General features: G+C 45.4%; 1 long non-coding RNA gene and 1 pseudogene across 1 annotated transcript; one reads left to right on the top strand and one right to left on the bottom strand.

Annotated features, from left to right (window-relative positions):
• The first annotated feature begins 4953 nt into the window (after positions 1-4953).
• Positions 4954-12618, top strand: LOC148165053 (uncharacterized). The gene is made up of 2 exons (XR_015767787.1): positions 4954-5047; positions 12331-12618. It is a non-coding gene; the product is annotated as an uncharacterized LOC148165053 (long non-coding RNA).
• A 26928-nt stretch (positions 12619-39546) lies between these two features.
• On the bottom strand, positions 39547-40407 carry LOC114205642 (peroxiredoxin-1 pseudogene; annotated as a pseudogene).
• Between the last annotated feature and the right edge of the window lie 20541 nt (positions 40408-60948).

Genomic DNA, 60948 nt, shown 5'->3' with positions numbered 1-60948 from the left:
CCAGCAAAACAGGATTTGGAGAAACAAGGGGTATGAAAGTAGGTGTTACATAGTAATGGAATGGTAGCTTCCAAGTGCACTATCAGGCCAACTATCTCAGAGGGCATGGAATAGATAGGGTCTCAAACCAGGTTAAATGCTCAAAACACACGCATTATTAAATCAAGAAAAAAACACAAAGAGGGAGAAGCAAAGGGAAAGGTGGGGTAGGCCGACACATCTAGGATAAGACACAACGGGGTAGAAGCATGAGGGTACCTGAAGCCGTGGGGGGGACATAATGTTTGCATGACCTGTCTCTTGGCTACGTCAGCCTTCCCTGCTAACGGTGCAGTTACAAGCACCAGAGTTGAGGTTTGAGCAAAGCCATGCCACCCACAGGTAGAAGTTTCCCTGGATCACTGACACATGCTGACACCAAAGAAATGCACAGACCAGTACGCCTGGCCACCGATGTAGCTCATCAGTTAGCCATCTGAGTAACTGTGGGTTTTACTTGTATATTTTGGTCAGAGGATGGGGCCAGACTAGTTGTCATCTTCTGCATTAAGACTTCATGCATCGGGCACCTGGGTGGCTCAGTCGTTAAGCGTCTGCCTTCAGCTCAGGTCATGATCCCAGGGTCCTGGGATCGAGTCCCGCATCGGGCTCCCTGCTCAGTGCGGAGTCTGCTTCTCCCTCTGCCTGCTCTGCCTCTGCTCCCCCTGCTTTTCTCCCTCCCCTCATAAATGAATGAATAAATAAATAAATAAATCTAAAAAAAAAAGAAACAAACAAACAGTGGTTGCCTGGAAGAAAGGTAGCTAGAGGCTGGGAAACAAGGGTGGAAGGGAGAATTAATTTTTATGGTTATTCTCTTTTATGCTATTTGAAATTTTTATCATGTTCTCTGCTCAGCAGGAAGCCTGCTTCTCCCTCTCCCACTCCCCCTGCTTGTGTTCCCTCCTTCACTGTATCTCTCTCTGTCAAATAAATAAATAAAATCTTAAAAAAAAAAAAAGACTTCATGCATCAAGGCTGCCTGGGTGGCTCAGTAGGTTAAGGGTCTGACTATTGTGAGATAGAGCCCTGCTTCCTTCTGGGTTCCTTGCTCAGCGGGGAATCTGCTTCTTCACTCCCTCTCTTCTGCCTCTCCCCACCCCTCTCTAAAACAAATAAATAGATCTGTTAAAAAATGATTTCCTTCGTGAATATTTAGTGTCTCACGTATCTTTAGGATATCATGAATACTTAGAATACTTAGAGTGTCTCATATTCTCTTAGTACCTCAAAAATAATTAGGTATCACTTGGTCCTTCCATCCTTTCTCATTTTAACACACCCACCTTGTTTTGTTTTGTTGTAAAGATTTTACTTATTTATTTAACAGAGAGAGACACAGCGAGAGAGGGAACACAAGCAAGGGGAGTGGGAGAGGGAGGGGGAGAGGCAGACTCCCCACCGAGCAGGCAACCCCATGTGGGGATCTATCCCTGGACCCTGGGACCATGACCCCAGCCGAAGGCAGATGCTTAATAACTGAGCCACCAGGCGCCCCAAACACACACATCTTGTATTTATTATCTTTCCTTAATAAATTTATAAAAGGTTTTGCCATTATCTGACAAATCATAAACTCATTCATTTTCTAAACTGGAATAGAATGGTCTACAAAGCAAATGCACATTACAGTAGGACAATGTATCCAAGTCAGAGAAACCTCTGGGAATGGCGAAAGCTAGTCAGGACAAGAGGGCCCAGAGCCCTGGGGAGGACTCTTCAAAGACCTAAGGGGAGAGGGACTTTCTCCTTTGGGAGTCAGGAGCTGAACGCAGGAAGGGAAGAGGGCCAGCCAGAGCCTACAAAGGAGTGCTCAGGGGCCAGTGGCCAGAGGTGTGATAGGGAAGCAGCTAGGATAAGCAGATGCAGCCTAGCATCCAACCCCGACACACAGAATTGCTGACACCCAGACTTGGAGCCAGAGACTTTTCCCTGAGGCCCCCAAAGGAAGGGAGAATTCAGAGAAGAGGTGAGAGGAGGCATGGCCAGGCCCAGGTCCCTCCCAGCCCAGTCCAGCCCAGCCTTAGGGCCTGTGAATAAAGACCAACTCATACCAAGACGGCCCAGGTTTCTTGCAAATCTGTAACTTCCTTAAAGTTAGCTATTTTTGTTACTCCTTGTAGTCGTTGAGGCAGCTGAACTAGTAAAATGAATAAGCGTTTAAAGCAAAGAAAGGAGGAGGTGCAAGGGGGATTAGTTACTTATTTCAACGCTGGCCTGGGGAGTAGGGAAGGTATGTGTGTGTTGGGACTGGGGTGGGGGAGGATATGGCCGCACCCTGGGAGCCTATGGGAAGAGATCGGGAAGCCAGCCCCGTCCCAGTGGAGGTGTGAAAGCTGGAGGGGGCCGGGGTGGGGGTAGGGGTGGGGTGAGAGCCCTGACCTGGGCCGCTCCGCGAGCCCCCGAGGGAGTACTGGGGCTTTTAAAAAACCACTTTGCTTTGTAGTCAGAGGTATAGGAACTGACTGCTATGGGCAGGGGGGACTGTGGGAAATAGTTCTGCCCCTCCCCTCAGGGCTCCCACCGTCCCTCCTCCATCACTGTACGCTCATTGTCTGTTCTCTGTGGGTCTCCCCTGCCAGACGTGAGCGGCCCGGGAGCAGGCACTGTGTCCGATTCACCTCTTTCTGCCTCACAATGTGGCCCAGCGTGGGGCCTGACACTTGGAAGTTTCTCAAAGAGTTACTTGTTGGATGAATGAACAAATGAATGCTTTCTCCGAACTACTCTGAACTCTAGATGGGATTTAGGATTTACAAAGAAGGAAAGGCCTGATCGCAGCTCTGGATTCCTTACATCACTTAACCAGCCATTCGTGTGCCTCCGGGATTCAAGGGGGTGGTGAACCCCTAAGGTTTGGTTTCTGTTTATGTGCATTTTCCTGGGGATAAGATTCTACATGATTTATCAGGTTTTCAAAGAGGCATCTGTCCCCCGCAAAGAATGAGTAATCATTGAGAAAGTGGTTCCAGGTTCGAAATTTTATGTAAGTTTTCTCAGCATTGATTTCTCTGAACAAAATTATTTTTCCTATCAACACTACTGTTTTCTGTCTGTCTATAATCTCTTGAGCTTATTTTGTAATGTCAGAATCATCCGTTCACCTAAGTTATGTAACAAGATGCCGATGGGGGCCAGGACAGGCTACCCCAAAATATGGCAACTTGACTTATTAAATATTTATCTTAAGCTGAAGGATTTTTTTTAAGTTATTTATTTATTTATTTGATAGAGCAAGAGAGCACAAGCGGGGGGAACAGTAGAGAGGGAGAAGCAGGCTCCCCACCAAGCAGGGAGCCTGATGCAGGGCTCAATCCCAGAACCCTGGGATTATGACCTGAGGCGAAGGCAGACGCTTAACCATCTGAGCCACCGAGGTGCCCCTAAGATTTTATTTTTAAGTATTCTCTACACCCAATGTGGGGCTCAAACCTACAACCTGGAGATCGAGAGTCACAGGCTCTATGGACTGAGCCAGCCAGGTGCTCCTAGCTGAAGGAATTTTTTTTAAAAGCCACAGAAGCTGTTGGGTCACTCTGACCTTCCCCACCCCACCCTTCTGCCCTGAAACAGGTCGTAAAACTCCCCTGTGAGCGGTACCCTCCCCGTACCAGGAGGAAGCAGGACATTCTTGTTACCAGGGACAGAGAATTTAGGGCTGAGAAGGCTGTGTAAACAAGCCTTGTTAAATTAACCCTTACCTTCCTAGTTACTTCTTCACCATTTACTACCCCTAGCCCAAACCCCCTTGTCAGTTCTTCACAAATTTTTATTTCCCTAAAAGGTATAAAAGCTTTCTGCTCTGGTCCCTTCTTCAGGTCTTCATTCTCTTGGAAGGCTCCCATGTACATGTAAAATTTTTTTTTAAAACATTATTCTTTCCTCCTGTTAATCTGTCTTTGTCAGTTTCATTGTCTGACCAAGTCAGGGACCCTGTGAATGTCGAGGGAAACTTTTTCCTCCCCTACAATACCATCACCTTTGTAATCTCCCAGAACCTCCCCTTTGTCACCTCTGCTAAGGCACCCTTAATTGGTTTCTCTTACACTCGGGGTTTTGCAGGTGGGAAGACAGCATGGAGCGGGTGTGGGGCTGTTGTAAGTGAGACCTCCAGGGCAGAGGCAGAACCAGGAAGACAGCTTTTGAGATACTCAGCTACCTAATCCAATTCTCCTTGCACACTCAGCAGCCTTCCCTCCCTCTGCGTAACAATGGAAGGAAAAGAGGAAGTGGGGGAAAAATAAGGTCCTGTAATTGAGTTAGAAGGGGTAATTACCAGGACGCTGCAGCAGAGGGAAAGTACCTTCTTAAAGACAAGCCTAGGAGGCTGAGTGGAGAAATAGTAACAAATATTTGCTTGTGCAGGGAAACAAAAAAATAAAACTTCAGTGCCGAATTGGCCAGACACTGGAGAAACCTGAGGTAGGCAACAAGGACTGGGCTACAGTAGATTCACGGGAAGAGAGAAAGCTCCAAGCCAGGCGGGGGTTTTGCCGCAGCTGCTGTGCCCTGATACTGAATATCGGTGCCGTGAGGGAGGGATGAGTCAGCCCCAGCAGATCCCAGTTTAGGATTAAAGAACTAGTCGAAGGCACTTGGCAAACACCTTCCCGTGACAGGGCTAGTGACCGTTCTAAAGTGGGATCCCAGCCGCACACCGGCCACCAAGGAGGTCCTGGACCTGCTGGAAGGGATCATTTGCACGGAGACTGAGTGAGGTGCTGTTTTCCCTTCCTCTCCCCGGAAGTTCCCGCCAGATTTGCCACCCTTTGTTTCATTTCATTGCGTTGTCTTAAAACCAGGGCTGGCTTAGAGCGGAAGGCAAAGGGGGAAGTGCCCGATTATGGTTGTCGCCTCTTGCTACAGGAGGCAGGGAAGGGCGTTTTGAAACGAGAATTCTTGGTCATGGGTGTGGCTGTACGTGCATCCTGCACCTTGATGCCTCATGCGAGAGAGCGAGGCGTCGTGTGGGGATCAGGCCAACTGTGGGCTGGTCTCTTTGAGGAAGGTAAGGTCCGCCACCCCATCCTGACATTTCGAGGCAGTTGAAAGGATAGCAGGATCAGATTGCATCACTCCGCCTAAGTCTGTGTAGAAACAGAAAATGACCCAGAGCACATATTGGACCCCTGTGTGAGCTGTCCGTTCACGGTGGCTGAGCAGCCCCTGGAACAGCATGTCAGAGAAAGAGCCCCGTTTGGGGGAGGAAGTTTGTGATAGGTGACTTGGATTAGATGGTTTTGTGTTTGTTTTGAGGCAAGATATATACGTCCTGAAATTTGCCATCTTAACTGTTTTTTTTCTAAAGATTTCATTTGTAAATAGTCTTGACACCCAACGCAGGGTTAGGGCTCAGACTCGCAACCCTGAGATCAAGAGTCATGTGCTTTACCATTTGAGCCAGCCAGGCCCCCCTTAACCGTTTTTAAAATATACAAATACAATGACACTTTGAAAACCACAATGTTGTACAACTAGCACTACTATTTCCAAAATTTTTTCATCACTCTAAACAGAACGTCTGTACTCATTTGTGTGCTTATTTTTGTGTGTTTTTTTTAAGATTTTATTTATGTATTTGACAGAGACAGTGAGAGAGGGAACATAGCAGGGGGAGAGGGAGAAGCAGGCCTCCCACCCAGCAGGGAGCCCGATGCGGAGCTCGATCCCAGAACCCCAGGACCATGACCTGAGCCGAAAAGGCCGACGCTTAATGACTGAGCCACACAGGTGCTCCTGTGGTTATTGTTTAAATAACTTTTTGTCTAGAAGCTGTCAGTCTCTGCTGGTAGGTGGAGTCAGGTCAAGTTATACAGAGTCAGCAGATTTCTTCGCCTCAGTTTCTTTTGTCACAGGATTGCTGTGAGGTCTTTTATGTGTAAACAGCATTGCTACTTTCCTTCTACATGCGCACAGCTACTTTGACAAAGTAGAAATTATATCAAACTACCCAAAACTTAGTGCTTAACCCTACAACCCTTTCACCTGCTTTCAGTTCAATTCAATGAATCATCAAGTTGGGTAGGAATCATCTGGGCTTTTTTTCTTAGTGTTAACTAGGGTCATTTACGCCACTGCAGTCTTCTGGTGGTTCAGCTGGAGCTGGATGGTATAATATGGGCTCAATCGTACGTTGGGAGCTGGCTATGGGCTTGGGTGGTATATTTCCAGCATATAACCTGGGCAGTAGGGTTCCAAAAGCAGCAAGAGAGAAAGGTTAAGACCCCTCTGTGCAAACGGTTTTCAAGCTACAATCTGGCTGCAATCTGACTCATCATTTGCTAATGTCCCATAGTCCAAAGCAAGTCACATGGCCAAAGCCAGAGTCTATGTGGAGGGGAGGGGACTTAATGAAATCTGGATACATCCAGTGTGTTTCTTTGGGTCCTTAATTGCAACAGCATACGGGCATCAACATTTTGCATTTTGCTTTCCCCCTTAACAGTGTATCTCTTTTCCAAGTTGATATAATTATCATAATTACATTTGTAATGACTACACAATAGTCAAAGGACTGCCAAAACGTGCCTAATCATTATTACTTTATTTTTTTGTGGTTTGTTTTAATTTGCACTGTTACAAATAAATCATTAAGCTCTTCCTCCTCCACGGCTGCTGCTGCCTTCTTCTACTCCTGGTACTACTCGTGTGTTCCTTCGGTGCAGACCTGGTACCTCCTTTGTGAAGCAGCCCCTGAGGAGACTCCAGCACTCTCCATGGCCAACCAAAGGCCAGGGAAGGAGTCAAGGCTGAGAACAACGATCATATTAATTTGAAGGTGGTGGGCAGGACGGTTCTGGGTGCAGTGTAAGATTAAGAGGTATACAGCCCTTAGTAAACTCATGAAAGCCTATTGTGAACAGCAGGGTTTGTCTATGAGGCAGATCAGATTCTGATTTGATGGGCAGCCCATCAATAAAACAGACACACCTGCACATTTGGAAATGGGGGATGAAGACACCATAGATGTGTTCCAGCCGCAGACGGGAGAGTGTGTACTACAAAGGGAACCTGAGGGGCCCTGGCTGGCTCGCTCAGTAGAGCACATGACTCTTGATCTCGGGGTTCTGAGTTTGAGCCCCAACTCTATGTTGGGTGTAGAGATTACTTAAAAATAAAATCTTAAAAAAAAAGGGGGGGGGAGAACCTGCTACTTTATACTAGAACTCTGTTCCTCCAGACCAAGAAGACATTCTCAATGAGAAAATCAAAATTTGGTTCCATCACATCCTGAAAAAAGTATAGTTTTCTCTATTCGCTCATTTTCCCCTTCCCCATTCCTTTATGGTATATAAAGTAATTGTGCATGTGCACAAGCACATTACATTTTTTTAAAACTAAATGGCCGGGGCACCTGGGTGGCTCAGATGGTTAGGCGTCTGCCTTCGGCTCGGGTCATGATCCCAGGGTCCTGGGATCGGGCCCCGCATCGGGTTCCCTGCTCGGCGGGAGGCCTGCTTCTCCCTCTCCCATTCCCCCTGCTTGTGTTCCCTCTCTTGCTGTGTCTCTCTCTGTCAAATAAATAAAATCTTTAAAAAAAAAAAACTAAACGGCCAATGGTATGTTTTGATGCACATCAAATGGATATGGGATGGGGGAAAATACTGGTTCTATGAAAATACCCCCTTTCTCCATTAATGGCGTGCTCATTCAGCTCTGATCTTTATATTCCAGTAAGGTATTTTGCTCTCACTGTTTAACAAAAAAAGGACAGCATAAAAATCCTTGCATTCTTTGTTCGATTGGAGAATTTTTAATGTTTTTCATTTATCATTGTAAAACCAAGGACAATTTTATAACTTTTTTGTACATAGCTGTTCCATGTGGGACACTTTTTTTTTAAAGATTATTTATTTATTTATTTGACAGAGAGAGAGAGTGAGCGAGCACAGGCAAGGGGAGAAGGAGAGGGAGAAGCAGGCTCCCTGCTGAGCAAGGAGCCCAAAGTGGGGCTCTCTCCCAGGACCCTGGGATCATGACCTGAGCTGAAGACAGACGCTCGATGACTGAGCCACCTGGGCACTCTGTCCTAGTTACTCTAAAGGAAATGAAACCTAGATAGTTGTCCCTTCAAGTGTCTTGTTTAAATTTCTTGTTCTTTAAAAAAGAATATCATTAAACAGATATTTATTGAGTATTATTGAGTACCTACTATGTGTAAGGAATTATTCATGAGTGCTAAGGACACCTGTTTACTTAGATTTTTTTCAGGAGAAACTCAGACAAACGTGAATATATGATACGAACTATGGAGAGAAAGTGGGGAAGGGAGATTAGATCCTAAAGAGAAGTGGGTGGGGGATGGGTTTGCTATTTTAGGTCTGCTTAAAAAATGCTTTGGGGAGCACCTGGCTGGTTCAGTCAGTAGAGCATCCAATTTTTGATCTCTGGGTCATGAATTTGAGCCCCACAGTGGGGGTAGACATTACTTTTAAAAAATAGCTTAAACAAATAAAGGGAACCTTTTTTTAATTATTATTTTTTAAAAGATTTTATTTATTTGACAGAAAGAGAGAGCACAAGCAGGGGGAGCGGCAGGCAGAGCAGGGAGCCCGACATGGAACTTGATTCCAGGACGCCAGGATCATGACCTGAGCCGAAGGCAGATACTTAACAGACTGAGCCACCCAGGAACCCCTTATTATTATTTTTTAAAAGATTTTATTTATTTGAGAGAGGGAGAGAGCACAGATGGAGAGGGAAAAGCAGACTCCCCGTTAAGCAGCGAGCCTGACATGGGACTCGATCCCAGGACCGTGAGATCATGACCTGATCTGAAATCAAGAGTCAGAGGCTTAAAGGACTGAACCACCCAGGCACCCCGCACCATTTTTTAAAGTAAGCTCTACACCCAACGTGGGGCTTGAACTCTTTACCCAAGATCAAGAGTTGCATGCTTTACTGACTGAGCCAGCCAGGGACCCCTGTAGTTGTTTATCCTGACCCCTTCAATCTTTTGCACTTTAGCTTTTGAGCTGTAATTGCTATTTTCTGTTGCTCTAGGGTATATGTGTGTGCGGGGAGAGAGATTAAGTGGCACATACCACACACAAACATGGGTAGGATCACACTTGGACATATACATGTTTCCTGTTGTGAAAAAAAAAATTGGGAATAAAATACCTGGAATCATAAGGGGCCAAATACAGAAGAAACCAAATATTTTTAATTCAGGAACTTAGGTCAGTATTTCTCTGAGTAGTGGCTGTATCTTGGCTCTGAAGAGGGATAAAAGGTTCCTTCGCAGGGGCCCATCTGGGTATGTGTGGTTCTGACCCTGTGCTATGTGCTCTGCTTGGTTGGGCGCACTCTTGGGCCCTGACCAGGAGGTGGGGCCACTTTTGGCAAGAAGAGCCCCAGGCTTGGGCTCTTGTGTCTATTTTATTCTTTTAATTTTTTTTAAAGATTTTTTTTTTAAAATGTATTTGACAGAGAGAGAAAGCACAAGCATGGGAGCACCAGGCAGAGGGAGAAGCCGACTCCCTGCTGAGCCAGGAGCCCAATGTGGGGCTCGATGCTAGGACCCTGGGATCATGACCTGAGCTGAAGGCAGATGCTTAACTGACTGAGCCACCTAGGTGCCCCTTTTTGTGTCTATATCTACTTTCCTTTTTTTTTTTTTAAGATTTTCTTTATCTATTTATTTTAGAGAGAATGAATAAGCAGGGGGAGGAGCAGAGGGAGAGGGACAAGCAGACTCCTCGCTGAGCGCAGAGCCCAACGGGGGGCTCTATCCAATGACCCTGAGATCTCGGCCTGAGCCGGAATCAAGAGTTGGACGCTTAACCGACTGAGCCACCCAGGCGCCCCTATTTCTACTTACTTTTTCTTTTTTTCTTTTTTTAAAGATTTTATTTATTTATTTATTTAATTGACAGAGAGAGAGAGAGACAGAGAGAGAGAGAATACAAACACGGGGGAGTGGGAGAGGGAGAAGCAGGCTTCCTGCAGAGCAGGGAGCCCAATGCGGGGCTCGATCCCAGGACCCCGGGATCATGACCTGAGCCGAAGGCAGTCGCTTAACGACTGAGCCACCCAGGCGCCCCCTATTTCTACTTTCTACAGTGTCCCTGACCCATAGTATGTCTGTCTGCCCCATGAGAAAATGTTTCATTCATTCATTAATTAATGTATTTATGCATCTGTTTTATCAAATAATTTGTCTATTCATTTGGGCATGTATTTATTTGTTATTGCATTCATTCATTCAGTACACATTTATTAAGGTCAAGGTTTATGCCAGAGGGAATCAATGATCACTAATTAGAGACCTAAGTGGGTGCCCAGGGAAAGGTCCTAGTCTCCAGACCTGCAGTTGGTGGTGGTGTGTAAATTGAGATCCTGGCAATGTACTGATCAACGCTTCTTGGTCCATTAACTTTGAACAAAAAACTCTTGTTTTACCACTCCAAAACCAAAATGTGCTGACTGAACCTTCTTTACCAGGAAAATGGTATTACATTTCTCTTTGTGATAGGAAAGGTTAGAACAACAGTATGTGACCTGTAGCTCTGGGCACTGATTCTGCACTATGTCAGCTGTGAAAAAACAGATATCCCTGCATTCCTTTTTTGGCAAGTGTGTGTACCTTTGTGCTTTTAAAGGATGAGGAGCATTTTTTTAAAAAAAGCAAAATTCAGACTCCCTGTCCTTAAGGAGTTTATAATCCAGCTGGAGTAATAAGGCAAGTCCAACCAGAGTTATAGATCATAGAACTAAAGAATGTTTTTTACTGAAGGCTGGCATCCAGTCTGAAATTCCCTACCAAGGTGGAACTCTCCCTACAAAGTATACTGTAAATAGTCTTTTCAGCTTTGTACCAACACTTCTCTGGTGAAGAGCCTACTATTAATTTGTTTTTATTTTTATTTTTAATTATTATTGTGTTTTTATATTGGAAAGTAATATGTGCTTAATGTAACACATGGAAGCACTATGGCAGAGTATAAAAGTAAAAAGCTAAACTTCACCTGAAATCTCCCATCTTCCCATCTGATAAGGAGTGTTACAGGATGGTGAGGATGGTTATTTTATATATGTGTACTAACATATAAGTATTTTCACCCCATACTTTCTATTGTAATCTATTTTTAAAATTAGATAACATCTAAAAAGATTAGATAACATCTGTACCATATAAAAATCAAATGGTATAAAAGAATATACAATGAAGAGGGCAACCCTTTTGGGTCCCCTTCCTCTTCGGGAGCTTTGTACTATCACTTTACTGTCGCTTAATAAACTTCGCTTTGCTGCCCACCACTCTTCCTCTGGTCTCTCTTCATTCTTTGAAGCAGAAAGCGGTGTGACCAAGAACCTGACCAAGAGCTGTGGGCACCAAAGGGGGGGAAAAAAAAGAATGTACAATGAAGAAAAAAAAAAAGAAAGGCTTCTCTCCTTCTATCTGCATCCCTCTCCTTCCAGCCCTCACTTCTCCCCAGAGGTAACCGCTGTTAAGTGTAGCCTTCCAGAGATATGCACACATGTTAATTTCTTTTCATTAAAGCAAGCTCTAGGGGCGCCTGGGTGGCTCAGTCAGTTAAGCGGCTGCCTTGGGCTCAGGTCGTGATCCCAGGGTCCTGGGATCGAGCCTCACATCGGGCTCCCTGCTTAGCAGGGAGCCTGCTTCTCCCCTGCCTGCTGTTCCCCCTGCTTGTGCTTGCTCTCTGCCTCTCTCTCTCGTTCTGTGTCAAATAAATTAATAAAAAATATTTTTAAAAAAAGTAAGCTCCACACTCAATGTGGGGCTTGAACTCACAATCCTGAGATCTAGTCACATGTTCTACTGACTAAGCCAGCCAGGTGTCCCTTAATATTCTTTTTTTAAACATAAGTATTAACATACAATATACAATATTTTCCCTGTAACAGCATATCTTAGACATTATACCATATCATTACTTAGAGGTGTTTTACCATCCTTTGAATAGGTGCATAGCCATTTCATTGTACAGATATAATTTATTAAATCTATCAATTTATGAATATTTTGGTGTTTCCAACCTTTTGTTATTACAAACAAGGCTGCAATGAATAACTTTGGCTATACACCTTTTTTCATGTATGTAGGCAAATTTGTAAGATAAATACCTAAAAGCAGAACTTCCGGACCAAAGGGCAGGTGCATTTGTGATTTTGATAGACACTGCCAGTTGCTCTCAGTAAAGACTGTATTAATTTGCATTCTTTTCTTCAATTATGAGAGTAGACTTTCCCCATGCAGTTGCCAGGATATTAATGACTTTTTATTTTATTTATTTATTTTTAAAAGATTTTATTTATTTATTTTAGGGATAGAGAGCGCCCATGTGCACCCACAAGCAGGGGAGAGGAGAAGAGGAACAGAGGGAGAGGGACCAGCAGACTCTGCGCTGAGTGCGGCTCCATCCCAGGACCCTGAGATCGTGGCCCGAGCCGAAATCAAGAGTTGGACACTTAACTGACTGAGCCACCCAGTGCCCCGATATTAATGACTTTTTAAAAAAGCTTTTGCCAATTTGCTAGATCAAAAATAATTACCCCTAGCTGTTTTCATTTGTACTTCTTTTTATTATGAATGAAGTTGAGCATCCTTTTATATATATGAGGGCCATTTGTATTTATTTTCCTGTGTGTGGTCTGTTTATATCCTTTACCTATATATTTTCTTCTTTTTGTTGCTTTTCTTGTCAATATTTAGACTTTAAATATATATATATAAAACATATCGTGTGTGTGTGTGTGTGTGTGTGTGTGTGCGCGCACGTGTGTATAAGTGGGCTCCATGGAGCCCAACACAGGGCTTGAACTCAAGACCCTAAGATCAAGACCTGAGCTGAGATCAAGAGTTGGACACCTAACTGAAACACCCAGGTGGCTCTGTAATGTATATATTTTTAATTTGCTTAATTTAACATAAAAAGACAAATACTACATGATCTTACCTATATATGGAATCTGTAAAGTGGAGCATATAGTAACAGAGAAGAATGGTGAGGAGCACCTGGCTGGCTTAGTCGGTGGAGTGTGCAACTCTTGATCTCAGGGATGTGGGTTCAAGCCCCAGGTTGGGTGTAGAGATTGCTTTAAAAAAAAATAAAATCTTTGCGGCGCCTGGGTGGTGCAGTAAGTTAAGCGTTGGATTCTTGGTTTCAGCTTGGGTCATGATCTCAGGGTCTGGAGATTAAGCCCTGTGTCAGGCTCTACACTCTAGTAATCTGCTTGAGATTCTCTCCCTCTGCCTCTGCCCCTCCCCCTGGTGAGGGCTCTCTTAAATAAATAAATAAATCTTAAAAAATAAGATCTTTAAAAATTTTTTTTAATTTTATTTGCTTTTTAAAACATCTTATTTATTGATTTGACAGAGAGAAAGCACACAAGCAGGAGGAGCAGCAAGCAGAGGGAGAGAGAGAAGCAGGCTCCCCGCTGAGCAGGGAGCCTGATGTGGGACTTGATCCCAGGACCCCAGGATCATGACCTGAGCCGAAGGCAGACACTTAACTGACTGAGCCACCCAGGCGCCCCTAAAATCTTTTTTTTTTTAGAGAATGGTGATTACCAGAGACTGAGAGTGGGAGAAATGGGGTGACGTTAGTCAAAGGGTACAAATTTTCAGCTGTCAGTTCTGGAGACCTAATGTATACCATGGAGACTAGAGTTCATAATAATGTACTGTATACTTGAAATTTGCTGAGAGTAGATCTCAAGGGTTCTCACCACCACCAAAAAAAGGGTAATTAGATGACATGATGAATATGTTAATTGGCTTGATTGTGGTAATCATTTAACAATGTATATGTATATCAAAATATCACATTGTATACCTTAAATACACACAATTTTGATTTTCTTCTTTTTTTTAAGATTTTATTTATTTATTTGAGAGAGAGAGAATGAGAGAGAGAGAGCACAAGAGGGAAGAGGGTCAGGGGGAGAAGCAGACTCCCTGCTGAGCAGGGAGCCCGATGTGGGACTCGATCCCAGGACTCCAGGATCATGACCTGAGCCGAAGGCAGTCACTTAACCAACTGAACCACCCAGGGGCCCCCACAATTTTTATTTTCAATCATAGTTTAATAAAGCTGGGGTAAAAAAAGCTGGGGTTTATTAGTATTTTCTTCTAGAGCTTCTTGTTTTATTTATTTGAGTGTCTGTTTTACCATTCTGAGGAAGGCTTGTCCACAGCAAGATTATATATATATAAAAATTCTGTGGTGTTTTCTTCTGGTACTTTTTTTCTTTCACTTTTCACATTTCAGCCTTTCCTCTAGCTAGAATTTATTTTGCTATAAAGAACAAGGCAGTGATCCAATTTTATTTTTTTCCAGGTTACTCTTCAGTTTTCCCAAACCTTTTATTGAATAATCCATCTTTTCCCAACTGATTTAGAATACTATTTTTTTTTCTAAGTAGGCTCCACATCCACTGTGGGACTTAAACTCACCACCCTGAGATTAAAGAGTGGCATGCTCTATGGACTGAACCAGCCAGGAGCCCCACCCCCAGAATACTATCTTTATTTTATTTATTTTTTAAAGATTTATTTATTTATTTGAGAGAGAGAGAGAGAAAGAGGGTGGGGTGAGGGACAGAGAAAGAGGAGAGAGAGAATCCCAAGCAGACTCCCCATTGAGAGGGGATCCAGATGTGAGGCTTGATCTCACGACCCTGAGATCAGGATCTGAGCCAAAATCAAGAGTTGGACACCCAACCAACTGAGCCACCCAGGTGCCCCCCAAACACTTGATGTTTTAATCCTGGTTATGTTAAATGTATTGATAATTTATTATGAATTGACATCTTTATAATATTGAGTATTCCTATCTAATATGTATATTTTCTTCCTCCTACCAGACTAGTTTTTGAGGCAACTTATTCAATCATTGGATGGTTCTGCTAATTTTTTTTTTCCAAAGATTTTATTTATTTATTTGACAGAGAGAGAGAGACACAGTGAGAGAGGGAACACAAGCAGGGGGAGTGGGAGAGGGAGAAGCAGGCTTCCCACGGAGCAGGGAGCCCGATGTGGGGCTCGATCCCAGGACCCTGGGATCATGACCTGAGCCGAAGGCAGACACTTAATGACTAAGCCACCCAGGCGCCCGGTTCTGCTAATTTTTAAAGTTCCTCCTTGTTTTGAAGTGCATGTCTTTCTGTGTCTTTTTTAGGCAATGGTTCTAATTTTGTCCCTTGAAACTATATAGGAGTTAAAATGTAAAGTGTTTAACATGATTTACAAAAACTTAACATTAGCGTTTCCCACTTTCCAAATCATGGAACACAAAGGAAACAGTAATATGTGCACAGAACACAGGTAAGTAGATGGAACTTTTTGTAGTCCAAGGTGATGGTGGCACAGAGGGAATCAGGTTGCCCCAGGTCCTGCTTCTGCCTAGTGGAGGGCTGACAGGATCAATAGCTGGGGTCATGTGAAATTCCTTGGGGAACATCATCTGGAAGGCTCTTCACAAGAGGATCCACTCCTTACCCATCTGTGCCTTTCTCACTTCATTTGAGCTTCCAGGACCTGCTTTTCTTCCCTAGACCTTAAATATACCAAACACATTCTCTCTCTCTCTCTCTTTCTCTTTTTTTTTTTTTTTTGAAAGATTTTATGTATTTGTCAGAGAGAGAATGAGCGGGGAGGAAGAGTAGAGGCAGAGGGAGAAGCAGACTCCCTGCTGAGCAGGGAGCCCCATGTGGGACTCGATCCCAGCACCCTGGGATCATGATCTGAGCCCAAAGGCAGTCGCTTAACCCACTGAGCCACGCAGGTGTCCCCCAAACACATTCTGTAAAAGGGGCTTGAAATTTGCCTCTGCCTAGAGTGCTATAGCTCCAGAAGTTCACACAGCTGGCTCCTCATTCTTCATCTTTTTTTTTAATGTGAGCTCTACATCCAGGATGGGGCTTGAACTTATGATCCCCAAATCAGAAGTTGCGTGCCCCACCAACTGAGCCAGCCAGGCACCCCTGCTCCTCAGTCTTTAGATCACTAGACTACTACACCTAAAGGAGCACCCCTCTTCTGCCCCAAGTCATGCTATTCTCTTTGTAACACTTATCAGCTTTAGAAATTTCCAGATGATTTGTGTGTTCGTTGTCTCTTTCCCCACCACTAGAAGTAAGCTCCAAAAGTCTTGTCTGTTTTGTTCTCTTCTGTCCATAGAGCCTTATTCAGGGCCCACACAGGCCCTCAATAATTGCTGTTTGCTCTACCCTATTACTTTTTTTGGCCATCCTGGCCGCAGAGAGACCACGGGACCTTATCATCCCCTTTGCAGAATCCAGATATACTATGTCAGCAGTATTCTCGGAACCCATCCAGTTTAGTAACCCTATCAAAAACGGAAATGAAGTTAGCTTGGCAGGAAATGAGGTCAGTTTGGCAACCGGTGGTGAAACATGTGAACAAGGTGGGAGTTCATGGTCTGAATTAACCATGTCAGATATGTCCCATGGCAGAGGAATAGGAAGATCGAATGGACCATGAGCTGTGTTGGGCTGTGTAGGAAAGATCCCTGTAAGCTGGTGATTGCTTTCTGTGTGACTTGGGCAGCAAATGTGTAGTGGAGTATGGCTGAGTCTTCCCAACCTGGCATAAATTTCTCATGGCATCTGCAGGATGTGGGTTTGGCCAAAATCAATAAATACCATTTATTGAGCCTCCCATACCTTGTGCTAGGCATCTGTTATCTCTACTCCTCCTAATACTCCCGCTAAATAGGAAATATTATCCATTTCAGAGAGAATGACACAGAAACTTAAATGACTAAAGGACCTGCCCAAGGTCACAGGGTGTGTGATAAGGCAGGGAGTCAATCCAAGCCCTCTACCCCAGCTTGGGCTCCCCTCCTTTTTTTTCTCTATGCTAACTGAGAAAAACAATGCAAATCTAGGGCTCTAGTGAATTCTTTTGCAAGCAAACATTGATTTGAATCTATCTAGTGGGGTACACAATGCTCAATTCTGAAATGTTATATTTAAGACTTTGGAATTACTCTTGTTAACAACAGAAATAGAAGATGAGTCCATGTAAAAAGAAAAAAATGTACCAAAATATCTATGGTGATTATCAGACATGATCAGCATACTCAAATTTCCGTGTGTCACCGTCTATCAAGAACTAATAGGCATAAAAGCTCATCAATAGAATATATCCATAAATGAAAATAATGATGCTGTTAGTATACATGAAAGATATAATTGAGCTCATTAACCTCCTGTTTTATCCATATCGTTCCTGAATTTGTGGAAACAATGATGCAATTATAGCGAGAAAGAACAGAGGCCGGTGAAAATTAGACTTCCATGTGGAGGACATTTAACTGTTTAATTGCCTGCTCACATCTTCCCATTACTTCTAGATAATCAAAGCCGCTGGCTGCCTTTCCCTCCCCCCTCTCTAAGCCCCCTGTCCTGCACAGGATGTTTGAATTGGCACTAAGAGGAGTGAAATTCTTGGGTGGGGTAGTTGGGAGATGCGGTCTGGAAACTGCCAACAGCTATTCTTGAAATCACTTGTAGGAACTTGTCTGAGGGAGAATGGAGTTGACATGTAGAGAGATGTACAGACGAGAAAGAAGAGGGAGAGAGAGAGCCAGTGTTAGTTGCACTTGCCCTTGAGGCTCTTTCTGTGGTTGTCTAAGCTAGTTGAGTTTGGTTTCTTTCACCTGTAGCCAGGAGTCGGACTGTTTACTTATTCATTCCAAACACCTAAACCATCAGCTTTCTTTTTTGGCTATTTGACCTTCATCCTTTCTGATCTGGGGAGAATTCTGTTCTCTGTGTGTTGGTGTATATTTGTCCTCACCCATTTTCTTTTAAGAAATCTTCCCTTCTAGGCTCTGCCCTTACCAGTGATCTGTTCTCAGGAACTGTAAATAAGTTTTAGTACTCACTTTGTTGAAACAAAGTTAATTCTACTTTTTAAGTCAGCGTCATCTGTTTAAAAATAATGTTTTTTTTTTCTCTTTCGATTTACCCCTAAAACTGGATGTGGGCAAGTCTTGGAGTCAACTGGGGAGTAGTAAATAAAGCACCAGAAATGGAGTCAGGACAAAGGGGCTTGAAACCTAGCTCTTTTATTTTATTTTTATTTTTAAGGTTTGTTTATTTATTTATTTATTTATTTATTTATTTTTAAAGTAATTTCTACACCCAGCGTGGGGCTTGAACTCACAATCCTGAGATTAAGAGTTGCATGCTCTTCCAAATGAACCAGGCAGGCTCCCCAAAACTAGCTCTTTTAGTCTGACTGTGTGACCTTGGGCAAATTTCTTGAAGGTTCCTGAATTTGTCCTCATCTGTTAAATGAAATGAATATGTGCAAGCATCTCGTACAGTGCCTGGGACACAACGCATGCTCAGTAAATGTTTGTTAAATGAATAATTGTAATGAAGGAACTGAATCATAGTATCCCTTTTTGAATCTACCATGTAGACAGTAAGTTCCCTTTGTCTTTAGAGCTCTACCCCATTTTCTTAGCCCACTGAGATCAAAGGTCACACCCCCATCTCAGTTTGCTCAAACGTCAAAGCCCTAAAAGAGAGCATTTGATTGGCAGACGTTAGGTCACATGCACCATGTGGGCAGTGAGAGGAAGTTTCTATGGGAAGGATCTTCTAGGGACACTTTCAGGTTCTTTTTTTTTTTTTTTAAGAGTTTATTTATTTATTTGACAGAGAGAGACACAGCAAGAGAGGGAACACAAGCAGGGGGAGTGGGAGAGGGAGAAGCAGGCCTCCTGTGGAGCAGGGAGCCTGATGTGGGGCTCAATCCCGGGACCCTGGGACCACGACCTGAGCCGAAGGCAGATGCTTAACAACCGAGCCACCCAGGCGCCCCGACACTTAACAGGTTCTTTAGTGAGAAGACAGATTCCTGGATCAACTAATTAATTCATGCTGGGGATTACTAATAAAGGCTAATTTTGGGGCGCCTGGGTAGCTCAGTCGGTTAAGCATTTGTCTTTGGCTCAGGTCCTGATCTCAGGGTCCTGGGATCAAGCCTGGAGTTGGGCTCCCTGCTCAGCGGGGAGTCTGCTTCTCTTTCTACCCCTCCCCGTGCTCCCGCTCTCTCTCTTTCTCTCTCGAATGAATAAAATCTTTTTTTAACTTTATTTTATTGTTATGTTAGTCACCATACATTACATCATTAGTTTTATTTTTTATTTTTTATTTTTTTTTAAAGATTTTATTTATTTATTTGACAGAGAGAGCACACAAGCAGGGGGAGCGGCAGGCAGAGGGAGAGGGAGAAGCAGGCTCTCCACCGAGCAGGGAACCAGACGTGGGGCTCGATCCCAAGACCCCAGGATCATGACCTGAGCTGAAGGCAGCCGCTTAACCAACTGAGCCACCCAGGCACCCCTACATCATTAGTTTTTGGTGTAGTGTTCCATGATTCATTGTTTGCGTGTAACACCCAGTGCTCCATGCAATACGTGTCCTCCTTAATATCAATCACTGGGCTAACCCCTCCCCTCACCCTCCCGAATAAACTCTTTTTTAAAAAAGGCTAATTTATCATAAAATTATCACAATATACTTCAAAATAAAATATATTCGTGGAGGGGCACCTGGCTAGCATGCCACTCTTGAGCCCCACGTTGGGCATAGAGCTTACCTAAAAAAAATTATATGTATATATTCATGGGGTTGATTATTTTTGGATTATTTGTGCCTTTTCCCCACCCCTTGGGGGAGAATTATCAGAACTGACAACAGAAACTCAACAGCTTTGCCGTTGACCACATTTATGAAGCTACTCACTGTGATGGAAGAGCTGGAGAAATAAAAAGGTGGTGGGTACAGACATGAATCCTCAAGACTTTGGCCATGCCAAAGACAGGCTTACCCCAATAGAGTTCATTTACAAATCAGCAAGCGTGTTTACAAAAGGAACTGCTAAAATCTTTTAGGGTCTAGATTGGAAGGAGGGCAGAGGACCATTTTACTTTATAGAAAGGGATGGCATTTAAAATTTTTTCCAAGTTTTATTGGGATATAATTGATATATAATATTGTATTCATTTAAAGTATAAACCTAAGAAAAATAAAGTATACAACATCATTATCTGATATGTATATATTGCAAAATGATTACTGGAAAGAGATGTTAAAACACTTCACAATCTTGGTAACTTTCCTTTTCCGTTCTGTAATCAGTTCTTTTGCTTCCTTCTTGCCTCTTGGATACTAAATGTTTATTTCCTCTGATTATAAACCTACCCATAGATTCTTATCCCATACTGTGCAGGGTTACAAGTAGATTATATTCAAATGCTAATGCAACTGGTGGCCTGGCTCCCATCCCCCATAATGCCAGGACCCGCTCACCCAAATGCGGGTTCTGCTCATCACAGTTCTTCGAAGGTGCAGCTGGGGCCCAGAGGATGCCTTGAGCAGTTTCCTGGCTAAGACTCACGCCCATGCTTGGCCTGCTCCTGCTGGTCATTAAGTCTAAAGGAGCCTTTTTCTTTTCTTTTCTTTTCTTTTCTTTTTAAAGATTTTATTTATTTATTTGAGAAAAAGAGAATGAGAGATAGAGAGCACGAGAGGGAAGAGGGTCAGAGGGAGAAGCAGACCCCCCGCCGAGCAGGGAGCCCGACGTGGGACTCGATCCTGGGACTCCAGTATCATGACCTGAGCCGAAGGCAGTCGCTTAACCAACTGAGCCACCCAGGCGCCCCTAAAGGAGCCTTTTTCAAGGGTCCTTTGTAAACCACAAGGGTAGATTACTCTTGAGGTCTAGGTAAACACTGTCCCCGCTGAACTCGGCTCAAGTGTAAGGTCTCGTCATTGCAGAAAGCACCTTAACTCCCTCTTTCCAACTCAGGCTGCCTTGCAACTCAGCTGAAGGGAGCAAAGTTCAGTCTGTGCGGAGCCTCACCTTGGCTATACTACCTTTATTGTGTTTGAGCAGTTCTTTCCAACGACCTCGTCAGCCTTACTTGGGCTCCTCAGCCTCCTAGTCCAATCCCCCAGCCCTCAGCCCTGCATCTCCATGTACCTTTAGCTTACCACGTGACCTGAAGTGGTCCAAAGCTCAGCACACCAGGTGGTAGTGGCTAAGCCATTCCTGTGCCTTGGGGCTAGGATCTGGAGTTTCTGGCTTAGTGATCAGCAGGGGAGAGTCCTTCCTGAGCAAGTGGCTTTGACTTTCACCCAGAAGCAGAACCTGAATGAAAATATTAACTTTAGGGGCACCCGAGTGGCTCAGTCATTAAGCATCTGCCTTTGGCTCAGGTCATGATCCTGGAGTCCCAGTATTGCCTTTCCCTTTTTGAAATTGTGTTGTATTTTATTTATTTATTTATTTTTAAGATTTCATGTATTTGACAGATAGAGCACAAGCAGGTGGAGTGGCAGGCAGAGGAAGAGGGAGAAGCAGGCTTCCCGCTGAGCAGGGAGCCCGATGTGGGGCTCGATCCCAGGACCCTGGGACCAGGACCTGAGCCAAAGGCAGATGCTTAACCGACTGAGCCACCCAGATGCCCCGGAAATTGTGTTTTAAATCACAAAAATAATATAGGCTCATTGTAATATTTTCAAATCACACAGAACAATACATATGAGAAGTGAAGTGCCACTTTACCCAAAGGTCAATTCCAGCGCCCTCTCAAGTTTATAGCCACTGATAAGAGTGTATTGTATGTGTAGACACGCATGTGTACGTATGTTTAAATAAGGATGTGTATATTTAAATATACGATCATGTTCTTTTTCTTAATACTGCTGTGGGAAACAAAGGCAAAAGGAAAATTCAATTTCCTCATTACCTGTAGCTCCTTGATGGGTCCTTGAAACAGGCAAAGTAACAGGCTGCCTCAATGTTAACACTTTGCTGAGGGCAAAAGGCAATCTTAGCCCAACCCCCAGGATCCTGTAAATCTACTTTAATGTGTAAAAATTCCTTTGGAAACTTCCTTTATCTCTACCCCCCAAGATATATGTTGGCAATCATCCCTCAAGCATATGACTCACCGATATACATCTGAAGAGTCTCCTGAGTTTTTACTAAACAGTAATAAATGACCTTTTCCTAACAATAGGGAGCCCCCTCAAGGTCCTGAAAACATTGTTTCCAAAATACCTGGGAGGCTTACTCTATCCCTATCCCCTCCCAACTTGAAAGTATATAATGGGCCACTCCTCATGACCCCAGTACCGCTCTTTCTGCCCACGGGTCCTGTCCCGTGCTTTCATTAAAACACTTTTTTTGCACCAAAGGCGGCTCAAGAATTCTTTCTTGGCCATGGGCTCGGAATCCCAGCAACACTCCAAAACTACATCAATACCGCGCCTGTATTGCGGAGACTTTTCAGTGTCAGCTCTATCTCATTCTTTTTAAATTGCTGTTTAGGGGTGGCTCAGCTGCTTAAGCTTCGGACTCTTTATTTTGGCTCAGGTGCTGAGATTGAGCAAGGGGACTTGGTGCTCAGCAGGGAGTCTGCTTGAGATTCTCTCCCTTCCTCTCCCTCTGCCCCTCCCCCCTCAAATAAATAAATCTTAAAAATAACTTAGAAATAGGGTGCCTGGGTGGCTCAGTTGGTTAAGCATCTGCCTTCCGCTCAGGTCATGATCCCAGAGTCCTGGGATGGAATCCCGTCTGGCTCCCTGCTCAGCGGGGAGTCTGCTTCTCCCTCTCCCTCTGCCCCACCCCCATTCGTGCTCTCTTTCTCACTCGAGCGTACTCTCTCTCTCAAATAAATATTTTTTAAAATATTAAAAAATAACGGTTTAATATTTTATAACATGAATGTATTTGACTAAATTAATGGATATTTAGGTCATTCCAAATCTTTTGCAATTAGAAACTATATTGCATTCAAGATTATTGCATGCATTTCCCTGTATACATGTGTATTTTTTTCAAGTTTGTTTATTTTATTTATTTTTTTAAAGATTTTTATTTATTTGAGAGAGAGAGTACATAAGAGGGGAGAGCGGGAGAGGGAGAAGCAGACTCCCTGCTGAGCAGGGAGCCCGATGCGGGATTCGATCCCAGGACTCCAGGATCATGACTTGAGCTGAAGGCAGTCACTTAACCAACTGAGCCACCCAGGCGCCCTAAATTCTTTTTTTTTTTAACATTTTATTTATTTATTCATGAGAGAGAGAGAGAGAAGCAGAGGGAGAAGCAGGCTCCCAAGGAGCAGGGAGCCTGATGCGGGACTCGATCCCAGGACCCTGGGATCATGACCTGAGCCGAAGGCAGACGCTTAACCATCTGAGCCACCCAGGCGCCCGATATTTAAATTCTTGATAATTCTCTCTCCCTACCTTTGTATTTTGTTGCTTTAATTCACATTTTTGTGATTACTAGTAAGGATAAATAACTTTTTACATCCGTATTGGATGTTTATATCTCCTCTATAAATTACATCTTTATTATTATTTTTTTAAAAGATTTTATTTATTTATTTGAGAGAGTGAGAATGAGAGAGAGAGCGAGCACATGAGAGGGGGAGGGTCAGAGGGAGAAGCAGACTCCCTGCTTAGCAGGGAGCCCGATGTGGGACTCGATCCCGGGACTCCAGGATCATGACCTGAGCTGAAGGCAGTCGCTTAACCAACTGAGCCACCCAGGCGCCCTAAATTCTTTTTTTTTTTAACATTTTATTTATTTATTCATGAGAGAGAGAGAGAGAAGCAGAGGGAGAAGCAGGCTCCCAAGGAGCAGGGAGCCTGATGCGGGACTCGATCCCAGGACCCTGGGATCATGACCTGAGCCGAAGGCAGACGCTTAACCATCTGAGCCACCCAGGCGCCCGATATTTAAATTCTTGATAATTCTCTCTCCCTACCTTTGTATTTTGTTGCTTTAATTCACATTTTTGTGATTACTAGTAAGGATAAGTAACTTTTTACATCCGTATTGGATGTTTATATCTTCTCTATAAATTACATCTTTATTATTTTTTATGATTTGTCACTGTCTCTTCTTTATTATATATCCTGTGTTTTAGTGATTTGGATGATTATATGCATTTTTTTTTCTTTTTAGAGAGAGAGCACTGTTGAGCGAGGAGGGGGAGGGGGAGGGACAGAAAGGAGAGGGGAGAATATTAGGCAGGCTCCACACCCAGCTCAGAGCTGACCCAGCTGGATTTCACGTCCCTAAGTTCATGACCTGAGCTGAAATCAAGAGTCCAATGCTTAACTGACTGAGCCACCCAGGTGCCTTGACTGTCTGTACTTCATATATATTTTCCTAATTTATCACTTGTCTTATAATATTGTTTTTTGTTTTGTGTGTTTAGTCCCATAGAAGTTTTTGAATTTTATGCAATAAAAACTCAAATTCTTCGTTCATGGTTTCTGGGTTTCATTTCATGCTTAGGAAGTTTCCATTAATAAACTGAGTTTATGGTAATATTTTCATATTTTCCTCTAATAGTTTTATGGTTTTTTTAGTACTACAATTTTTTTAAAAGATTTTATTTATGTATTTGACAGAGAGACACAGCAAGAGAGGGAACACAAGCAGGGGGAGTGGGAGAGGGAGAAGCAGGCTTCCCACGGAGCAGGGAGCCCGACGTGGGGCTGGATCCCAGGACCCTGGGACCATGACCTGAGCCAAAGGTAGATGCTTAACGACTAAGCTACCCAGGTGCCCCTTTTTAAAAATTTTTTAAAAAGATTTTATTTATTTGACAGAGAGAGCACAAGCAGGCAGAGAGGGAGAAGCAAGCTCCCCACTGAGCAGAGAGCCTGACCCCTGGGCTCGATCCCAGGACCTTGGAATCATGACCTAAGCAGAAGGCAGATGCTTAACCAGATGAGATACCCAGGTGCCCCTTACATTACAATTTTAAGTCTGTCTGGAATTTTTATTTGTATAAGGTGTGAGGTAGAGTGTAACTTAATTTCTAAATAACCAGTTGCCCAATTCCTTGCATTGCACCTTTATCAGAAACTAAATATATTTTTATATATACACGAAGTCTGTTATTGGATTTTCTATTCATTTCATTCATCTATTTGTATTCCCGCAATGATACCATATTGTGTCGATTACTATTGCCTTTTACTATCTGATATGGCAACTTTCCTCAAAATGTCCTTTGCTGTGGGGTGCCTGGCTGGCCCAGTCAGTAGAGTATGTACCTTTTGATCTTGAAGTTGTGAGTTTGAGCCGCATGTTGAGCATGGATTTTATTTAATAAATAAATAAATAAATAAATAAATAAATAAATAAATAAATGAAATGTTCTTTGCTGTGCTCATGCATTTTTACTTCATCTTGAGAATTAGATAAGCTTGAGGATTACGACATGATCACTCCAATAGATGTAAAAAAAAAAGGGCATTTGATGAAATGGACATCCACAATATGGAATACTACGCAGTTGTTAACAAAAAAGGAGTTATTTGGGGTGCCTGGGTGGCTCAGTTGGTTGGGCGACTGCCTTCGGCTCAGGTCATGATCCTGGAGTCCCGGGATCGAGTCCCACATCGGGCTCCCTGCTCAGCAGGGAGTCTGCTTCTCCCTCTGACCTTCCTCCTTCTCATGCTCTCTCTCTACCATTCTCTCTCTCTCAATAAATAAATAAAAATCTTTAAAAAAATAAAAAAATAATAAAAAAAGGAATGATTTGTACTGGAATGGAAAGATCTCCAATACAAGTATATAAAGCAATAGAACAATGCATATGTGATGAATCACTTGAAGTAAAAAAAGAAAAGGTGTATACACACACACCTGTGGTGTATATACATATATGTATACGAGTTTAAAAATGTGAATCCGGAGGGATATAGACATGTCATGGTTTTTGCTTCTGGAGAAGGGAATGAGTGTAGGGACGTACTGGATACTGCGGGGTGTTAGCCACATGCTTTTTTTTTTTTTTTTAGGACAAAGCACTTCAGACAGTTGCCAGGAATATTGTCTGCTGACAGCTAACGCAGAGTGCCTTTAGAAGCCTTACCCTCAGCTGCCTATACCTGGTTGGCCAAGTTTAAGTCCCTCCCTGGGGACTAGTTGCATCCAATGACTGGTTACTATGCAGTAAAAACACATGTTCACTTTGCTCCAATTTGGGACATTTCAGAAGGATCATTCTAGCTTCACAGTTCCCCCAAGATATTGCCTATTATCGCTTCTCTCATCCTTTCCAGACGTTGTTTCTGAGCATACTTCTCAATAAACCACCTGCACATGAATTTGTCTCAGAGTCTATTTCCTGGGAAACCTGGCCTACAACAATGGGCACTGAATTATTGTAGGTGGAGGGGCGCCTGGGTGGCTCAGTCAGTTAAGCATCTGCCTTCAGCTCAGGTCATGATCCCAGGGTCCTGGAATCGAGCCCCATGTCGGGCTCCCTGCTCCATGGGAAACCCACTGCTCTCTCTCCCCAATGCTTGCTATCTTTCTCTCAAATAAATAAATAAAATCTTGAAAAAAAAAAAAATTATTGTAGGTGGAGAACAGGTGGGAGGGTCTTTCACATTTTACTCTCTGATGAAAACTTGAATGAGTGATTATTTATTTATTTATTTATTTGAATTTATTTTTTAAAGATTTTTAAAATTTTTAAATTAAATGAAATTTAATTTTTTTAAAGATTATATTTATTTATTTGTGAGAGAGCGAGAGCCAGCACAAGCAGGGAGAAAGGACAGGGGAAAGGGAGAAGCAGGCTCCCCGTTGAGCAGGGGGCCCTATGTGGGGCTCAATCCCAGGACCCTGAGATCATGACCTGAGCCGAAGGCAGATGCTTAACCGACTGAACCACCCAGGACCCCCCAAGATTTTTTTTTTAAGTAATCTATTCACCCAACATGGGGCTCAGACTCACAACCTCAAGACCTTTTTTTTTTTTTTTTTAAGATTTTATTTATTTATTTGACAGAAAGACACAGCCAAAGAGGGAACACAAGCCGGGGGAGTGGGAGAGGGAGAAGCAGGCTTCCTGGGGAGCGGGGAGCCAGCCTGACGTGGAGCTCGATCCCAGGACCCTGGGATCATGACCTGAGCCGAAAGCAGATGCTTAATGACTGAGCCACCCAGGCGCCCCACAACCTCAAGATTGAGAGTGGTATGCTCCACAAACTGAGCCAACCATGTGCCCCTTGAGTAAATTATTTATAAGAACACACTGTATAATTTTGAATTTGTGTTTAAATACTACTATTGAATAGGGGGCACCTGGCTGGCTCAGTCAGAGAGCATGCAACTCTTGATCTCCGGTTTGTGAGTTCCAGCCCCATGTTGGGTGTAGAGATTATTTAAATAAATAAAGCTTTAAAAAAATGATATATTAAGAGGGACTTAAGAAAAAATAAAAAATAAATACTACCATTGAAAAGGAAATATAGTAATGTTGTCCTGATTTTTTTTTAATCTCTACGCTTAACGTGGGGCTAGAACTCACAACCCCAAGATTGAGAGTTGCATGTTCTACCAACTGAGCCAGTCAGGCACCCCCTTATGTTGAGCTAACTTTTATTATTTTTTTTTAAAGATTTTATTTATTTATTTGAGAGAGAGAGAGAATGAGAGATAGAAAGCACAAGAGGGAAGAGGGTCAGAGGGAGAAGCAGACTCCCTGCTGAGCAGGAAGCCCGATGTGGGACTCGATCCCAGGACTCCAGGATCATGACCTGAGCTGAAGGCAGTCGTTTAACCAACTGAGCCACCCAGGCGCCCGAGCTAACTTTAAAAAAGAAACTGGTGTCTTGTACACCTTTCTTCCCATCCAGTAGTCTCACTACCGTAGCAAGAGTCATTTCATTTTTACATACTTCCCTGAGTGGGAATCACACAGAGTCATGTTTTTGCCTGGCTTGATGTGGTGCAAAGAACCACAGAGTAATGCAAAAACTTCTCATAAAGGTGGATTTTTCACTGCTCTATAAAGATGATAAAAAAACAAAAACAAAGTACAGTTGAACCAGAACAGGTGTTCAGAGAACTGTGGCAACCATTGTGCCAGAGATGAGTTAGTTGTATTCCCCGAAAAAGGAAATTCCTGGAGGAAGTTTATTTAACATCGCAAAGCCTCTCAGCCAAAGTACCAGAGGTGAAACCCAGGGTTCTGAGCTCCAGATGCCCAGTGCAGCATTCTTTCCAAAAAATAAAAATCATCATTTTCTAAAGGCTGACTATATTTTCTGCTTAGGATCATCCTCGAGATGGGCACAGCAGACTTCTATTCTCTAACTAGGGTAGAGGAATTCTTGTCCTTGGAGGGGAAGGGAATAGGGAAATGTGTTCAAAGGAACTGTTTGCTAGTCTGTGGTCACCCTGAGGAAATAGCTGTGGTCCTCAGCTGCTCAGGAGCCCCTTCCTGCCCCACTTTTCTTCAGAATCCTATTTTCAGGTTTCTCTGGGGACTGATCTCCAGAAGCTGTGGGGAAACACTGTCCCACCTTATTCTCACACATCCATGAAACTCCCCATTCAGGAGCTGGTATCTTCAGTCGGCCAATGAATAATTAACCACAAGTGGGGCGGTTGGATACTTCCCTCAAAAATGAGGAACTTCGGGGCACCTGGGTGGCTCGGTTGGTTGGGCGACTGCCTTCCGCTTGGGTCGTGGTCCTGGAGTCCTGGGATCGAGTCCCATGTCGGGCTCCCGGCTCAGCGGGGAGCCTGCTTCTCCCTCTGACCCTCTCCCCTCTCATGCTGTTTCTCTCTCTCTCTCTCTCTCTCAAATAAATAAATAATCTTAAAAAAAAATGAGGAGTCTCCTTCAAAATTGAGGAGTCTGTGTTTGTTGATCCAGGACAATCGTGCTTTGTTCTGCCCCAAACAAACCTCACGCAACCCTAAATGCAGAAAATAACGTGTTAATGAGGAAGTGGAGAAATTGGAAGCTTTGTGTGTTGTTGGTGGGAATGTAAAATGTTACAGGTGCTGTGGAAAAGTATGGCAGTTACCATATGATCCAGCAATCCCACTTTCAGGGATATAGCCCCCAAAATTGAATGTGATACTTTCACATTTATGTTTACAGCAGCATTATTTAAAATAGCTAAAATGTAGGGGCACCTGGTGCCTCAGTCAGTTAAGCAGCTGCCTTCGGCTCAGGTCATGATCCCGGGGTCCCGGAATCGAGCCCCGAGTCTCCCTCTCCGTTTGCCTCTGCCCCCATCTCTCTCTACCTATCTGTCTCTCATGAATAAATACATAAAATCTTTTTAAAAAATAGCTAAAATGTAGAAGTGACCCAATATCCATTGATGGATGAATGGATAAACAAAATGTGGCATATATATATATATATACACACACGGGAATATTATTAGCCTTAAAAAGAAGAAATTCTGTTACATGCTACAACATGGATGAACTTTGAGAATATTATGGTATGTGAAATAAGATAGTTACAAGAAGACAAATACTGTATGATCCCTCCCCACTTAAAAAAAATGTTTATTTTTTTAGTAATCTCGACACCCAGCATGGGGCTCAAACTCACAGCCCTGAGATCAATCGTTGCACGCTCCTCTCACTGATCTAGCTGGGTGCCCTGTATGATCCCACTTACATGAGGTACCTACAAGATTCAGATTCATAGAAACAGAAAGTTGAATGGTGGTTAGTTGCCAGAGGGAAGGGAAAATGGGGAGTTGCTGTTTCATGGGTACAGAGTTTCTGTTTTGTAAGATGAAAAAGTTCTGGATTGGTTGTACAACAATGTAAATATACTTAACATTCCTGAAATGTACACTTAAAAATGGATAGGGTAGGGGGCACCTGGGTGGCTCAGTGGTTAAGCGTCTGCCTTGGGCTCAGGTCATGATCCCAGGGTCCTGGGATTGAGCCCCGCATCAGGCTCCCTGCTCAGCGGGAAGCCTGCTTCTCCCTCTCCCACTCCCCCTGCTTGTGTTCCCTCTCTCGCTGTGTCTCTCTCTGTCAAATAGATAAATAAAATCTTTAAAAAAAAATAAGACTACTCTAAAAGATGAAGTCTATTTAAAAAAAAAATCAACCCAGAGGGACAGAAAAAAAAAACCTATCCAAACATCCAGAGAAAAAACAAATAGCTAACAAAAGAACAATAATCACACTGACAGCAAACATCTAAAAACAAATTAAAAAAAAATTTTTTTATTTATAGATTTTCTTTAGTAATCTCTACACCCAATGTGGGTCTTGGACTCACAACCCAAGGATAAGAGTTGAATGCTTTTCTGAGCCATCCAGATGCCCCACAACAAATTTTTAAAAATTCAGAAAAATACACACAGGGGCGCCTGACTCTTGGTTTCAGCTCAGGTCATGATCTCAGGGTTGTGAGATGGAACCCGAGCAGGCTCTGTGTTGAGCAGGGAGCCTGCTTGAGATTCTCTCTCCCTCTCCTTCTGCCCCTCCTGCTCATGCGCGCTCTCTCTCTCTCTCCCTCTCAAATAAATAAATAAATTAAAAAAATACACTTAATAAGAAATTTAAGGTTAGTTATTGCTAGATATAGTCTTTCCCTAGTCCCTTCTCCCTTCCCCCTACCATTTGTTTTCATTAATATGCATGGCAGCTTTTATTTTGTGAATAGGAAAAGGGTAAGCCAAGGTAAAGGGAGGAAAAAGGAAGTTTACTGAGGGAGGAAAGGATATTTGGTTTTTAATAGTGATATTAACCTCGTGAGGGGAGGGATCTAGAAAGGCCATTGGTCCATTTCCATTTTAGGGGGATAAGATTATTCCCACATTAGTCTCTATGGGGTAGGAGACTACCGTAGACTTTTTTTATTTTTATTTTTTATTGAGTGATAGTAAAGTTTATTCAATAATAGAGTACAAAGCTCCCGAAGAGAGAAGGGACCCCAGAGGGTTGCCCACTGTAGACATTTTCAATGACGGTGCCCATCTGCCTAGGAACTTGGAAACTCTAAAGTACACTTAGATATATCATCCCATTTAGGCTCTGAAAGAGGTAACTCTCCAACTCTGTCAGGCAATGCCGACTGCAACATTTCTAGATATCTTGGTTAATCTTTTTTTTTTTTTAAGATTTTATTTATTTGACAGAGAGAGAGAGAGAGAGCACAAGCAGGGGGAGTGGCAGGCAGAGGAAGAAGCAGGCTCCCTGCTGAGCAGAGAGTCAGACGTGGGGCTCAATCCCAGGGCCCTGGGATCATCGCCCAAGACGAAGGCAGACACTCAATCAACCGAGCCACCCAGGCGCCCCTATCTTGGTTAATCTTATACTTCCTGATATTTATTGGTTGAAATTCTGTAGGCCCCCTCTCATTCCAATGTTTCTTTTTGCTTATGAGCAGAGAAAGGCAGGCTAAGATTTCAAAATTTTTTACCTACAGCCTGGACCTTTCTCAGGAACTCTGGACTGCTATCTGAACATTACCACTGGAATGTCTAAGTAAGTATCTCAAATTTAATATGTCCCTAAATCAAGCTCTTGATTTCGTTCTTTCAATTTACTTGTCTTGCAGTCTTTCCTATTGCAGAAAATGGCAAATACCACCCTTTCAGATGCAGAGGCCAAAAACTTGGAAGCATCCTTCCTTTTTTTTTTTTAATTTTAAAATTTAAAATTTTTATTTTTTAAAGATTTTATTTATTTGACAGAGAGAGAGAGACAGCTAGAGAGGAAACACAAGCAGGGGGAATGGGAGAGGGAGAAGCAAGCTTCCCGTGGAGCAGGGAGCCCGATGAGGGACTCAATCCCAGGACCCCAGGATCATGACCTGAGCCGAAGGCAGACGCTTAATGACTGAGCCACCCAGGTGCCCCCATCCTTCTTTTTCAGAAAAGATTTTCATTTAAGTAAACTCTATGGCCAATATGGGGCTCAAACTCATGACCCTGAGATCAAACATCGCATGCTCTACTGACTGAGCCAGCCAGGCGCCCCAGGCAAACTTCCCTTCACACCTCATGTCCCATCCACCAGGGAATCCTGTTGGCTCTACCTTTCAAAATATATCTACAATCCAACCACTTCTCATTACCTCCATACTGGTCCAAGTCTCCACTATCTTTCACTTGGAACACTGCAGTAGCCTTCTTAACAATCACACGTGGTAGGAGCTCAATAAATAATTATGGAATGCATACATGCAGCAATGCCCAGGTATGGGTTATCATTGGCTCTCTGGTGATTCATGGTTAAACTTGAGACTCCTTGCCATATTTTGGAGAAAGAGTGGGAAGAAGTAATATTTGGGCAGCAAGTACTGTGGGCTCATGGAGACAATGGGGAAAGTTGAAACAAACATGACAAATACAGGAGAGAGGATTTAGTGGCATTTGAACTCAGTGGGAATCAGCAAAGTTGCTCCCGGGCACTGAGTGCCCTGTCCCTGCTGTTGTGGTTGCCCATTCTTTCCCCGTATAGAGCCTGGCTGCACATCCCACTTCCTTCTGCTGACCAGTCCAACCTGGGGTCCTGTGAGGTGATCTTCAAGAAGTCCAGGCAGATGAATGACCTTTGCTGAACATCAGGTGAAGAGAGCAGTTTCCCCTCTGAGCTTTGGGGATGGTGCATCCTGTGGAGGGAGGGAATTGAGTGGACTGAGCAAGCTCCTGGAACTGGGGCTGGAGAGGCAAGGTAAGGAAGGCATGGAGGTGTGGCCTGGCCTAGGATCCTTCCTTCTCCTCCCGGGCCCCCCCTTCCCTTCCTTTCCCCTCTCCGCATAGGAGATCCAGCAGCTGCTTCTGACAGCTTAGGTCTTCTGCCTGCTTTCAGAGTCATTCCAGAAGCTCATTCACTGTTCTTTGCCCTCTTTTTAGTCATTCTTTCAGTGAACCCCTAACGCCTGGTTCCCTTGTCTCTATCACCAGGGGCTCTTTTCCAGATTGGCTAATGGAGTATAGTTTGGGGAAAGTGCCTGGCTGGGTCCCCTACATGTTGAGTTCAATTTCCTCCTTTGGGTGTGTTTCAGCTTCCAAATGGGATCTTTGCCACTACAATTATAACAACCACAATCTGCATGGAGGTTCTTAAAGCTATACAGGCAGACAGAAAACAGAAAGGAATTCTTTTTTTTTTTTTTTAGAGATTTTATTTATTTGAGAGAGAGAGAATGAGAGAGAGAGAGAGAGCATGAGAGGGGGGAGGGCCAGAGGGAGAAGCAGACTCCCCGCCGAGCAGGGACCCCGACGCGGGCGACGCGGGACTCCAGGATAATGACCTGAGCCAAAGGCAGTCAGTCGCCCAACCAACTGAGCCACCCAGGCGCCCAAAACAGAGAGGAATTCTTTTTTTTTTTTTTTTAAGGTTTTATTTATTTATTTGACAGAGAGAGACACACAGAGAGAGGGAACACAAGCAGGAGGAGTGGGAGAGGGAGAAGCAGATCCCCTGCCAGCAGGGAGCCCAATGCAGGACTGGATTCCAGGACCCTGGGGTCATGACCTGAGCCAAAGGCAGACGCTCAACCAACTGAGCCACTCAGGCGTTCTTAAGAAAAGACAAGCGGTTATCAGAATTTCCACTCCCATCAGACCCAGAAGCTCTGTACTCGCCTGCCCATAACTGCTTAGGGAGAAGTATTTAACCAGCTTGCCGCTCTCAATAACCACATTGAAATCAGACATCCTGAGGGAAAGGGAAGTTTCCCCCACCCCTACTTGCTCTTCCTCCAGCCTTCCCCATCCAGCCAGTAACACCGTTATTCACCTGGCTGCTTGAGAGGAAAAGCTAGAAGTTTGCCTTTATTTTCCCCTGTCCCTCACCCCTCACCCTTCCTATCAGCAAGGCCTGTTGCCTCTACAAAATAGGCCCAGAATCTATCTTCTCTCCACCACTTACTGACAATTGTCTTCATCGTGGGCAAGTGCGGTGTCTGTTAACTGGTCTTCCTGCTCACTTTTGTCTTGATACAGACTGCTCTCCTCCCAACAGCCCTAGCCATCTTTCAAGGACGAGCCAAATTCCCTTTCACATCGCCCCAAAAGCTCCCACTGAACCTTTGAACTTTTGATTCATTTCTAAGTTCTTCTTCTTCTTCCTCTTCTTCTTTGAGAGAGAGTGTGTGTGTGCACTGTGCGGGGGGGGGCAAAGTGAGAGTGAAAGAGAATCTCAAGCAGACCCCCCACTATCCCATGACCTTGAGATCATGACCTGAGCCAAAATCAAGAGTCAATTGCTTAACCGACTGCACCACCCAGGCGCCGCTGATTAATTTCTGACTTCTTACCATGGTGCCTGAGACTCTGCACACTGTGGCTCCGTTCCTTTCTCTTCAGTCACACATCTACTGCTCCCTCAGCCACGTGGCCTTGTCTGTTCCTTCAGTGTGCCAAGCTTGGTCCTGTCTCAGCGCTACAGGATTTGTTGTTGGCAATGCTTAAAATGCTCCATGAAGATTTCCTTCTGGCTGGCTCCTTAGTATTCAGGTCTCAGCTCAGTATTGTTGCCCCGTAATGAAACCTTCCAAAACTCAGGGGCTTCAAAATAGCAGTCATTTATTTTGTTTATATATCTGTAATTTGGGCAGGGTTTGATGGGAAAGATGCATTTTTGCTCCATGCAGCTTCAGATGGGGCAAATCACCCAAGAGTGGGGATCTGCTTCTAAGGTGGCTCACTCACATGGCTGGCATGTTGGCGCTGGCAGTGGTCCATGAGCTAAGCCAAGGTGGAAGCATGGGGGCCTTGGTTGTTCGTGTAGCTTGGTTTCAAGGAAAGTATCCCAAGAGACTCAGGCAGAAACTCTATTGTCTTTCCTGACCTCAGAAGTCACATAGCATCACTTCTGTTGTATTTTATTAGTTCAGCAAGTCAAAAGGCCTGTCCAAGATTAAGTGGAAGGAACATGGACTCTACCACTTGAAGAGGGAGTATCAGGGTTCATGCAGAAATGGAAAGATTGCTCTTCTGGATAATTCTGGGTAATGTTATCTACCACAGCTACGTCCTCAGTGTGACTTTTACTGACCACTCTGTATAAATTAGCTCTTCCTCCCCACCCCAAATAGCCATTCTTTATCATTTTAGCCTCTGGTTCCTTCATAGTACCTACCATTATCTTGAATTATATTGAATGGGGCGCTGGGGTGTCTCAGTCGGTTAAGCGTCTGACTCTTGGTTTTGGCTCAAGTCATGATCTCATGGGTCATGGGATGGGGCTCTGCACTCAGCAGAGAGTCTGCTTGAAGATTCTCTCTCTGTCTGTCCCCCCACTCCTTCTCATGTAAGCACGTGCACATGCCCTCTTTCTCTTTCTCTCAAATAAATAAACCATGCAAAAACGATCTTGTCTATTCATTTATTTTCTCACTTTCAGCCTTACACAAGAATGTACATCCTCTGAGAACAAAAGTCTTGCATGAAGGAGGCCAGCTGGGAGGCTGATACCCTGAGCTCTGGCAGTTGCAGTCAGAGGTGATGGTTATCTAGCGATACGTAGGGATGGAGACATTGGTGTTTAGACTGACTGACTATGGGGGATGACGTGAGAAAGGAGGACAGTGGGTTGCTGGTCCATCTCAGATGGAGAAAGGGCACGGGACTGAGGGCATGCATGGCTCAGGATTCCCTGGCAGAGGCCGTGCTGAGACCTGCATCCTGGAGTGGTGGTGTTTGTGTGGGGAGACTGGCTAGATGCACAACAAATCCCTTTCTTTTTCTTTCAAGCTTCCAGCCACATTTCCCAGCCTTTCTGCAGTTAGATGGGGGCCAGGTGAAGCTATGTCAAAAAAATACAAGTGGAAGCAGATGTGGACCACTCTCTGTGGTGGCCTATTGAATGCCACCCTGTAAGATTCTCCAGCCCCCCTTTCCCTTCCCTACAGGAGGCGTGTTAAGGATGGCAGCATCACAGAGGGGGCAGGTCTGGGTTCCCAAAAGACTATGTGGAGTAGAGAACCACTCCCTCACAACCTTTTTTATTTCACGACACCAAATTTTTGAAGAGACAAGGATAGTTGTATAGTATCTCCATATTCAAGATTGATCTCAATGTTTCTTCTTGCTCTTATTTAACTTCTTCCTCTGTTCTTTGTATTTTCTGCCAACTCAGAGTCAGCTCTCTAGCTTGATTAGCATCAGGTTAACTTTTTTGGTGAGAAATATTTTGAAGATGATGTACTTTATGTTGTATTCTATCTGGAGGGACATCAATGTTAGGTTGTCCCACCTCTGGTCCTGTTATGTTTGAAGACTGAGTTTAGATGGTGGTTGTTATGTGTCTCCATTGTAAAGGCCCTTCCCCCTTTTGCAATTAGTGTGTAGACTATGAGGTAACCCTTGGTCACCATTCTGACATCCTGTTCTTAAACAACATTTCATCTAATCTTTTTAGCATCCGTTGTGGTTTCTTCCCTCAATTGTTTACATTTACTATTTTTCTAGCATTTACTTAGCAACTTACTAGTTGCTGAGCACTCTTCTCTGGGTTCTACCTGTATTTTCTTCCTTCCTTTCACTCTTTCTTTCTTTTTCTTTCTTTCTTTCAAGACTTATTTATTTATTTATTTGAGAGACAGAGTGTACACATGTGGGGGTGGGGGGAGGGGCAGTGGGAGAGGGAGAGAGAATCCCAAGCAGACTCCTAGCTGGGTGCAGAGCCTGACTCGGGGCTTGCTTGATCTCACGACCCTGAGATCACAACCTGAGCAGAAACCAAGAGTCAGATTCTTAACCAACTGCACCACCCAGGCACCCTCTTTCTTTCTTTTAAAGTAAGATTTACACCCAACGTGGGGCTTGAACTTACCACACTGAGATCAAGAGCTGTATGCTCTACGGACTGAGCCAACCAGGTGCCCCTATATTTTCTTTTTTAATCATCACAGTAACCTTATGAGATAACTTTATTTTATTACTATTATTTTTAAAGATTTTTTAAAAAAGATTTTATTTATTTATTTGACAAGAGAGAGACAGCGAGAGCAGGAACACAAGCAGGGGGAGTGGGAGAGGGAGAAGCAGACTTCCTGCTGATAAGGGAGCCCGATGCAGGGCTCCATCGACCTGAGCCGAAGGCAGACGCTTAACGACTGAGCCACCCAGGTGCCCTATTATTATTTTTATACTTTTAAAAAGTAAGCCCTACCCTCAAGTGGGGCTCGAACTCACGACCCTGAGATCAAGAGATGCATGCTCTACTGACTGAGCCACAGAGGTGTCTGAGATAACTTTATAAGTGAAGACTGTGAAATAGAGAAGGTGTATTGGTTTTCCACTACTGTTATAATAAAACACCACAAACTCAGTGACTTAAAACAACATAAATTTATGGGGCGCCTGGGTGGCTCAGTTGGTTAAGCGACTGCCTTCGGCTCAGGTCATGATCCTGGAGTCCTGGGATCGAGTCCCATATCGGGCTCCCTGCTCAGCGGGGAGCCTGCTTCTCCCTCTGACCCTCTTCCCTCTCGTGCTCTCTATCTCTCATTCTCTCTCTCTCAAATAAATAAATAAAATCTTAAAAAAAAAAAAACAACATAAATTTATCTTATCTTAGTGTTCTTGAGGCCAGAGGTTTGAAATGGGCCTCACTGGACTGAATTTTTTTAAAGACTTTTATTTATTTATTTGAGAGAGAGAGAGCATGAGCAGGGGAGGGCAGAGGGAGAGAGACAAGCAGACTCCCCACTCAGCAGGGAACCCAAGACAGGGCTGGATCCAGGACCCTGAGATCATGAACTGAGCTGAAGTCCTACCCATGTGCCTAATTTCAGTCTCATTGGACTGAAATTAAGGTGTAGGCAAGGCTGCTTTCCTTCAGGGGGCTTTAGGAAAAAATCTGTTCCTTGCAGGTTTTAGAGGCTACCTGCATCCCTTGGCTCATGGTTCATAGTCCCCTTCTAGCTTCAAAGCCGGCATTGGTGGGCTGAATTCTCATATGTTCTCACCCGGATCTTTTTTTTTTTTTTTAAGATTTTATTTATTTATTTGACACAGAGAGAGAGAGAGCACAAGCAGGGGGATGGGCAGGCAGAAGGAGAGGGAGAAGGAGGCTTCCCGCTGAGCAGGGGAGCTCAGGGAGCCCCGATGCGGGGCTCGATCCCAGGACCATGGGATCACAACCTGAGCTGAAGTAGACGCTTAACCGACTGAGCCACCCAGGCGCCCCTGTCTCTTTTTCTTAAAGATTCATTTATTTATTTTAGAGAGAGAGAGAGCAGGGGGAGGGGCAGATGGAAAGGGAGAGAGAAAATCTCAAGCAGACTCCACACTGAGTTCAGAGCCTGACACGGGGCTAGATCTCATGACCCTGAAATCATGACCTGAGCCAAAACCAAGAGTCGGATGCTTAACTGACTACACGACCCAGCAGCCCCAACTTGATCTCTTTTTGAAGAAAAGTTTTGCTGTTATTAGTTACATTAGTGGTTCTCAACTGACAATGATTTTGCTCCCTAGGTGACATCTGGCAATGCCTGGAGACATTTTTATTGTCACAACTGTGGAAGTGTCACTGGTATCTAGTAGGGAGAGGCTGGTGATGCTGCTGAACATCCTACAGTACATACTAGTGTCTTCCACTGCAAAGAATTATCTGATCCAAAATGTCAGTGGTTCCACATGTGTTCCCCTTTGTCCACTGTGTAAAAGCAGCTCTATCTCCTCCTGCTAATCAGGGTCAATTGCCTTTTCCAGTGTGGTGACTCCTTTTTTCATTGGCAGGATGCTGGTGAGGAACTGCATCTTGTAGTTCAAAGGGAACTTGTCGTGTCCCCCTTGGGGACCAGAACCTCCTACCTTGCAGAGTTCAGACTTGCAGGCACAGGAAGCACAAACTGGGTCATGGGAGAGAGGGCAAGCTTCCATGTTTTGGTTCCCAGACCCAGGAGGATGTTCTGTTCCGCTGCAGCCTACCTTCTCTGGCTTAGCTGACGGATGGTCTCTCGGCTGCCTATACTCCAGTCTCCCTTTGCAGCTCTCCTGCCCTGTCTCCTAACTCTGTCTCCCACTTGGATTAATTTTGTCTCCTCGGATAGCCTTTTGAGCTCCTGCCACCAGGTCCCTGGCTTCCCCCTCTGGGAGGCTTCATGGATTCCTTGGGCGCTCAGGAAGTTCCTACCAGCACCTGTTTAAGACTAGTTCTAGTGCTACCAAAGGGCCCCACAGATCTTTGCCCAGATAAAATGTCCTGAGGCGGTACATTTCCGAAGACTAGGGCAGACTTTTTGAGGAGAACCGCTTACTGCTGAGTTTATCTGTCTACTTCTTGTTATATCAATGCTTTGGTTAGAATGGGGATATACTTTTTTTTAGGATTTTATAGGATATACTGTGAGCCCTGCCAGGGCTGGTTGGTTTTTTTGTGGTCATTGTTGTTTCTTTTGAATGGGTAATGATTCACAGGGTTCAAAGTTCAAAAGGCACAAAACAGTATTCAATGAAACGTTTCCCTCCTACCTCTATTTTCCAGCCCCCCAAGTTCCCCTTTCTAAGCACAACAAATGCTTTCAGTTTTTCCAGATGCCATAACACACACATTTATATTTGTTTAGCCACATGGTAACATACTATACGATTGTTCAGAACCTGGTGTGTATGGTTTTTTGAAAATCTAACAGTGTATCTTATAGCTTATTTCCTCATTCTACTTTTTTTTCTCGGTTCAAGTTTAATAGAAACAAAACACAAAACGTGATGCTCTGCTACTGTACATACAGTTGGCCTGCCCCGTAACAGCTCAGGCCCTTCTCTCCAGAAAAGAAAGGCTGGCCTCCCCAACCCCTGCAGAAAAGGCCTGTCCTGTCCCCATACCACATCTGCACAGTCTAAAGTCTTATGTTCTAAGCATGACAATAATACAAGAGAGATTTTGTTTTCATGGCCACCCACTGCAGCCCAGCCCTAAAACGACCCGGCGCTCACTTCTGGTTAGAGAAATATTCTTTGCTCTTCTGGACATCAGGCTTGATGGTATCACTGCCAGGCTTCCAGCCAGCTGGGCACACTTCCCCATGCTTGTCAGTAAACTGGAAGGCCTGAACCAGTCGCAGAGTCTCATCCACAGAGCGGCCTACAGGAAGGTCATTTACCGTGATCTGCCTAAGGATACCTTTATCGTCAATGATAAAGAGGCCCCTGAAGGAGATGCCTTCATCAGCCTTTAAGACTCCATAGTCCTGAGCAATGGTACGCTTGGGGTCTGATACCAAGGGAATGGTCATGGGTCCCAGTCCTCCTTGGTTCTTGGGTGTGTTGATCCACGCCAGGTGACAGAAGTGAGAATCCACAGAAGCACCAATCACTTGACAGTTGAGTTTCTTAAATTCTTCTGCCCTGTCACTGAAAGCAATGATCTCCGTGGGGCACACAAAGGTGAAGTCAAGAGGGTAAAAGAAGAACACAATGTATTTTCCTTTGTAGTCAGATAGGCTGAGATCTTTGAACTGGCCATCTGGCATAACAGCCGTGGCTATGAAGTTGGGGGCAGGATGCCCAATTTTGGCATTTCCCGAAGACATCTTGCTATCAGCGGCTCTGAGAGCAAAAAGGCCGAAAACAAGGCAGGAAGAAGACACTCCTCATTCTATTTTTATTCATGCTTTGTTGCGTGTGTGTGTGTGGGGGGGTGTGTGTTTGTGAATGTAATAATTTATTTAACTAATCAACTAATTGATGGGCATTCAGTTTTTTTTTCTAATCATCTGAGATTACAAACAATGTTGCATGAATAACTGTGTACATTCTAGGTGTAGAAGTATAGAGGATAATAGCTGGGTCAAAGAGTATTTACATCTGTTGTGTGTTTTTTGTTTTTTTTTACTCTATTGCCTATGCTGTACTTTTCATTGCCATGACTTACTTATTTTATAACTAGAAGTTTCTATCTCTTCATCCCCTTTATCTGTTTCACCCATGCCCCCACGCACCTCCCTTCTGGCAACCACCAATCCGTTCTCTGTATTTAAGAGTCTGTTTTCTGGTTGGTTTGTCTTTTGGGTTCCACATATAAGTGAAATCATGTGGTATTTGTCCTTTTCTGTGTGAATTATTTCACTTAGCACTCTCCTGTCATTTGAGAGACAACTCCCAAATCACCTTCCACAGAGATTGCTCTCAATGTCTGTTTCCCCAGAGTTTTGCCAACACAAGGTATTAGCAAACCTTTTTAATCTTTGTCAATATGAAAGGATAAAAGTAGTATCTCAATATTGTTTTGTATTAATATTAGCCATATGAAATTGCTGGTTTAGGTAAAAATAATTGTTGAATATCAGCAATTTTATGTGGTTTATTTCTTTCACTGTGAGATGGAGAATTTCTTTCGAGAGAGCAAGAGAGCTTGTGCACGTGGGCACACACACACACACACACACACACACACAGGGTGGGAGAGGCAGAGGGAGAAGGAGAAAGATAATCTTTTTTTTTTTTTAAGGTTTTATTTATTTACTTGACAGAGAGATAGAGCTAGAGAGCACAAGCAGAGGGAATGGCAGAGGGAGAGGGAGAAGCAGACTCCCCGCTGAGCAGGGAGCCCGATGTGGGGCTCGATCCCAGGACCCTGGGATCATGACCTGAGCCAAAGGGTGGATGCTTAAATGACTGAACCACCCAGGCACCCCTATCTTATTTTATTTTATTTTTAATTTAATTTTTTTTATTCATGTGACAGAGAGAGAGAGAGATAGAGAGAGAGGGAATATGAGCAGGGGAGAGAGGCAGAGGGAGAGCGAGAAGCAGACTCTTCGCTGAGCCAGGAGCCTGATATGGGGCTCCATCCCAGGACCCTGAGATCACGCTCTGAGCTGAAGGCAGACGCTTAACCATCTGAGCCACCCACGCGCCCCTATTTTTTATTGAAGTATTGAATCTTGTAGATTTTTCCACATTAGCACATACAGATTTGCTTCACTAACTTCAATGGTTACACAGTCTTTCACTGGATAAATGCATCATAATTTATTTAACTATTCCTCTGTTGATGGACATTTAGGTTGTTTCCATCTTTGACAAGACTGCCACATACCTTCTTGTTCATGAGTCTTTGTGCAAATGTGCAAGTATATCTTTAGGATAAGCTCCTAGAAGTAGAATTGCTGGGTCAAAAAATAGGGCATTTTAAGATTTTGATTGATATTGACGGACTATTCAGATAATAGGTTGAATTAGCTCTCCTAACTCAGAGGAACTGAGGCCCCTAGATCCAAGTGCTCCCCAGTCCTGTCATGCCACTCATCCCAGCATTCTGAAGGACTCTCCTCTTTGGGACATTTGGTCTGATGCCAATACGGGTCTCAAATGTCTCTCATTGGCACAATCTTTCTAAAATTACATTTTATTTTGTACAATGGATGCACCACAATCTTCTTAGTCATCTCCCTATTGTTGGATCTTTACTGAGGTTGCTCCAAAACAGAGTTATGTAGATAATCTTGCAAAGAGCCTTTTGGTGAACAGGTCAGCTCATGTTTATGTCAAGTAGTTGCCCAAGCAAATAATAATGGCTAACATTTATTGAGCACTTGCTATGAGCCAGGCCCTGCTCTAAACCCTTTGTGATGTATTTTCTCAAAAATCCTATGAATTGGTTATCATTATTATTAGCTTAATTTTATAGATGTGAAAGCTCAGGCATCCAGGTAAAAAGTATTTCCAGGGCTCTAGACTTGATAAGGGATGGGGCTGGAGTTAAAACCCAGTCAATCTAGGGGCACTTGACTGGCTCAATCGATAGAGCATACTCTTGTTCTTGGGGTTGTGAGTTCAAGTTCCACGTTGGGCATGTAGAGTTTACTTAAAGAAAACCAAACCAAAACAAACCCAGTCACTCTAGCTCCAGTCAGTGGAGCATTTGGCTCAAAGTGTAAGCACATTTAAAAAAGTCAGATGCTGGCACCTGGGTGGCTCAGTTGGTTAAGCGACTGCCTTCGGCTCAGGTCATGATCCTGGAGTCCCGGGATCGAGTCCCACATCGGGCTCCCTGCTCGGCAGGGAGTCTGCTTCTCCCTCTGACCCTCTTCCCTCTCGTGCTCTCTATCTCTCATTCTCTCTCTCTCAAATAAATAAAATTTTTAAAAAAAAAATAAAAAAAAATTAAAGTCAGATGCTGTCAAATTACTCTCCAGGAAGGTTGTGGCATTCTCCGGTCCCACTAGAGGGAAGATAAAGGCCATTTTTCCTCCAAGCGGTGTATCTTTTTCATTCCCATATCTTGGGTGTAGGGGATATGAAAATGAAATACACCCGGCAGAAGCAGGTGGGTGCCCTGGACTGCTGAGCTGAAGGATGGCTGGCTGGCCAGTAGGATGAAGGAAGGGGGCAGACCGGTGTGGAGCGAGGGTGCCTGGGTGCATCAGAGGAACCATGGCCCAGTGCACAGTCCTGCCTTGAAAACGCATTCATTTAACACAGTGTGAAGCGTTTATTTTCCTGCTCTTACCGCACCTAGCTGCTTGGTCGCCCTCGCCCCTTCTTTTAGGTATCTGCTGAAGTGTCTCCCTCTGAGAAGCCTTCCCTGACCACACTGTAGAAAGTGAGAATCCTTACCTCACTCGACAACTCCTTATTCTGCTTTAGTTTTCCCCGTAGCATTTATCCCCTTCTGCCATCTACCTACTGCTTTTTACTATTTCTATCTTGTTTATTGCCTGTCTTCCTGCCTCCCCTCGCTGCCCCCACAACAGAATATAAACCTCACCAGTGTAGTGGTTTTGTCTGTTTTGTTCACTCATTTATCCCCAGTGCCAAGGACATTTCCTGGCATTAGCAGGCGCTCAATCAGAATCTGGTGAATAATCTTCTTATTCACTGTTCCAGGAAGTGAAGGTGCAGCAGCCAGCAAGACAGAGGACCTGCCCTCAGTGCCCGACTTGAGTCCTGCTGGCGGTAGCGGCCGGGAGAGGCTCTCGCCACCCTGTGCTCAAAGTCTCTGGGCTCCGGTCTCAGGAAGGGTGACCGGTAGCGACGCTCCCCGCGTCTGCCGGCCACGCCCCCGGCGGCCAGCCCGCCCCGCAGCGCCCCCTGGCGGGCCCCGTTGGCCCAGCGTCCCTGCGCCGTGAGTGGGCCCCTCGCTCGGCGGCGCGCAGGACCTCCCCCCCCAGGCTGCCGCGCTGGGAACCCCGGGAGCTCCCGGCCCGTTTCCTCCAGACCTTCAGGCAGTTCTGCTTTTGCCCCGAGCGGGAAGAGGAAGGAGGGCAAGGGCTGAGCGCAGGGCGAGGCCGGTGGGGAAGGGGGTGGGAGGTCGGGGTTTTGGCGTCTTCTCCTACCGCGTCATCCGCAAGACGTGTCTTTTCAGGTGCGAGGTCCCCTCAGATTTGGGTGGCGTTGCTTTCCCCGGGCCCTGCCCGGGTCTCACCTTCCGCCCCTTCCCCGCGCGGGAGGCGAGGGGCAGCTAGGTCAGAAGGCTTTTTACTGCTTTTGGCGGCGGCGAGGACCGCGCCAGTGTCCTCGGGACCCGACGTCCCTCGGCCCAGTACTAGGGTTTGGGGGCCAAAGCAGTTGGTGCCTCTGTGTTTGGGGTCGAGCTCCACGGTCTGCGGGCACCAGGCGCGCCCCATCGAGCGCCCAGTGTGTGCACGTCCTGCCCCGCGGCTTTTGGAGAGAGAAGAGCCGGCGGCAGCCGGAGCAGAGGTTAGGGCGCCACCTGGCGGTCGCAGCCAGCGGCCCAGACGTACCTTTGGGGTCACTTGGCCAGAAGATCCTGGTGTTGGGCGTCTCTTTACAGACCGGCCCCTAACACAGGATCGCCGGTCCATTTCACTTAGTGGTTGGGGGCCTGGATCATTGGAAATGTGCACGATGCGGTGGGATCAGGATTTGAAGAGCTGAGGAATGACAAAAACGGGATAGTTCTTGGTGTTGGAACTCAAGTTTTTTTTGCCTTTGTGGATGGTGTAGTGGCCCTCCCTCCTCTGTAGTCTCCCCTGCCACCCCATCTATATTGTTCCTTTTGTTCTGGTCTTGAAAGGGCATGTGTGATTATAAAAAGAACGCATTAAAAACGAAAAAGAGGCGCCTGTGTGGCTCAGTCGGTTAAGTGGCTGCCTTCCCCTCTGGTCATGATCCCAGGTTCCAGGGATCCGTCCCCACCTCGGGTTCCTTGCTCATCTCTGGTCATGATCCCAGGTTCCTAGGATCCATCCCCGCCTCGGGTTCCCTGCTGATCCAGGAGTCTGCTTCTCCCTCTCCCTCTGCCCATCCCCCGGCTTGTGTGCTCTCACTCTCACTCTCTCTACTGTGCTCTCTCTCTCTCAAATAAATAAAATCTTAAAAAAAAAAAAAAAGCATAGTCATTGTAAAAAAAAAAAAAAGGAGAAAATATGGTTTCTACTGAAAGTCCTCCCTTCACTTGAACATAGGCTTGTGCTCCCTGGGAGTACAGGTTTGCTAGTTCTCTTTCCTTGATCCTGGCAGGACTGTTGGTTAAGAGTCAAATCCACACCCTTCCTGATGTTGGCAGGATTGGCCCATCCACCACCAGGGCTGGAACCATGCTGGAGGCAGCACTTGGAGTGCTGGGGTCTGGGGTCAGCCAGAGGGGAGGCCAGGGGCTTCCCCTGCGGTTTCTCAGTTCTCTTTTTGCACAATTTGATTAATTTTTTTGCCCTTTTTGTCCTTATAAGGTTCTTGCCCAGTCAAAGACAATTTTATTTTATGGTAGTAGGTTTACCTTGATACATGAGTAGTCACTCCTACCAAGCGTGAGCCCATTTTCAGTTGATTTATTTACAAAGGGCCACATCAGCGATGGGCCAGTATCCCATGTCTGCAGTGGGAGAGACCGAAGTTTGTGGTCTACTCCCCTGGTTTAGCTAGCGGTGTCCAGTCCAAGAAGTCTGAGTCCTAATAGTAGCAGAGTTATCCTGTTCTCATTTTGTACCTTACATGCTACCTGATTGTAATTGTTTCCTTTTTTTTTTTTAAGATTTTATTTATTTGAGAGAGAGAGAGAGAGAGAGAGAGCGAGCAGGGATAGGGGCAAGGAAGAAGCAGGCTCTCTGCCGAGCAGGGAGCCCGACATGGAACTCGATCCCAGGACCCCGGGATCATGACCCAAGCCGAAGGCAGACACCCAACCGACTGAGCCACCCACACGCCCTGTTTGTTTCCTGATAAACACATGGAAATATCCAGTTCAACAATTCTACCAATATCCTGCTCCAAAACATAGGTATTCTCTTTCAAAGAGCTGACAGCCTGGGTATGTTATATGTAGTTTATTCAGGCAGCCTGTGGGTGGGCAGGGTGGGGACAAGTCTGGGTATAGAAGCTGAGGCTCCCAGAGATTCCTGCTCACATGAGGCCCCAGGTCATTGTCCTGTGTGGTGGTTGCCAGGCTTTTGGAGTTCATGAACCTGGGAAGTATCCCCTATAGTTATTGGGGAAACAGCATAGACTTGTCAATCATTGCTTTAGCCATCAGGACATGAGCAAAAGCCAATTTTATGATCAGATCAGAAAAGAAGGGGGACATTTTAACAGCGAGAATCTCTAGAAGTTTTTCTCATTTCACTAAGGACTGGTGGGACAAGAAAGGGCAGCATGGGTTCTGCTGGGCATCTGGGAGCCCTGGCGGATTCCCTTCACAAGGGGACTGGCTGCCACAGCGCCTTGAGGCCTCGGTGACCAAGGAGGGACATCCATTCAGAGTGTAAGTCTCTGAAAACACAGACTTCACAGTATTGAGCTCAGCGTTTCACCTCTCTGGTCTGTGGCTGGTCACCATCTCTGGACTCTGGGACTTTTGGGACAGGCCTCTGTCATTGCACTTCCTACATTATTCTGTGGTTCCGACTGCCCACCCAATGGCTAGCTGGCTAAAGATGGGAACCTCCATAGATCTGACTGCTTGGCTGCCCAGCACAGTGCTCAATACTCAGCAGGTGCTTACAAAATGCTTATTGCTGGAATGAATTACACTCACTTTCACCCTTTTGTATTTCCAATTAAATAATTAAGGAAGTACTCATTGTAAGCTACTTTAAAATGAGAGGGGAAATGGCTAATTTCATGCTGAGAAAGGAAAAATATTTGCTGAGTTTTCCCACAGGCTACTTTATAGCCACTTGATTTCCTTTAGGTTGTGTGTTTTTTGTTGGGCAATCTACACTCCGCAAAAGAGAGGTCCTGCCTTTCACTTGTCCCACCTTCTAGAATAGGGATTCTCAGCCTCACTGCACGTTAGGAGAGGGAGAGGTTATAATACTGATGCTCAGGGGACCTCTGACCAACAGAATCAGGATCTGGGGGAGATGAGGTCTGAAGATTGGTTTTTTAAATCAGTTTTACCAGTGATCCTAATGTGCATCAGGGACTGAGAACCTGTAGCCTAGAAGCATCTTTTGGTGCTCTAGCAGCTGAGAGAGAGGAAGGGATGAAGTAGGAGGACGCTGTGCACAAGGAAGGGAGACTGGGGTTGCAGGCCTGGTTCCTCCCTTGCTGTGGTTTAAGCCCTTGGTTTTATCTTTTGTAAAGATGATGATGGCTGTCCATAGGATTGTTGTTGGGGTTATCTGAGTGCCTGGCACGGAGTTAGTGCTTGTGATAGTTATTTTATCTATCTATTTATTTATTTATTTAAAATTTTTATTTATTTGACAGAGAGAGAGACAGCGAGAGAGGGAACACAAGCAGGGGGAGGGGCAGAGGGAGAAGCAGGCCTCCCACCAAGCAGGGAGCCTGATGCAGGGCTCAATCCCAGGACCCTGGGATCATGACCTGAACCGAAGGCAGATGCTTAACGACTGAGCCACCCAGGCGCCCCTATTTTATTTATTTATTTAATTTTTTTGAGTAGGCTCCACGTTCAATGTGGGGCTTCAGCTCATGACTCTGAGATCAAGAGTCACATGCTCAGGGTGCCCAGCTGGCTCAGTTGGAAAAGCGTGTGACTCTTTTTTATTTATTTATTTATTTATTTATTTATTTATTTATTTGAGAGAGAGAGAGAATGAGAGAGAGAGCACATGAGAGGGGGAAGGATCAGAGGGAGAAGCAGACTCTCTGCTGAGCAGGGAGCCCGATGCGGGACTCGATCCTGAGACTCCAGGATCATGACCTGAGCCGAAAGCAGTCGCTTAACCAACTGAGCCACCCAGGCGCCCAAAGCGTGTGACTCTTGATCTCAGGGTCATGAGTTCGAGCCCCACATTGGGCATAAAGATTACTTAAAAAAAAACTGAAAAATAGATAAATAAATGAATGAATGAATAAATAAATTTGTTTACAAAAAACAGTCACATGCTCTACCAACTGAGCCAGACAGGTGCTCCTGCGGCTATTTTTATGTGTCACTGGTCTAGGCTATGATACCCTGTTGTTTGGTCAATCACCAATCTAGATGTTGCTCTGTGGTTATTTTTCAGATGTGATTGACATCGAAATCAGTAGACTTGGAGTAAAGCAGATTACCTTCCAATAAGGTGAGAGAACCTTTAAAGAATTGAAGGCCTGGGAGGAAAAGACCGAGGTCCCCTGAAGAGGAAGGAATTCTGCTTCTAGACTGCCTTTGGACTTGAGCCTGGAACACAGACTCCTGCTGCAGTTTCCAGCCTGCTGGCATGCCTTGCAGGATTCAGGATTTCAGACTAGCCAGCCCCCATAACCACATGAGCCAATTCCTTAAAGCCTCTCTCTCTCCTGCGCTGGAGAACTTTGAGCAGTGCTCAATAAATGATGGCCCCTGCTCTTCTCCTCTAACTCGGCAGTGGCTCGAGCTGGTTTGGGTTACTAAGGCTGTGGCTTTATAGGTCAGGGCAACCGGCATTGTTGTAAGGAAGTGATAGCAATGAGCTCCCACTGTAACATTCCAGAGTGAGAAGTCCAGATGCAGCGACAAATGCATGGCACAGAAATCCTTGTCTCTTTCTTCATCTGAAATATGGAGATTTCCCTCAGGAGGGAAGTCCTGTGGCATATGGTACAGAACCCCAGACCCTGGGTCCAGAGGCCTGGCTTTGGCTCCTGGCTGTGTCACCAACTTACTGTGTGACCTTGGGCAAGCACCCTGCCTTCTCCAGTTTTTGGCTTCCTGAGGGACTTGGGCTGGGTGATGTAGGAGGAGCTTTCTGTCTCAGAGCCTGAGTCTAGAGTTTCCTCTGGTGCTTCGACTTGCAAAGCAGATTTCCCGCCAGTTTGTTTACCTACTGGAGTTTGGTTTCTGCTTCCTAAGTGGTTGCAGGTTGGGGCACTTGTATTTACGTTCAGGAGAGAGGCCACAGGGCTGAATCGTGGCTGTCCTATCCTGGCTTTAGAGGATGCCTCAGACCTCACTCCCAGCCGTCCCTGTGCTTCTAGTGGCGAGGAGGCTCCAGGACGTGGAAAAGCCGGGCCCCTACAGGTTTCTGCTGCTGGGATTCCCTTCCACGTCTGCTCAGGCACATCGGACCTTCCCTCCCCTGCCAGCGTGCTCTGGAGAGGTCGGAGACCACACACAGAGGACCTAATGCTGTTCTACAAACACACATGTGAAAGAAATAGCACAGCTGTGGTCCTCTTCAAGTGATCCTGATTCTGACTAATCCCCATCCTGCTTGATGTCAGGGGCCAGACCTGACTGCCAAGTTGTTTGCTGTCCCGGGCTGCATGTCCCCTTGGCCTGGCATCGCTGCTGGTGCTGGTGAAGCTGGGAACCCCGGGGTAGCCTGTGGCCACTCCCTCTGATTATCTGCCTTCTCCCCAGGGCATCCTCGGGAAAACTTACTGACATTTAGGTCACCGAGCCTTTCCTGTCTACGGGTAAGGGCACCCAGCTCTAACCTTGGCTTCAGTCTCCATCTGCAGAATGCAAGACCTCAGCTTGCTGCAAAACTACCCTGTCCCCTTGGGGCTGCCGGACTTGCCGGGGAAGTGTTCGGAGAGCTCCCATTTCTCTCACCTGGGTCTACTCTGGACTGCCCCGCCCCCTTGTGGAATTTTGCTGCCTGTGAAGTCACTGGAGGGTTGCGGCTCTTCATTGTCCTGGCTGTGAGGCTATTCTCCTGTCCAGGGGGCATCTGCCTGGCTGGCAAAGCTGCAATCCTCGAGGATCCAGAGCGACCACACCGTTGTGGTCTCCCTGCCGCCAGGCTGTGACCTCCCTTGCATCAGGGTGGCATCTGGTGACCTGGGCACGGATGTGGCCCTGCTTGTGGCCAGGGGCTCTTAGAACCCTCCTGAGGACTTCTGTCTCAGCCCGTGGCTGCAGAGGACCCCAGCATATATCCCTGATGGACCTAACTCCTCAGTCCCCGCATGTTAGGACACTGCTCTTTGCAGTGATGGAAACTCAACTGAAGCTGCTCATAGGTTTTTTTTGTTATTTTTTTTTTTAAGGAAATTTATTACTTTGTATTGCTGAAAACCCATGGCAAGTCTTCAAGAATGGCTGGAACCAGGACTTCAAACAATGTGGTCAGAACTCAGTCTCTCTCCTGTCCTGTTTTCTTTAGTGTTGGCTTCACTCAGGCTGACTGTTTCCACTTGGCTGACCCCAAAATTCCAGGCTTCTATCTCCCTTATAGCTATCAGTCTTGGTGGAAAAGGATCTTTTCTTTGTCTTTAGTCCCTACAGAATTTCTGAAATTGGGTCTCCCTGGCTTAATTCATTGCCTGCCACTGAAGCAATCCGTGTGGAGGTTGGGGTGAAATAGACCTCCTCTCCCATGAGACTATAGGTGGCCCCCTCTCAGCTACTGGGATAAGAGTGAGGGAAGGTCATTCTCCCAAGAACATCAAGGTTCCCTTAGAAGAAGGAAGGAGATGCAGGTAGAAACAAAGTTTCCGGTGTGTGCCTCTCCAGGGACACCTGTCCCTGCACTGAGAACACTCATTTAGGCTTGAGCTGGGCTCCCAGCTACAGCTAAATGCTAGTACAGGAGAGGTGTGAGGACCTGTCAGGTAAGAGACACAGGTAGCAAAGGCTGTGAGAGTTCAGAGGAGAGGGTGAGTGTTTGGATTGCTGCTGTATCATAGACCAGGGCTTCTCAAATTTTAATATGCATGCAAATCACCTAGGATCTTGTTAAAACGTAGATTCTAATTCAAAGTCTTAGAGCAGTGGTTCTCAAGAAGGGGTGATTTTGTTCCCCAGGAGACACTGGGCAGTGTCTGGAGACATTTTTGGTTGTCGCAACTGAGGAAGGGCGCTACTGGCGTCTAATGGGTAGGGACCACTGTTAAAGAACAAAAATTCAACCGAGTAAGTATGAAGATCTAATTGGCTTTATTAAGTAATTCATGCACTGGGCAGCATTTCATCTAGCAAGTAGAGGGGAGTTCTGGGGGATGTGCAAAATGGAGAGTTTTTATAGGAAGGACGGTGGCATAAGAAATTATCAGCGAATGAAAAGAAAGGATTGTTCACAGCAAAGTTAGCCTCCCTTATGGGGAAAGACAGGGTGTTTTTGTTTGTTTGTTTGTTTTGTTTTTTTAAAAGATTTTATTTTTTTGTCAGAGAGAGCGAAAGCACGAGCAGGGAGAGCTGTAGGCAGAGGGAGAAGCAGGCCCCCCGCCGAGCAGGGACCCCGATGCAGGGCTCGATCCCAGGACCCCGGAATCATGACCTGAGCTGAAGGCAGACGCTTAATGACTGAGCCACCCAGGTGCCCCTGAATTTTTATTTTTATTTTTATTATTTTTTTAAAAAGATTTTATTTATTCATGAGAGACAGACAGAGACAGAGAGAGAGAGAAGCAGAGGGAGAAGCAGGCTCCCAAGGAGCAGGGAGCCCGATGCGGGACTCGATCCCAGGACCCTGGGATCATAACCTGAGCCAAGGGCAGATGCTTAATCAACTGAGCCACCAGGCGTCCCTTAAATTGAATTTTAAATAAAATATTTTAAAAAATCTCCATTTAAAAAAGATCCAGTTGATTTGTATGCACGTTAAATTTGAGTAAAAACTGACCTTAACTCCTTAGGATGAGTTGACCAACCAGCCTTTATTTATTGAGCACCTACTGTGTGCTCAGATTTGAATTAAAGAGTTGACTTACCTGGAGTGCACATTTGGTTATAGAAAAGCAAAATGAATTCCAGATGTCAGGCCTCCTAATGGGAAGTGCCCTGCCGCATCCCCACTGGGACTTCCCAAAGGGGCAGATTTTTTTTTTTTTAAAGATTTTATTTATTTGACAGAGAGAGACACAGCGAGAGAGGGAACACAAGCAGGGGGAGTGGGAGAGGGAGAAGCAGGCTTCCCGCGGAGCAGGGAGCCCAACGCGGGGCTTGATCCCAGGACCCCAGGATCATGACCTGAGCCGAAGGCAGACGCCCAACGACTGAGCCACCCAGGCGCCCCCCAAAGGGGCGGATTTCAGCAGTCAGGTTTCATGACAAGTCACCCTGCTCCCTTCCTTGGTCAGAGCTGATTGGAGCTGGGGTAGCTCATTTCCTCAGGGCAGCCACTCCAGATGCTGGCCAGGCCAGCAAACTGCAACCCCTCAAGGTGTCTTGTCAGGATGAACAGCCCCCAAACGGAGTCACCACTCTTTTTTTTTTTTTAAAGATTTATTTATTTTGAGAGAGTGAGAATGAGAGAGAGAGAGAGAGAGAGTACATGAGAGGGGGGAGGGTTAGAGGGAGAAGCAGTCTCCTTGCTGAGCAGGGAGTCCGATGCAGGACTCGATCCCGGGACTCCAGGATCATGACCTGAGCCGAAGGCAGTCCCTTAACCGACTGAGCCACCCAGGTGCCCATGGAGTCACCACCTTTGACAAATGGAATTAGGAATTTCCAAGAGAGGGATGCCTGGGTGGCTCGGTCGGTTGAGTGTCTGCCTTTGGCTCCGGTCATGATCCCAGGCCCTGGGATCGAGTCAAACATCGGGGTCTCTGCTCTGCAGGGAGCCTGCTTCTCCCTCTGCCTCTGTCTCTCATGTATAAATAAAATCTTAAAAAAAAAAAGGAATTTCCAAGAGAGGTTGTTATTTTGCAGAAGAAGTGGGGGGCTGGAGGGGCCTTGGTGGCCACCAAATCCAGGAGGGACCCAGTGGTTTGAGGGAGCATCTGAGAAAGTAGAGACCAGGGGGACATGTGGGGAAGTAGGTAGACACTGGGTCAGACCAGGCAGTCTAGGAGAGACAAGGCCAGACCACAGAGAAACCTCTGATCTTGATGGCAGTCTGGTCTCAAGGCCATGGACTTGAGTCCCTTTTTCTTTTTTCTTTCTTTCTCTCTTTCTTTTCTTTTTTTTCATTAAGTTCAATTAGCCAACATAAAAACACATCATTAGTTTTTATGTGGTGTTCAGTGATTCATTAGTTGCATATAACACCCAGTGCTCATCAGATCATTTACCCTCCTTAATGCCTGTCACCCAGTTGCCCCATTCCCCCACCCCCCTCCCTTCTGTAACCCTCAATTTGTTTCCCAGAGTCCAGAGTCTCTCATGGTTTGTCTCCCTCTTTGATTTTTTCCCATTCAGTTTTCCCTCCCTTCCCCTATGGTCATCTACACTATTCCTTATATTCCACATATTAGTTAAACCATATGATAGTTGTCTTCCTCTGCTTGACCTATTTCACTCAGCATAATCCCCTCCAGTTCCATCCATGTCCATGCAAATTGTAGGTATTCATCCTTTCTGATGGCTGGATAATATTCCATTGTATATATGAACCACATCTTTTTTTTTTTTTTTAAGATTTTATCCATTTATTTGACAGGGAGAGAGAGAGAGAGAGCGCTCACAAGCTGGGGGAACAGCTAAGGGAGAGGGAGAAGCAAACTCCCTGCCAAGCAGGGAGCCCGACTTGGGGCTTGATCCCAGGACCCCGGGATCATGACCCCACCCGAAGGCAGATGCTTAATCAACTGAGCCCCCCAGGTGCCCCTGAACCACATCTTCTTTATCCATTCATCTGTTGAAGGACATCTGGGCTCCTTCCACAGTTTGGCTATTGTGGACATTGCTGCTATGAACACTGGGGTGCATATGCCCCTTCTTTTCACTACATCTGTTTCTTTGGGGTAAATACCCAGGAGTGCAGTTGCTGGGTCATAGGGTAGCTCTATTTTCAACTTCTTGAGGGACCTCCATAATGTTTTCCAGAGTGGCTGCACCAGCTTGCATCCCCACCAACAGTGTAGGAGGGTTCCTCTTTCTCCATATCCTTGCCAACATTTCTTATTTCCGTCTTGTTAATTTTTGCCATTCTAACTGGTGTGAGGTGGTATCTCGTTGTGGTTTTGATTTGCATTTCCCTAATGGCAAGTGATGTGGAGCATTTTTTCATGTGTCTGTTAGCCATTTGTATGTTTTCTTTGGAGAAGTGTCTGTTCATGTCTTCTGCCCACTTCTTGATTGGATTTTTTGTTTTTTGGGTGTTGAGTTTAAGAAATTCTTTATAGATCTTGGATATCGGCCCTTTTTCTGTTATGTCATTTGCATATATCTTCTCCCATTCCGTAGGTTGCTTTTAGTTTTGTTGATTGTTTCCTTTGCTGTGCAGAAGTTTTTATCTTGATGAAGTCCCAATGGTTCATTTTTGCTTTTGTTTCCCTTGCCTTTAGAGACATGTCTTGAAAGAAGTTGCTGTGGCCAAGGTTGAAGAGGTTACTTCCTGTGTTCTCCTCTAGGATTTTGATGGATTCCTGTCTCACATTTAGGTCTTTCATCCCTTTTGAGTGTATCTTTGTGTGTGGTATAAGGAAATGGTCCAGTTTCATTCTTCTGCATGTGGCTGTCCAGTTTTCCCAGCACCATTTATTGAAGAGACTGTCTTTTTTTCCATTGGATATTCTTTCCTGCTTTGTTGAAGATTAGTTGACCATAGAATTGAGGGTCCATTTCTGGGCTCCCTATTCTGTTCCATTGATCTATGTGTCTGTTTTTGTGCCAGTACCATGCTGTCTCGATGATCACAGCTTTGTAATATAGCTTGAAGTCAGGCATTGTGATGCCCCCAGCTTTGGTTTTCTTTTTCAATATTCCCCTGGCAATTTGGAGTCCTTTCTGGTTCTATACAAATTTTAGGATTATTTGTTCCAGCTCTGTGAAAAATGTCAATGTTATTTTGATAGGGATTGCATTGAATGTGTAGATCGCTCTGGGCAGCATAGACATTTTAACAATGTTTATTCTTCCAATCCATGAGCATGGAATGCTTTTCCATCTCTTTGTGTCTCCCTCAGTTTCTTTCATAAGTGTTTGTAGCTTCTAGAGTACAGATCCTCTACCTCTTTGGTTAGGTTTATTCCTAGATATCTTATGATTTTTGGTGCTATTGTAAGTGGGATCGATTCATTAATTTCTCTTTCTTCAGACACATTGTTAATGTATAGAAATGCAACTGATTTCTGTGCATTGATTTTGTTTCCTGCCACATTGCTGAATTGCTGTATGAGTTCTAGCAATTTTGGGTGGAGTCTTTTGGGTTTTCCACATAAAGTGTCATGTCATCTGCAAAAAGAGAGAGTTTGACTTCTTCTTTGCTGATTTGAATGTCTTTTATTTCTTCTTGTCTGGTTGCTGAGGCTTTGAGTCCCTTTTTCTTTCCTCAAAGAAACTGCAGAGTCTGACTAAGATGGTGTCATTTGACAATTTACACTTTTTTTAAAGATTTTTTATTTATTTTTTTTGAGAGAGAGAGAATGAGAGAGAGAGAGCACATGAGAGGGGGGAGGGTCAGAGGGCGAAGCAGACTCCCTGCTGGGCAGGGAGCCCGATGCGGGACTCGATCCCGGGACTCCAGGATCATGACCTGAGCTGAAGGCTGTTGCTTAACCAACTGAGCCACCCAGGTGCCCGAAATAGGAGCTCTTTAGCTTAGATCTTGTTTAGAAGTTTTTTTTAAAAAGATTTTATTTATTTATTTATTTGAGAGAGAGAGAGAGACTGAGAGATGGAGAGCACGAGAGGGAAGAGGGTCAGAGGGAGAAGCAGACTCCCTGCTGAGCAGGGAGCCCGACGCGGGACTCGATCCCGGGACTCCAGGATCATGACCTGAGCCGAAGGCAGTCGCCCAACCAACTGAGCCACCCAGGCGCCCCTCCCATTGGACATTTTAAAACCTGAATGTGTTGCTGGGACCTGCTATGGTCCACAGTGGTAAAAGCCAACAAGTAGAAGGGCTCATGCTCAAATCTTTGAGTGACTGTATCCATAGCTTAGAGCCACTAATCTCTGTCTTCTCTTTTGTGAGATAATAAAGCCCTCACTGTTTAAATTCAGTTTAAAATAATCCAGAAGTATTGGGATGCCTGGGTGGCTCAGTGGGTTAAGCCTCTGCCTTCGGCTCAGGTCATGATTCTGGGGTCCTGGGATCGAGCCCTGCATCAGGCTCCCTGCTCAGCGGGGAGCCTCCTTTTCCCTCTGCCTGCCATACCCCCTGTTTGTGCTCTCTCTCTCTGACAAATAAATAAATCTTTATTTTTATTTATTTATTTATTTTTAAAGATTTTATTTATTTATTTGACAGGGAGAGTATCAGCGAGAGAGGGAACACAGGCAGGGGGCCTGAGCCGAAGGCAGACGCTTAACGACTGAGCCACCCAGCCGCCCCAAATAAATATATCTTAAAAAAAAAAGAATTCTTAAAAAAAAACCCCAGAAGTATTATAATTGATGCAGAGATATAGCAGTTTATTCATCACAACTAGATTAATATAATCCTGAATCAGAAGAGATTTTATTTATTTATTTAAAGATTTTATTTATTTGACAGAGAGAGTCACTGAGAGAGGGAACACAGGCAGGGGGAGTGAGAGAGGGAGAAGCAGGCTTCCCACTGAGCAAGGAGCCCAACACGGGCCTCAATCCCAGGACCCTGGGATCATGACCTCAGCCGAAGGCAGATGCTTAACAACTGAGCCACTCAGGCGCCCCTCAGAAGAGATTTTAGAGGTCATCTATCGATGCAATTCTAGTCTAAGTTCCTACAGGGAAAGGGCATGAATGTGAAGTCACTTCTGCTCCAAGGCTGCTGTTTACAAGATGGGTGGCCCTGCACAAGTTATTTAATCTTGCTCAGTCTCACTTTCCTCATATAATAACAGGAAATATAATGTAGTCCATGGGAATTCAGTGAGATAATGTTAGTCCATCACAGACTAGCTACCCAATAAAAAGTAGCTGTTATGGTTATTATCCAGATGAAAAAGGTATGGTCTTTGTTTCAATAATATCATAATAAAGGCGTATGGAAAAGACAAACAGCTACTAAATACAAAGCAAGATGAACTTGAGCGAAGTCGTAGGAATCTAGGGATGTGACATTAAGAGTTCAGAGGCAAGGAAAGCTTGATGAGCAGAAGGGGAGTTGGGATGATAGTTGATTTTTATTTATTTTTATTAATGTCCTGAATCTTTCAGATTACCTGCAAAAAATATCTATTTCCTATATAATCACATAAAATTATTAAAATATAATATACACTCCTCAACAATTTATTTATATTTATTTTACCTCAAAAAACAATTTAAAGGAAAGAAACAGTCAAATATCAAAGATCCCCACTTCAATGTGTTCTTTTTTAAAAGTGAAAAACTTGGGAACATTCTAAATCGAATTAAATAAATTAGGCCACATCCACATGGCTGGATATGATGCAGTTGTTAAATAGTTGTAAACTGTGTAGCAATGTGGACGAACGAAAATACTTGCTTTGTCAGTAGTCAGACTTTGAATGATTCTTGGCTTTCCATTGTAAATTTTTTTTTTGAGAGAGAGAGAGGGAGAAAGAAAGTGAGAGAGAGTGGGGGAGGGGAGTAGGAGCAGAGAGAGAGAGAGAATCTTAAGCAGGCTTCATGCCCAGTCTGGAGCCCGGTGTGTGGCTCGATCCCAGGTCCCTGAGATCATGACCTGAGCTGAAGTCAAGAGTCTGATGCTCAATGGACTGAGCCATCCAGGCGCCCCTTTCCATTGTATTTTTAAGTTGCCGTAATTATTAGAATATTGTTTGTGCAATAAGAAAAAATGAATGAAGTCAAAGAAAGTGAGTGTGAAGTTTCATAGGAACATTAGGGCCTATTGTGTTACATTCTTTGCTCTGGTGGTTGTAGGGATGTCTGCTGGTTCTCCAAGCCCTGGCAGGTCGTGTCCATCCCCCCTCCCCCGCCGCCCCCACCCAGAACTTTTACCACTCCAGGGAAGCCAGGATGTGGAAGGCACAGCTCCTTGATTTGGCCAGGGCATGGAGACCACCCTCTTCTTCAGTGGCTGGTGGTCTGCTTTCAGCATCCGCCTTGTCTCCGGGGGATAGTAAGGCAGGGAGACTGGGTGTGACTCTTCTTCTTCTTCTAATATTTTATTTATTTGAGAGAGAGAATGAGCAGGGAGAGCACCAGAGGGAGAGGGAGAAGCAGGCTCCTCGCTGAGCAGAGAGCCCGACATGGGCCTGGATCCCAGGACACTGGGATCATGACCTGAGCTGAAGGCAGATGCTTAACCAGCTGAGCCACCCAGGAACCCCTGTTCTTTTTTTAGTATTCTTTTCCTTGATGTTTGGTACTATTCGTGAAATGGATAACAAATTAGGAGGAAGACAGGTGTAGCATGTTCCCCTGAGCACCTGTGGGCTCAGGTAAACAGGTAAAACAGAAACAGTATCTGGGGTTCTGGGGTATTCCTATGATGCTTTCCTCCTTAGGTGCTGCATTTGCTAGGCCCGGGTCCTACAGCCGAGAGCCCCCTGAACTAACTTCCACTGAAGTGATGGGGTCTGGAAGTGCCCTTTGAAGAAGGGCAGTGCCTGACCCCAAGGAGCACCACCACCGGTCTAATGGCAGGTACCGTGCCTGCCAAGCAGCGGACGTGAGCTCTTTGGACCGCCTGGGCGGGCTCTGGGCACCGAGTTCTGCTTTTCTTTGGGGCCATTTGTAACCAGGGCGGGGAGGGAGGGTCTCTGGGTGTCGCGGCGCAGGGGCGGGTCAGCTGCGTCCCGTTAGCGGGGACAGGCTCCGCCGCGTAATGGGGACCATACCCGCGCTAATGGGAAGCAGCCGCTGCGCCCGGCCGAGCCTCTTCCTCCCACCCGGCCCCAGAGAGGCCGAGACAAAACGGAAGCGCCGCGAGAGGCGCTTTGATTCCAATACGAAACAAATTATTCCTCCCGGAATGGAACAAAATAAGTCAGAGTGGAGTCTCATGGCCGTCATTCCTCCCCGCCAGGCCGCTGCCGGCGGCCCCAGGCCTGCAGACCCCTCGACAGTTGGCGGGGACGGTACACGGGGCGGGGGCGGGGGCGGGGACGGGGGAGGGGGGCTCCTCGGCTACGCGGGCGGGGGAGGTTGGAGCCCCCGGTGACTGGGCCAATGGCGCGCGCGCGGGGGTCCTAATCCTATAAGTCAGTTAGGCACCCAGCTGCCGGGGCTGGCTCCTGGTTGAGCCGAAATCACCTCCCTGCCTGTGGTCCTCAAACTTGGGTGAGGGAGCCTCAGAATCTCCTGGAGGACTTGTTAAAGCACTAATTGCTGAGCCCCGCCCCCAGAATGTCTGATTCTGTAGGTGGGGTAGGGTCTCATAATTTCCATTTCCAGGTAATGCTGGTGCTGCTCGTCCAGGGACACTACTCTGAGAATCTCTTGACAAATATGTAGGCAGGAGCAAGCCTGGCTGCACTGCCCAGACATTCTGGCTGAGTCCCAGAGAGGTCGGCAGGGGGTAAACTAGCCAGTAACTGCTCCCAGGACCCACCGACTGATGAATATGCCTCCCTTCACTTTCCTTTGGAGCCTGTTTTTGATTGACCACCATTGTCCAACAGTGAACCAAGCAAGTCCCACTCCAGAGCTCAGGGACTGGAATTTCCCAGCAGCCTGAGTAGGTAAGGGGGCAAGAGCCAAAGGCCTTTGAAGAACACTTGTAACTGCCCTAACACTCCAGGCAGTGTGAAGCTTCTGTTCAGATCCCTGGCCTTTAGAGAGGCCCCTGACTCTGTGTCACCATGCCTGGGCCAGAAGTCATCTCTGGCAGGGAGAGTCTCTGTGTGTTGAGGCTGGGGGTGGGGGTGGGGGGGTGAGGGGAGGTGGGGGGGTGGGGAAGGGTTGTTGTGTTATAGGGTGTCGGTGTGGGGAGGACAGGGTCAGTAATTCTTGCTGGGGTGACATCTGAGGTCATGGAAACTGCTTAGAGATCTAAGAACCTGAAAGAGATTAGACTTACTGTGTGTTTCAGGAGGGGGCTATCTGGGATAAGCAAGTGCCTTCCCTCCCTGCATGCCCTGGAGAAGACCAGTGGTTCTCAAACTTAAGTGTGCATCAGAATCACCTGGAAGTCTTGGATTGTTGTCCCCACCCCCAGAGTTGCTGATTCAGTGTGTCTGAGGTGGGGCTGAGAGTTTGCATTTCCAACAAGACCCCAGGTAATACTGATGGTCTGGGTTCCACACTTTGAAAACTGCAAACTTAGGCTGTATTTGGCATCTCCAAGCCCTTTCTGTAGCCTCAGAGTGGTCATGGTATGTGTGCCCAGCCTGTATGTCCTGCATCAGCCCCTGGCCTTTGTGTGACTGCCTTTCCCAGTTTTCTGGAGGTGATTTGGTCTTGCTGTCTGTCCACCTGGCACTGGGGCCAGGGAACAGCTCTCAGGGTCGTTCAAACTTGGTCGTTCAGCATCCCCAAACTCCCATCCCCATTCCTGCACTCAGCCAGGCATGAGAGTTCCCTTCTTCTTGTCATCCCTTATCCTCTCCCATTTGCTTGAGTTGCAGCCCCAAGGCCAGGCTGGAAAGAACGGGAAGTTGAGAAAGCAATCAATCCCTTTCATACGCTCTTAGGATCCATGCAAGGCCAGGCCTAGAGGGGTCGCTGCTGCACTTCTGCCAGTAACAGGATCTCTCTGGGATGATACTCCTTTTTACTCTCTATCTTGCACATCATAGCTATTTGGGAAATACTTGCTGTTTGGCTGATAAATTGTTTGGGAATTTACTAAGGAGGGGAAATAAAGCAAAACAAAATGAAGACACTCCTCAAGACTGCCACAGACTAGGACAGGTTTTGATCATTGTTAGCCAGCTTGGCGAAGGAGGCACAGTTTTTCGTCTCCTGTGTCAGAAGCTCCTAGGTGGGAACCCTGAAGCACAGGCCTGTGGGCATGAGCAAACAAGGTCAGTGGGATTCAGGGTTGGGAGCTTTGAGACTGCCGCAGCAAGCTGGAGACCTTGGAAAAGAAGGGGCAGATGGTCTGG

This window comes from Eumetopias jubatus, unplaced genomic scaffold (assembly GCF_037043125.1).
Source record: "Eumetopias jubatus isolate StellerSeaLion01/CBP00866 unplaced genomic scaffold, mEumJub1_p1.0 scaffold_1, whole genome shotgun sequence".
Lineage (NCBI taxonomy): Eukaryota > Metazoa > Chordata > Mammalia > Carnivora > Otariidae > Eumetopias > Eumetopias jubatus.
Note: the sequence above shows the minus strand (reverse complement) of the source record. Positions and strands in the feature narration are given on the sequence as shown.